This window comes from Emys orbicularis, chromosome 4 (assembly GCF_028017835.1).
Source record: "Emys orbicularis isolate rEmyOrb1 chromosome 4, rEmyOrb1.hap1, whole genome shotgun sequence".
Lineage (NCBI taxonomy): Eukaryota > Metazoa > Chordata > Testudines > Emydidae > Emys > Emys orbicularis.
The window spans coordinates 69,081,527-69,153,408 of NC_088686.1; the positions used below are offsets into that span (position 1 = coordinate 69,081,527).

Below are 71,882 nucleotides of genomic sequence, written 5' to 3' on the forward strand. Positions count from 1 at the left end.
ATTACCCTATATTCGCTGAGGTTCAGTGCAGGGTCATCTAAAGAACTTCTCTGCTTAGTCTACCCTCACCCTGGACTTATGATGTTGGTGGCAGTGGCTCCAGCCTCTTTACCGCCTTACATCCCGGCCATGGTGAGTAAAGGCAGGGCCGGTCCTAGGGGGGGGGAAGTAGGGCTGTCATCCTGGGTGCTGACTTTAAGGTGGCACCATCATGCTGTTCCGTTGGGCGTTTTTCTGAGGGATACATTTCAGCTGGTCTAGATATTTATCTACCCTGACCCTCCGAGCCCTTTGCCCAGAAAATGCAATGTATCCCTTGACTGGGTTTGGGATACTGGAGCCCACTTTCCTCATCAAACACATCAGTTGTGCTGTACGCTGCTCACTTCCATACTGACAGCTGGAGGACAACAGCCAGTTCACATGCAGCTAGCTGAGTGAAAGCCATGACTGTATGAGGGGTGCTCAGTGCACCATCTGGAATCACTTGTAGGGAGGGGAGAGGGGTTGTTTCCCAGTGGATGTGTGTTCGCATCACTAAAGGACCCCTTCGTTGGCAGTTTCAGCAAAAAGACCAAGAGCTGATGGGCCATGGAGACTGAACTTCCTGCTGAGCCCCCCAGAGGTGATCTGAGGGGGAATTTGGGGAAGTTTGGACTGATGGTACCTGTTCTGTGAAGAAACAGGTCTTCAGACTCCAGGGTGGTCAATCCTGCACCTTTCACCTGCGTTAATTTTCCTAAAAGGAAAGAACACAGGAAGCACCAACACCAGCCAGACAGATTGCAACCTCAATCCAGTGTACTAATAATACTTAGCACTGTACATTACTGTAATGTTACAACATTAACTAATAAATCCTCACAACACCACTGCGAGGTAGGGAAGTGCTATTGTCCCCATTGTACAGATGGGGAAACCGAGGCACAGAGAGGAAAAGTGACTTGCCCAAGGCCACACAGCAACACATTAGCAGAGCTAAGATAAGAATTTGGGGGTTCCTGGCTCCCAGCCCCATGCTTATTTCTCTAGACCATGCTGCCTCTCTGGAGATTAGGAACCCAGGAATCCCTTCTAAAAGTAATGTGTGGAATTGTTGACCATTCACAATTTTTATTGGCAGATAATTATTCCACAGTTTAATCCCCGTACTGTGCAGTGCACCTCAGACCCTTCAGAGTTCCACAGCACTCCCAGAACCCACTCCCCCCAGCATTGGGACTGCTGTTTAGGAGTATCACAGGGTGCTCTGTGCTTTTATTAAAAAGATGTTTAGACTGGGTTTAATTGGCATTGGTTCTGGAGTACGTGAACTCCTACAGGGCCTTAAAATACAGAGCCAGAGAGGAAGGCACAAGGGAACTGGTGAAAGGGGAATCTGCTTCCCCTCCTGAAGTGGCCAACAGCTCTCTTAGTTTTCTGGCTCTGTAGAATTCCAGTGATAGCTACCAGTAGGAAATGCTTGTCTCCAGTTTGTTGGTTGGTAAATCATAGCCTCAGAGATGTTTTCTTCAGTGCAGAATTGCAGCGAGCCCTCAGCCCACGGCTAAAGATGTGCCTCTCATCACGTCCTCCAACCTTCTGCCACTGTCCCGGAATCAGGCAGGCTGCAGCCACTGTGCTCTCCCACTGAGGGGACTGGGTTATGACCACTGTGCTGCCAAGCAGCCAAACCCAGAGTCCGAGTCTCTTCTAAAACTGGGATTAAATTAAGAGCGTTCGAGGGAGGATGGAGAGATGGGGACAGAGTGAAGCAAATGGACAAATCCACCCATTGAGCAACTGGGAAGGAAATGTCCCCCTTGTCACTGAAGCAGGTTCCTTTTTACAAGGCTTCTTTCTCCCTCTGGGAACATCTACTAAGCTTCATCTCCGTCAGCTGGATATACCGTATGACATTGGTATCTGCAGGGAAAGAGGACACATGCACTCACCGTGATTACAACTTCCAGTGAGAAACTTACGAACAGCTACACACGCTCCTGTTGCTGTTCATCATGTCTCCTTTTTATAAATACTGCATCTGAAGTTACCGGGCTGTAGGAACTGCCCCCCCCCAAGAAAGGCCCTCTGGTCCAGTACCCTGTCACCTCTATGGAACAGAAATCTACTCTTTGCTCACTATCCCTGCTCTAAAATCTTTGTCCAGACCTTGGTGAGCTCTTGCCCTGACTATTGTAACCTTCTCCTCTCCCACCTACCTTCTGCCTTCTCCCCAATCCACTCTATTCAATATGTTAAGTCATCATCTCCTCTTGCTTTCTGATCAAGTTCTTTCTACTGGCTTCTTGTCTCTCAATGCATCATATTCAGGCTCCTCATCTTCATTTACACAGCTCTATATATTCTTGCCCCACCTACGTCTCTTCTCTTACTTCTTTCAACTCCCATGTTCAATTTATCTCCAGCTCCTGGTTGCTCACTTTCTGCCAGGCTGCCACTATGCCTAGAAAGTATCCCTCTTTTAGCTGACCAAGTTACCTCTCTCTTCTCCTTCAAACCCACTCTGGGAATCCTTCCTACCTTCTCCCCCACAATAATCCCCACACTTGCACTATTGTTCTTTCTGCTGCCGTGTCTATTTTGGACAGTAAGTTCTTGGGGGCAAGGAATGTGTCCTGATCTCCATGTGCAGAGTACTGTGTGAGTCTACGGTGCTGTATAGGTGAGAAACTGAAAGCCTATTTCCTGGATAATTGTGCACTGCTACAGCATGTATAATGTGTGTGGTTTCTAATCTCTGACCCCAGCTGTGAGAGGATCTGCTTGCTCCGAAGCATGAGGACTGCTATCCTGTGCGATTACTTATCTCTAGGTGGTTTCAATACACACAATATTCCGGTTCATATGTATCTAATCTTTCCTTGAATCCTCTTGAAGTACTTGCCTCAGTGAGGCCCTACAGCCGTGTAGCCAGCTGGCCTTTGCCTAGTCCAGTGGTCCCCAAACTTTTTACCTTGTGTCACCCTTATTCCTGTCCACACCTCCCACCCCCCAGAGCTGGGAGCAGGGGATGTGGACAGGGGTAAGTGGCCAGAGGCTGGGGCCACAGCTAGGGGCAGGGGCAGGGGCAGGGCCAGGAGCGAAGCCTTGGCCAGGAACCGAGGCCGGCAGGTGTGGGGCTGGCAGCCAGAGCAACTGGTGTGGAGCTCTGGGTGCAGGGCCAGCAGCCAGGGCCCCATGTGCAGGACCGGCAGCCAGGGCCAGCAGCAGGCGCTGGGGCCAAGAGCAGAGCTGGGTGGCGCTTCCTCCTTGCCCCCCATGGGGGCCGGCCTGGGCCTCAGCCATGCCCCCCAATGTTCCTCTGCGTTGGGGAACCTCTGGCTTAGTGGAAGGAGAGGGAGGATGTTTTCACCTATACAGCAACCAAGGACAAAGTCGGCTAAGAAATAAGAATGCAAAAAGAGACAATTTTCATTGATATTGTCATTCAGAAATGGCTCCTTGCTGCCAGTCTCCCTTGTAAGGCCAACCAAGGCCAGTTTAAGTAAATTTGAGGCCCTGTGAAATCAGTCAATTAGGCAACTCTGTGCGCCAGGCCCAAGATTCTGTGTGCAACCTCCTCTCCCCTCATGACCTACCCAGACTGCTCTACCACATCAGCTGGGGATGGAACCTGCAAAGGGAGAAAAGAGGAACAGGTAACATGTCCAACACTGGTGGGTGGGTGGGTTTGTTGTATGCACTGAGAACATTATGGTGGCAGGTTTCCTGTAAAAACGAGGAGGGGAAGCCAGGCCTGTTGAGATAAATAAGACACATCCAGATACCCCAAGGAGTTCCTGGTGAGTATGAGGCAGCACCTGAGCACCACTGGGAGGTTCTCAAGCTCTCCCAGGTGGGATAGGTTCCCCCTTCCAAGAGTCATCTTCAGCTGCAAGTCTGTCAGCTTTGTCTGATCTGGTTTGGAGGCCAAGGATTCAGTGGTCATGGAGACTAAACTATTTCCTCCCCTTACGCAGTGGCCCTTCCATGTCAGGTCTAAGGTACATTCAGAGGGCAGCATGAGGAAGCTGTCTGCATTATATCTGTTCTGTGGATAAAACACTTCCATGTCCTGGGCTGCTAATTTAGAATATTTCACAATCGCTAAGTGTCCTTTAAGAAATTTAGAGCTGGTCCTGAACTAAAACCCTGGAGTCTAAAAGCTCCAGACTGGGAAATTCAGATGAAGGCCTGGATCTGAATTTTGCAGATTTGACCCACCTTTCTAAAACACAAAAGCAGTCAATGTGCAAGATATGTGACCCCAAATAGAGGGGGGAGGATAATACCAGCTCAAACACCCTCTCTATCCCCTGCACCCTCATTCAAATATCCATATCCCCTGCTGCTCCAGGAGCTGATGGGTTACAGCCTGTATGAGCTATCCTATTGCACACATCTTGCACCTTGAATGTCTGCCCAGTGAATGTGATAAGTGATAATTGAGTAAGCATGCTAGGAAATCACACCTGCCCTGGCTTGTAGGACCAGCTGGATGCCTGACTGAGGGGAAGAGGCAGAGTTCAGTGCATGATTGGGCAATCAGAGGCCACATCTCCCTCCAGCCTGATGGGTAAGGGAGCCAGTGACTCATGGCACAAATTCACCCACATGGAAAATTTCTCAAATGCTTTCTCCTAAGCCTCAGGAGCCAGGGGCAGAACAGGATGTAGCAAGGTATGTGGCAGGAGACATTCTTACTGCAGGTTACCTAGAAATCTCCCAGGCAAGTCATGACATCTTCTCTCAAGCTCACACTTTTGTCAGAGAAAAATATACACAGCAGTTGGTTACAAAGCAAACGGAACCCTTTCTCTCTCTGCCTTTCCTGTGTTACTAACTCAGGGGTGGCCAATCTGTGGCTCTGGAGCCACATGAGGCTCTTCAGAAGTTAATATGCAGCTCCTTGTATAGGCACTGACTCCGGGGCTGGAGCTACAGGTACCAACTTTCCAATGTGCTGGGCGGTGCTCACTGCTCAATCCCTGGCTCTGCCACAGGCCCTGCCCCCACTCCACCCCTTCCCGCCCCCTCCCTTGAGCCTGCTATGCCCTCGCTCCTCCTGCCCCCGAGCCTCCTGCATGCCACAAAACAGCTGATCAGGAGGGAGGGGGAGACACTGATCGGCAGGGCAGCGGGTGGGCAGGAGGTGCTGGGAGCGGGGGAGGGAGGGAGGAGCTGATGCGGGGCTGCTGATGTATTACTGTGGCTCTTCGGCAATGTACATTGGTAAATTCTGGCTCCTTCTCAGGTTGGCCACCCTTGTACTAACTAATAATTCTCTGCACATTTTACCTCCTTGTTTTGGAACATTTCAATGCATTGTATAAACACGAATCAATTAAGCCTCTGTGAGGGAGCGAATGATGACTTTACAGGTGGCAAAGCCTTAGGCAGAGAGAACTCAAGTGCCTTGGCTAAAGTCTTACAACAAGTCATTAGGAGATCTGGGTGTAAAACCCAGACTTCTTGATTCTCAGGACTGTGCTCATGCTAGTATATAAAGCAACCCTCTAAGGGAAAGTCTATTGCTTTCCTTGTGGTTTTGGTTTAGTGACTAGACAGAGCCTAGTGGTTAATACTCTGTGGTATCATGACTGTGACCTGTTTTGATTCCCAGTCCTTCTCGATCACAAAGATAGAAGTACACAGAAGGCAGACTCCTGTGGCTAGAATGCTACTCTACTCTGTTGGAAAACTGGGTTTTATTCCCAGTCTTTGTATTTCCCTGCTATGAAACAAATAGAAGGGGCTGGGCCCATGTAGCCTAACGGTTGGCATTTTATGTTACCAGAAGGTCAACTCAAGTTCCTTCTTTGCTCCCAATTTCTATATGCCGTGACTAGAGAGAGCGATGATGGAAAGGAAGAGGTGGAACAACATATATAGTAAGGCCAAGGTTCCTCTGAAAACAAAGAGGCTTGTAAGTAAAACCAATATTTGGCTGCTTCAAAGTTCAAACCACTTTGAACTCTGCTATGTGCTTTTATCAGCTTCTGATCACAGAGTTTATGAAAAGCTGCAGATAAGTTTTACATAATTAAAGTAGCCTCTCCTTTCCCTTTCCAAATCGTCTCCTCTAATGAGGGGAGTTACACAATTCTATTTTATTCTTTTCAGCTCTGTTTGTGATTGAGGTGGGAGGGTAGAGAAAAGGCCAATCCCAGCTCTGCTAACCTTTGATGGGGAATAAATAGCCTTAAGGGATTTGCTGTACTGACAAGCCTTTAGAACAGGGACACCCTCTGTGAGTGAATTCCTGCTTGCCATTTAAAAATTCCCTCTGTCAGGCAGAGTAGTTTTCCAGTGATTGATCTCTAAATCACCCCTTATTAGAGAGATACATTGCACAGAACAAGCCCATACTAATACTCAAAGTGCTTTACCACTACTAATGAACTGACCCTTCAGAGGTAGGGAAGAGTGCTATCTCCATTCCACAGAGGGGGAAACTCAGACAAGAGACATTAAGTGACTTATCCAAGATCATATAGTGAGACTGTGGCAAAGCCAGGATTAGCACTGAAGTCATCGGACTCCATTACTGTGGTTTAACAACCCCATCCTCCTTCCTCTCTATGTACGCTCTGGATTACTTACCTTTCCCCTACTGTATCCCCCAACTTTCAATAAATAGCCATAAATAAAACAGAATAAGGGCCTGAAATGTCATAGTAATTGTAAATAATACTAGAGAGGGATCCGGGCTGCAGAGTGCAGGTCCAGAGATATCCTTCCCCTGAATTAAGGGCAGTTTGGGCCATCCCCTAAGTATCATTGTGGCCTGCTGTGGTGCTTGAGGCCATTGCTGTTGAATACTTAGGTATTTATCTTATAAAGAGATGAGAGCAACCAGACCATGTAATGTTGCGGGGAATAAACAGCAGAAAAGCATGCAGTAAAACTAGGGAGAAAACAATTCAGATAATATAAGGACTGGAAACTTTGACTGAAATTTGAAACTACTCTGAACCTAAAAAAGAACAGGATAGCTTTTTATTTGATCCCCGGCGGGGCCCCCCCCCCCCTTTTTTTTTTTTTTTTTTGATGAGTCCCTGCATTTCCTGGCTCTGGCTGGAACTGAAAGCAGGAGGTGAAAACTGTACACTAGATGGGCTAAACTCTGCCTTTAAGCACATTAACTGAGCAAGGGGAACATGCACAGCTGTACTGGCCAAAGGCTTGAGGCATTCTGTCCATACATGGCAGATGGAAGCAGAATGCCTCATGGAAGATTCCAGCACTCACTACACCTATTCATTTTTACAAGTGTACACTCATGCTTGCCTTTTCCTGCAGTGACCATGTCCTCACTCCAGCTGGACACAACTCCTCTGGGGCATCAAGCATTGGCAGCTGTGTTAGCCAGCCTCCCTGCTCCCCCTTCTACTCAGGGAGCACTAGCTGCAGCATACTACCAGGCCTCGGGGCCCAGACCAACTCCCTTTCCACACTCAAGCTGGAGAAATCACTCTTGGCTTATGTTTGTGTATGGCATCTATTTCCATTTCTATTATGTTTTCCTTCGATCAGGAAGGAATTCGAACATTTTCGGCGGGGCCCCGGTAGGGATGACTAAAAAAAAAAAAAACATAAAAAAAAGCCTTTCATTTCTTAGCAACCGGTTCCCTATAAAAAGTTCTGATTTAAGGGATGTGCCACCGTATGTATTTTTTGTACCAATAGGGTTACCATATGTCCACATTTTCCCGGACGGAGATTTAAGAACCAAAAAGCCTGACATGTCCGGGAAAATACGGATGTATGTTAACCCTACCTAAAGTTCTTTTTTTAAAAAGATGGGCCTGAACTAGAAATGAGCTCCGTTTCACATGTGTGGGTCCCTGCTACTCCCTGGGGGTGTGCTAGCGTGATCAGATGTCCCGAGTTTATAGGGACAGTCCCGATTTTTGGGTCTTTTTCTTATATAGGATCCTATTACCTCCCACCCCCGTCCCGATTTTTCACACCCTTGCTGTCTGGTCACCCTAGGGTGTGCACATGTGTGGGTCCCAGCTGCTCCCTGCCCCCCTCATTGAAGCAGGTGTGCAGGGTTACTGCCCTGGGAACTGCAGGGCACCACTGGACATGGGGCTGACTGGAGGTAGGGGCTGGCTGCAGGCAGGGCAAGGGGTGCAGGGCTGGCTGGAGCCCGGGGTATATGGGGTGGGCTGGCTGGCTTCAGGCAGGGCCACAGGGGGGTGCGGCAGGGGTTGGCTGGAGACAGGGCAGGGGGTGCGGGGCTGGTGCGGGCAGGGCAGGGGGTGTGTGGGGCTGGCTGGCTTTGGGCAGGACCGCAGGGGGGTGCGGCAGGGGTTGGCTGGAGACAGGGCAGGGGCTGGCTGCGGGCAGGGGCTAGCTGCGGGCAGGGGGTGCAGGGCAGGGGCTGGCTGCGGGCAGGGGGTGCAGGGCAGGGGCTGGCTGCGGGCAGGACAGGGGGTGCGGTGCTGGCTGCAGGCAGGGGCTGGTGCGGGCAGGGGGTGTGGGGCTGGTGCGGGCAGGGGTGCAGCAGGGGCTGGCTGTGGGCAGGGAGTACAGGGGCAGGGGGTACAGCCCACCCTATACGGTAAGTGCCCCCTCCTCCTCCCTTCCCCATCGGGGTAGCAGCAGCAGCACAGGGCTGTGGGGGCTATTTAAAGGGCCCGGGGCTCCGCCGGCTTCTACGCCCTGGTCCTTTAAATAGGCGCGGGAGCCCTGGGGAAGTGGCGGGGCTCCAGCGGCTATTTAAAGGGCCGGGGCGGTAGAAGTAATGGGAGCCCTGGACTTTTTAAATAGCCCCCAGAGCCCCGCAGCCCTACCCCAGGGCTCCAGCAGTGGGGCTCTGGTGGCAATTTAAAGGGCCTGGGGCTCCAGCCCCTGCTGGGAGCCCCAGGCCCTTTAAATTGCCCCCTGGGGAAACCGGGCCACCCTGGTACAGCGCACCGGCTCTTGGGGCTTGGGCGTGGGGCCCTCTTAGGGGAATCGGCCTAAAGCCGGCCCTGCCTTCGATCCTTATAACTTTTCCCTTATTTTCGCACAACTGTTTAAAAAAAAAAAAACACTTTGGTGGGTTTAATCTCCATGCCTATGTAGAGACATGACAAACTCTTCAAATATCTATGTCAAAGGGCAGTCAAAGCTGGCACCAGTAAGTCATGAATAATAGAGCCAGAAAGACAAAGCTGCCCTGTGTTACTAAAGCGAACAGTCCTGGGCATGTGCTCAAGAGCCCGTTACTTTTGTTTGGAGTACATTACTACAAGGGCCAAGAAATCTTACAGGCCAGTTTAATTATGCAACCATCATGCTGGCAGAAAATAAAAACGTTTTTGTTGTTACTGGGCAAATAGGTGGTGGGTTCCTAAACAGGGACCTAACTGATTCCATGGTAAAAGTTAAAGAGTGTGGACTGGTGATTGGGGGAGATGAGGGTGCCTGTTTAGTGGGGCACAGAGACCTGCCTCCACTGAGATGATGGAAAGTGTGGATGTTAGCAATGGCAAATGGCCTCCTAATTTTCCTATGGAGAAGATGCAGGTGTGTCCTCCTGATGGTCATTTTCAGAGATGCAGGAATCCCTGGAACTGGGGGAGGGGAGGCAGTGGGGAGATAAGCATGTGGAGATGTCTCTTTTTTTTTTTTTTTTTTGGAAGAAGAAAAGGTTGGAAACCTCCTTTACAATGGTAGCATCCCTGCAATACCACCATCTTCCAGGCTCTGCTGCAGCCTCAGCAGTGGTCCAAAGCTAATACCTTCAGGCAATGTCACTGCAAAGCTGCTGTGCTACCAATAAATTCTTGAAAGGAAATATAACTAGACACAGTAGGCCATGTTCATCCCTGGTAAAATCGATGCAGCTAAACCAGAGATGGATTTGGCTCAATGAAAGGAAGAGCAAAGGCTGTGAGTGTGAAAATCTTGTGGCTACTAGTACCTGTCGGCTGTCGGGACCTTGCTTCTTTCAAATAGTCCAGTGCCTTGTTGAAGTCACCAAGGTGGTAGAATGCTACGCCCGATCGATACAGTGCCTTGAAGTTCTCTCCTTCCTTCTTAAGCACTTTGAGGCAATACTCCTTGACTCGCTCATAATTCACCAGCTCAGCCTGGAGCAGACATGCTGCAGGACATGAGAACAGGGAGAGAGAAATGAACAGGGACTGTTAGACTCTTATTCCTTCACCTCCCCACAGTCAGTGGGACGAAGATAAAGGTTGAGCTAGGGGTATGGCTCCAAAAGGTACGCAGTCAAATAGTTTAAACATCAAATCCAGCTTCTCAAACTGAATATAAAGGTTTTATTTTTGCAATTTCAGTGAGGATAGGTTGTTTTTGCAAGGGGAGCAGGGATTTAAACCCCTCTCCCTACAGAGTTGGAACTCCAAGTCCAATAGCTCTGTGCTAGTGTCTGAGAAACAAGAAGTGAAGGTGACTAAAACAAAAAGGAACACAGTGTCCAAGCAAAATAAAGTACAACAATTGATCACCCCGCCTCATAAAAGTAGAAAAATAAACTAGGTTAAATTTTTTTATAGTTTTAATAATCCAAGGTTATCAAACATACAAGTAAGAACTCTATTTTATAAATATGATGTTTGACAGTGACCTTTAACTGCTTCTTATCCAGTGGATTAGAAGTCAGGCAGTAAAGCTAATGGCACGGAAATCTTTGAACTGATCCCTGTGGGGGCACCTTTCAACTGAAGATCTGAAAGCCCAAACAGTGGAGCTGATCTGCAGCCTTTCCTTATGCCAAAAGTCCCACTGATTGCTTACTGAATCCATAAACAAGGATTGTATGATCTGGCCCGTTAGATAATTAAGCCTCATATTATTAAATATAAACTCCTACCAGGCATTGGAATGTTTAATACCCATCTTAACCTATGGGCAAAATGAGGCACAGAGATGATACAGGACATGCCCAGATCAGGGTGAATCAGTAGAGAGCTGGGAACAGGAACCAGGAACAGTCTCTTACTCTAGCCATCAACACCACTTCCCCTAAACTGGAGGCTTGCATTGCTGTGTGCCCTGTTGGCAGGCACCGGGCACAGACAATGAAGACTGGCTGCTCAGCTGGAGGAGACTGCCCCACCTCCTGTTCAACCCGAGATGGGGCTCTAGAGTTGCCCCTCCGCACCCTAGCTGTGTTGAGCTCACCCCCTCTAGTGGAAGAAGCTTCAACGCTCTTCCTTTCCCCACTCCAACCATTTCCAGTGCTGCCAGCACAGGAGGATGAAAGGGCCTCATGGCTCTAAGCAGAAACTCCCTAATCATGTGTTCCTCACAGATAGTTGCTGTCAGTAGAGAAGAACATAGTGTATTTCAAAGCACCTACTCACCGACTATTTGAGTAGTAAAATTATTGCGCAAAGGTATTTCCTGATCCAGTTTTGTCTTTTCCTATTTGTTCAACATTGATTTTCTTGCTGTGTTTCTAATGGAGCTTGAAATGAATGTGCCTTGTTTTTCTTTATTTTTTTAAAGCTTCTTATAAAAATGGTTGTGTGAATTTAGTGCTGGCTTGACAGCCTTGGAGACTGGAGTCCTCTATCCACTGAACAGGTACAGCACTGGGAGTAGCTTCCCACATGCTGCCCATCCAACATGCCCTATCCTGTTCTGGAGAGATCAGCTCTTGGAGTGAGTGGAAGGGGAGTTTAGTTTCCCTGGTTCTTTCGCTCCTTGATCTCTCCAGTTATAGTAATAGAAGTGTCTGTAAAAATGACAGATTTACTCAGATTACCTCAAATATTTCATAGTCAAACTTGGTCTATTGATGACTTTTTTTAAACTGGCAGTTCCACAAACTCAACCCATGTTCTGAAAACCTAGCTGGGCTCCTTCTTGTGTCATTAGCAATAAAGATTCTGCAAACATAATTTAGCTGCTGCTGCTGTTTTTGCTGATGCACAAGACATAGTGGAGTTGGTTCTGTGGGGCTAACATACTGGACACTAGTTTGTCTCAGCAAAGTGAGCAGATTTGACTGGAAAGTCTGCAGGAAATAGCTATGGTGAGTGAGAAGGGGCCATTCTGACTGTCACTTTTTAAACTATATCTCTCAAGGGAGGTCCCTTACAAATATTTAGCAGCATGTATTCTTATACTCACTTTGCTTCATTGAGAACCATCTCCTTTCTCCATAGTATAAGAGATTAGAGATGACTGTGGATATGATTACTTTATAATGTAAATCTTGAAGCTGTTAAAAATAGATCTTTTTAAAACTTTCTTCCCAAGTCAGTCAGAGAAGGATTGTTTTAAAAAAGTTGTTATTCCTAAATAGACTTGTATATCTGTGGCTGGCAGTGTTTGTTTACGGTATCAAACATTTCATCACCCTGGCTCTCTATGGAATAGGTCTCCAGTGAGGCCTTTTCAGGTACAGGCTGTTCTCGAGACGACTAAATGAGACTGTGGTTTATACAGACCTTCCTTCCTCTCCCTTGATATCAAACTGGTGCTGCCCTACACAACAACCTTTACAATACATCTTAAATGCTTGGAAGAATGTACCATTCTTGAAGAAGCACTTTTCTTTCCAACTTGGCATGTAGGGAATCTTTTCCAGTAGCAGTGTTGTTTAATGGTTAGCCTAGTCTGGCTGAGTTTTATTCTCAGCTCTGCTAGTGACTATGTGAACTTGGGAAACATAACCTCTTTGCTTCTGTTTTACGCATCTATAAAATTACACACCTCACAGCAGAGGTGCTGGAACTATTTTTATAGTGGGGGTGCTGAGAGCCATTGAAGCAAACTGTAAACCCTGTTTATAATGACAACCACTTTAAGCCAGGGGGTGTGGCAGCACCCCCAGCACCCCTAGTTCCAGCACCTATGGCTCACAAGGTGGTTGAGCTTCTACATTATTGTCTATAGGCGCTGACTCTGTGGGTGCTCTGGGGCTGAAGCACTCACGGGGAAAAAATGGTGGCTGCTGAACACCCACCAGCAGCCCCACCGATCAGCGCCTCCCCCTCCCTCCCCGCGCTGTTTCGTGGCATGCAGGAGGCTGGGGAGGGCGGAAGGAGTGAGGATGCGGTGCGCTCGGGGGAGGGAATGAGGTGGGGCAGGGGTGGAGCAGGGTGGGGGTGTGGCATTGAGGGAAGGGGTGGAGTGGGGCAGGACCTGGGGCAGAGCCAGGGGTTGAGCACCCCTGGCACAATGAAAAGTCAGCACCTGTGGTCTATAAAGTGCTTTGAGATCATCAAGTGAAATGTGCTACAGGAGGGCAAGGTATTCTTGCTAGCAAAAGCTCTGAGGGAGGTCTCTGCCCACCTAACTTTGCAACTGAATGTTACTGTCTAAGTAGAGATGTGTGGAACGTGGCCACTTTGGTTCATTTGTCTAATTCTGCACAGAGTAGAACTAAACACCACAGTGGTTAAAATGCTAGCAGAGCTGCCCCAAATCTACAGCTTGCACCATTGTTGGCCCCTCTTGGCAATGGTAGGAAGTTTAAAGGAAAAATGGCTAGTGTAGCTTAGGCCCTGGAGTTTCATTTTGAGGAACCCCAAAATTCAAAGCAAAGCACATCTGAAACTGCCATGTTTCACCTGTTTTTCAACAGAAATCTCCCCAGCAGCCTTGGGGAACCAGCCAGTTTACCAAAACAGCCCAGCTTAACCCAAAATTTTGTGAATTTTTGAGTAAATCTGGGCTGAGTTAGGGGTTTATAATGAAATCTAAAATAAGGGTATTTGGGTTTTGGTAAAGATGTTTAAGGTCTGGACTATGCTGGGATTTTTGCCACTGGTGTAGCTGCACCAGAGCAAACCCCTAGTATAGACACAATTTATACCAATGTCTAAAATCGCACTGCACACCAGGTCTAAGATCTATCCACTTTTATGAAACAGTAAAAGGAGTGAGCCAAATTACTATGGAAACCAGATTAGTATATCCCCATCCTTCTGGACCAGTGCGCCTGGCATGTTCCTCAGATTCCACTCGCTGCTCTCCCTATAGGATTAAAAAATGCTTTGCCAGAGAGAATGTCTTGAGTCACAAATTTATATTTCAGACATTTCAGGGGTGTTTGGATCTGTGGTTTCAGGGCAGTCCATTATAGGCAGGGCTGGTAACACCACCTATTATTAATGTTGCCAGGCCCTTCCCATTATAAAATTTTTGTTTTCAGGTGCTTATAACTTTGCCAAACTTTAACAGTTTCAGCTGAATTTTTCCATAATGGGTGTTCGCCTCAGGCTGATTTCCCTCCCCCCCCAATGGGTCATCTATTTCAGAGAACAAGCCCAGGAAAAATACATGCTTCATACACACTGAGTAGAAACTTCTTAGATTTTAGTTGCTACATTCCTTGAAAATTCTGTCCATGCTGCAGCCTGAGGTTAAGCAGGACTTTCCCTGCAATTGCTGCTCTGGACTATTGCTCATGCTGGGTCCGGATCTGGGTCAGGGTCCAGGCACCAGAACTGAGAGCAGGGAGACTGTCTCTTGTGCTCTCAGTGACACCTTCCTGGACTCAGGCTTTATGGATTAGGAAGTTGCCTGAGTCGAATGGAGATGGGACAAGAGCTGGCTCATGGTGGGGAGTAAATTGGGACAAGGAACTTGGGGTGAGGGAGATGGAGAGCAGAAACTGGAACAGAGGCTGGTAGGGGGCAGAGGAAAACTGGGACTGGAAGTTATGGTGGACAAATAGCCTGTGACTGGGTGAGCAAGGAGACTAGGACTAGGAGCTGGGAAGAGAAATAGGTTGTGGGGGGAGTGGGAGCCAGTAGGTATTTAGGGGGATGGACCAAGACTGGATGAGGTGCTGGGGGAGACGGGGGGATAAAGTGAAGGATGTGAGAGGGGAGGGGAAACAAATCTGAGGAGCAGCTGGGGTGCAGGTAGAGAACTGGGACTGGCTGGGCAAAGAAACTAGGCCACAGAGCCTGGGAGAGGGGCATTGAGATTGGATGAGGAGCCCAGGAAGGGAGATGAGGCTTTAGAGCCTCTGCTAAATTCTATGACAAGATTCCAAACTGGCAGGGGGAAAAAGAGCCATAAGGGATGAAAAGGAACTTGAGAAAGCTTTATAATGTGGGGGCAGAACAGAGGCTGTATCAGATCCTTCTCTTCCCCTACACACAAGTGGGCTGCACTTTTCAAAGATGTTAGCCAGAGTTCCCAACATACATACCTCCAAAGAGTGAAGATTAGATGTATTCTTTGTTAGAGAAATGCCACATGCTTTAACACTCCAGATCTGAGCGAATCATTAGGATCTGAAGAGTTTCCAGACCAACTCTCTCCCATGAAATATTCCCCTTCCCCCTCCATATCCCAAGCCTGCAAACAAAGGGGATTTTCTGGCTCCGCACCAATAAGATGCTAATTATACCCATCTTGATAAAGTCTAGCAATAATCTGATTAGCTGATGACTAGTTCCTGGACTGCCTTAATAGGATGAGCAGGGAAAATTAAAGTGACAGTACAACTTTCTAATAAGAAGCAGCTCTCATTTACTCCTCCTCTACACCTACCAAGGCTGTGTAAATATGCCTGCTTGTTATTACATGCAGGAGACGGTGTATGAAATTAAAATCCAGATTGTATGACATGCTGGCACCGTCTCTGCAGGGGCTGATTAATGCTAAATGAGGTGTGGATATACCAACACTGAGGGTCCCAGGTAGCCTCTTCTTCCAAGCCTCCATCCCTTTCCTTTCAGTCTAGTTCTCCACTCCCAGATTCTGACTGTTCCTCTCAGCTAAACCTTCCTGGACAGACTCTCTTACCTAACCTTCTAGGATGGGCTGTTTCTCTGCTGCCCCTGAGTCCTGGATATTCCTGCCATGTGATGCAAAGGGTCATTGTGCTGCTGTCTGTAAGAGTCTGGCTGGCACAGGTGAGCAATCCTTATTGGTAAGGTTCACCTATTTGTAAAAATAAGTTTCCAAAATCTCTTCAGAAACGTCACCCTCTTCCAATCACCACAATTATGAATGGTGCTTATGTCTCCCTGATAGCCACCATTTTACAGCTAATTCCTAGCAGGAAGTCCTGCATCAGGATATAGTTTGAGATACAGGAAACGGAGCTCATCATTTGAATGTGTAAACACTTAACTTACAACAGCTATGAAAGTTTCTTGCCTTTCCCCTGCATTCAAATGCTGTACTGGATCTTCTGTGTCTCAAAGTTTCATCAGACTTACAAAGGGGCAGTGGCCTGTTTGAATGCTAATTATTCTTTTTTAAAAGTTATCTTTTTAGGTAGTAAGATGTTTTTGTGGTGATTGATGCTTCTTTTTCATTAGCTGAAGTGACTAGAATCTCAGTTATATGAAGTTGCAGTTTTCCTTTAGAACAAGACTAAAATTGTATTACAAAGATAACCCTAATGGAATTACAACCTAAGTTTTCAACTGGTTCTCATGGCTTCCAGTTGGCTTGGTAAGTTTTGGAGCACAGCTATGAGTATATTGGGCTACAGCTTCCTATAGTTACTGGCCCTCCACATGAAACCAACAGAGGCCAACCAAAGTAGCCTCACAGAATTTCCACTAGGACACAGCCAAAGGAATGGTCAAATGATGACAGGCAGATGAGTCAGACTTTGTGGCAAAATCCCTCTCTAAATGTGCAACAATAAATCCTCATTCCAACAAAATAAAAAGGTGACAGTAGAAAGAGGCCCCAAACAAGATCCTCTAATTCAAGCCCCTTTGAATCTCATGGAAAGGGGATTCAGGAGCTCTGTGTTCTAAGTGATAGTCAGACAGTGAGTCAATAGCAGAACCAAGAGCAGAGCCTAGTTCCCTGCAATAACCAGTAGGTCATGTTGCTTCCATAAACATTTCTCTCCCTTGCAGCCAGTCTGTCTGTCTCTCTTTTGGTCATGGTTGCTATTGTTGTTCTGGCAGGTTAAATCCTCTGGAGGTTTCCTTCTTTCTGACTCCACTTACAATTATCCCAGTAATCCCTGACCTAGCTTTATCTTTTAAAGTCAATACTCATCTAGCCCAGCTGCCTGTGTTTTGCCTTTTGAATCTATGCCAGAGTCCCTTTGTTATTGTTTCTCTGTCAAGCTTTTTCCATCCATATTGAATCTTTCTCTCCCCAGAGCCCCAGTTCCATGTCACATCCTCCTTCCCTGTTGCTTTATCCTCCTGTCAGTGCCATTCAAATGCTTCTTTTTCCCATTAGTTTTACCAAAGCCAACCATGGGGCTCCAGTCTCTTGTGTCATTTCTGTAGGGCAATAGCAGATAATATCTGAAGAGGGATCAGCAAATTCATTAGATGTACCATGACTCTGGAGACCAGGAAGGAGTTTTAGGCAGATAGTATGGCCATAGGGCTGGTGCTTAGAGTACAACAAGAGGCTTGCTGCAGAGGCCAAAGTTCTCTGAATTTCTAGTTTAGTGGGGCCAGCAAACCAGATCCTTGGTAGCAAGGTCCTGGACACCTATCTATTGGGCAAATAGCTTCTACAAGCATATATTGTGTGTAAAGTTATTGGGGATCCTTTTCAACGAAAGGTGCTGCATAGCTGGAATAGCTATATGGCCAAAGTGGGGTCCTGAATGAACGATGGCCAGCTTAAACATGCTCAAGACCAGATAGAGGGGATGTTGGTAGGAAGAGAGAAACATCTGGAGGAAGTGACAGCAGTAGAGAGAAAAGAATCTAAAGCTGGCTTGAAGACTATGACCCTTCTCCTTGGATGAAGTCATTGACATAGTCATCCATGCCATTATTGCCTCCACACTGGATTTCTGCCAATGGGTTCAATTTGGAGCTGCCCTTGATGATCACTCAGAGGCTAAAAGCTAGTGCATTATCCTGCCTAATAAACCAAGTAAGCTAACGTGGGCACACAACACCTGGGCTCCATGGCCTGCCCTGGCTTTCGTTCACCTCCTGGTACAGCTGAAGGTGTTCATGATTATCTATAAGGTTCTGTAGAGATTGGGAGCAAGTTATCTTCAAGACCTCCCTCATCCATGCCTCGTCATGGCATTTACTATTGGAACTGGAATGCTCTCACCATCTATCCTCAGGTTTGAGCATTGTGTACTCAGCATCCTTGTCCTGATTAGGAGTGCAGTAACACTTTCACCTGACAATCTGTTACTTTTCTGGAATGTACCTTTGTGACTGCAACCAGTCCCTCCTCCAGTTCAGCTGTAATTTCTCTCCTGTCCTTTACTACCAGATACAGAGTTACCTCTGTATTATTGACATACCTCCCAGACATCCCTCTATGGATGCCAGCACAGCAATGGATTGCTGCTCTGCCCAAGAGAGCATTAGAGCCTATCCTCTCCTGACTCCAGGACCTTCAAATTCTAACACACTTTAGGTACAGTGTATATGAAGGATAGAAAATGTAAAGCCTGTCACTCTGGCCGGCTTATTTATTTGCTCTCACCCAGGGTCCAGGACTTGAACTACACTCCACCCTGTTTAAAATGTAACTCAGTGTTAAGCAGGGAACAAACAGGGAGAGGTGCTCCTCTTATTTAAACGCTGAGCCATTCAAATTCTGTACCAATGGTCATTTTAGTACTCCGACTTCCCACATTAAGGCCAAGTCTGCACTGCAGACTTCTGTCACCACAGCTATGGTGGTCAGGGATGTGAAGAGGTGTGATTCTTGACCAACATACCTGTACCAGCTGAAGCCCCTACCATAGATGCAGTTATATTGGTAACGTTTTTATCATAAGTAGAAAGTTTATCTGCAGAAGCTAGGAACTGCTGTACTGGATCAGACCAACAATTCATCCAGTACAATATCCTGTCTCTCACAGTGACCAGTTATGTTGTTCAAAGGAAGGTACAAGAAACCCAATAATTAACCACTATGGAATCACCTGGCCATGGACACCTGCCCTCAGCCTGAGTCTTTGCGCATCCAACATAATCCCAAGCAAGTTAGAGTTTGGCCCTGAAACATAGAAGTTTAATATCCATTGTACAATTCTGATCCTGTCTAATGTAACTGTGAAAGTTCTTATTAGTCGTAAGTGTCTAATCCTTTTCTAAATCCTATTAGGTTATTTCCCTCAATGACACCTTGTGACAATGAGTTCCAAAGATAAATTATGCATTCTGTTAAAGTGTTTCCTTTTACTACTACAATTTAATCCTTTTTTTTTTTTTAAACTATTAACCACAGGAACTGGGATGGCTCCCTCCTTGCTTCCAGTTATACCAGAGCAGTTAGGGATGGGAATGTAGTAATGTATACATAAAAGGATTCTGATGTTTCTTCTCTGTGATTCCTACATGGCTTTGGATATTATGCTGCTCTTGTTTTCTTGGAGCATGCACACACTGCCAAGGCTTGAGCTCTTAATCACTGCAAATAATTTAAGAGGATAGTTGCCAGGGATTTGAATTACAGTTGTGTTTAAAAAAAAATAAAAAAATCAGTGTCTGAAGTAGGAGTTGAAGTGTAACTCTCTGCTACACCCTTTGACACAAGAATCATGGCCTGGGACATGGAGCGGGTTCCGGTTTAATTTTTTTTTTTTTTTTGAAGTTCCAAAAAAGAGTGGTCAGAGTGTCTTTTCGGGGCTATGGCCAGGTCAAGGCAATGCAAGACCCTGGGCACACCATAACACAGGCCCACTCCCCTCCATGGCTTCACTCCTGCAGACCCAACCCTGTAGTGGCGGAGGGGGGGCTGTCTCCCCTTAGAGGCAGGGGCAGTAGCATGGACCCCCTTCCTCCCTGCAGGAGCAGCAGTGGGGTGCCCCCCTCATAAGCAGCTGGAATGGTTATCCCCCTAGAGAGACCAGGGTAGCAGGAAGAGAAGCTTCCCCAGGATGTACTGCTTGGTGGATAGGCAGGGCTCAGTGCACTCTTCTCCTGCAGCCACATACACAATCTTCTGCTGGAGTGGTGTTGGCAGGGCTCCTAGAGCCGTAGGTCTTAACATCCCATTGAGATGCATGGAGCAGTTCACCTCACAGAGCTGTTGCTTCAGGCTGTTTGTGGACTACGGCAGAAATCACTGCATTGGGCACACTTTATCTCAGAGAATTGAAAATTGTGGGCTAGATTGTGACTTTGGGCACAGCCCAAAACAAGGGGGGGGGGGATCAGTGCAGGAGTAGCCCCAGGAAGCATTGTGACTCTGGGATAAACCTCCGTGTCACAGAAGTCTTTCCTGCTTCTCACTTGCTTCTCAGACCAGGGGGTCTATACCACTCCAGCTCAGCAACTCTGGTCAGTAAATATGGGGGATGGATCCAAGGCAAGGCTGCAGCTATTCTGTCCCTCCTGCCCAGCTTTGCTGGGAGGCAGTAAATGGGTGAATAGCCTGCTGCCTGAACCCAACAGCTGACTATTTCAGATTGGCAAAGACCTTGAGTGAACCAGTGGGCAGGTGTGAAGTCACAGCCACAACAGGCTACACAGAGTCTCAGGACTGCAGCAAATGGGTGGAGAACTCCCTCCACTGCCTGATTAGGTTACATTGTGTAGGATCGAAGCCCTTCCTTTAAGGAGCAAGGGGAACATGGCAAGGCAGACACTTAACTTGATTTCATGCAAACAGGGAGTTATCTGTCGGCTTAGATCACACAGAGATGGCCAAGGTGGAATAGTAAAGCAGGACTGAGAGCTGATGGCTCAGTCAATCCCTCAGAGATGCAATGCACTCCAAACTGTCAAGAGTTAAACTCTGAGGGAAACATGCTGACTACTTCCTAGCTTGTGAATGAGAGTCATGACCAACTGGTGCCACTCCTGACGGAAAGAGCCATGCCTCACTGCATGAAGGAATCTTCCCTTCCTCCTTCAAACATGCAATAGTCTGACCAATACTGACGAACCCATACTTCAGTCCTAGCTACACAGTGCCCAGTATCAAACTTCCCATGCCCGAGCAAGCTCACAGAGAAGCTAGCAAAAGGCCACAAGCCCTTCTAACTGAAGCTAACAGTCTAAACCCAGCTCAGTCTGGGTTCAGGCCAGGACATGGAACTGAAACCTCCTTAGTGTCACTGATGGATGATCTCCTCCTGTCAATGGACACAGAGAGGACACTCCTTCATTCTCATCCTCTGGGATCTCTCTGCAGCATTCAATGCTGTTGACTATCAAATTCTGCTATCTCACCCAAGAGAAGTGGCAGAGATCCAGGGTAATGCATGAAAATGGTTTGAGTCCTTCCTGGAGGGACACACCCAAAAAGCAGTGATGGGAAAAGGCATCTCCACCACTAGACCACTCACTTGTGGAGTCCTGCAACGATCAGTTCTCTCTCCAGTCCTTTTCACACTGACATGTAAGCACTAGTGAAATGGTCAGACGACATGGACTCAAGTGCCAACAATATGCAGATGACACACAGCTCTACCTATCCTTCACTGCACAGGAGCACACCACCACCACCACCAAGTTGGCCCAGTGCATGGGTGATATCAGCTAATAGATGAACAGCTAGCTGAAGCTGAATCTTAGCAAGACAGCGGTGATACTGGTGGATACAGGAAAGTATTTTGAAGAGCTTGCAACCACGTGCAGTTTTCATTGGTTGAAGATACACACCCACAATAGGTCAATTCAGTCCATAGTCTAGCAGCACTCTGATTTCGCACTGATGCTAAGCTCTCGCATAGCAGTATCTGCGAGTAACGCTTTCTACCAGCTCTGCTTGGCTAGAAGACTCCATCCTATCCTGGTGGACAAAGACCTGGCTTCAATTATTCATGCCTTTGTCACCTCTCAGCTGGACTATGGCAATGAGATACACTTAGGTATGAAACCTTCAGCACTTAGGAAACTCCAACTAGTTCAGAACACTGCAGCACACCTGAGCAACACAGGCTACTGCAAACATATCAAACTTGTCCCCTGCTCCCTACACTGGCTTCCCATAGAATTTCAAATCAAGTTCAAGGTCTCGCTCCTTATCTTCAAAGTGCTCTGTGGACTAGCCAAGGCGATCCAAAAGATTGTCTGAAGCTCCATAAAGGCTGCGATTGACGATTCTGTTCCTCTGGTACAATGGAACTCTCAACAATAAGAGTAAAGCTCATCTATGCAGGAGACAGAACTTTCTCCAGCGGTGGTCTGAGACTGTGGAATGAATTCCACCAGGAACAAAGGACCACCACAAACCTCACCACTTTCCGCTGTAAGTGCAAGGTGCATTACTTTGGCACTGCCTTCTCTAATATAAACACATAGCAACAGGTATATTTAAAATATAAAGACACACCCTACCACAAGACATCACTGCACACATTTCTCCCTCTGGGGAGAGGAGGCAAGAACAAACAACATGTGATAGTCATGATGCTTAATGCACTACTGGAAGGTGCTCAGATACTAAGGTGATAAGCATTTATAAAAACCTATATAGAATAGAATAGTGAAGGATGGTTCTTTGATTGCTGACCCAACTGCTTCTCTCGATAGGTTTTAGGGAACTAGATCAATGGATATGAATAGTGGATTTCTGCAGCCTGCAGTTCAGAGGCAAGAGTGGTTGCTGTTGTCAGTGGTGCAGAACTTTCCAAGTGAAAGCCTGCTACCAACTGACTGTGGGCAAATGCATGCTGGTATTATGCAATCGGATGGCACAGGGAAGGGGGAGGGGATTTGTGAGCAGCGGTTAATAAAGCATCAGCCTTAGCGGGGCAGAGTTGTAACACATCCAACCCTAATATGCCTGGCAAAGGGAAACATAAGCACGTTTGCTGATTTTCAAAGACGTTTTGTTTTACACAAAAGATTCCTGCTTCTTCATCTGTGCCTGCAGGGAAGTAAGTCATAGAATGCTGAATCTGTGATGTCACAATGACCTCCATGGCAACAGACTGAGCAGTCACAAAGACAGGATTTTGACTACACTTTTAATGATGGGAAAAAAGGAAAAGCTGGGGCTGTGCGAGGCAGGGGTGAGAACTTCCTAACGGGCATCCATGATCTTCACTGCAAAGCAGAGCAAACAGGTGGAAACAGTGAGGAGGAGCCAGCACAAGGTCAACAACTAGCTCCCTAGATCCCCAGGTCCACAGGTGCTGCTATATAACAGATCTCCATCTAGCAGCACATAACCAGTTGCAGTTATTGCCACAGGGATGGTGCACAGTAGTGAATAGCTTTGGGATACTATTATAGGAAGTTAATCAGGATGATTATTTAATCCTAGATGCCACAATAGTCTTCAGGGCCCCATTGTGCTGCATGCTGTACAATTACATACTAAAACATGAGTCCCTAACCTCAAGAATTTACAATCTATGAAGACAAGTGACATACAAGAGGTGAGGGATGTCATCAGACATGTACAATTTGTATAGACATTTGCTTTTTAAAAATTATAAACAGAGGAAATACATGTAAATTGACTGATTTCCTGTCGGCAATCACAGCAGAGGAGAGACGTAATGAAAGAGAAGGTGGTTTGTATTATGGATCAGTTTGAGGGAGCATTGTGTGTGGAAGGGCACTGTGGAGGAGCACGACACAGAGACAGTGCTGTGAGAATCTGACAAAGGGGCAGATGCGGCTACCATTGTTGGCAGAGTGGAGGAATAGGGGACAGTATGATGAAAGAGAAGCAAGAAGGAACAGAGCTGTGAAAGGTCTTCAAGGTGAGAAAAAGCTTGAACTTGTGAAAGAGAGCCAGTGGAGGAATTCAAAGAGCAAGTGTCAGGGCTGGGCCGTGGGTGGCCTGTGTGCTTGGATCAGTTAACAAGTTGCAGTCATGAGATGAGTAGCAGAGTTGCGGTCAAATCAGGTATGATGCATTAGGGTTCAAACCAGACCAGTGAGGAGTTGTCACCGTCTGCCCTGCCTCTCTGTGTGCCTGCAAGGCTATGCTGCTGTGACTCACAGCCTTGCAACAACCGTCAGCATAGACGGCATGCAAGTCACACTTTTGCTTCCATTACCCAGTTACTGGTTGCAGAATGACCCAACCCCAACCCTCCCCCCACATCCCAAATTTTCGCAAAACTGTCTCCCTGCAGTCTCCAGTCCTCTCCTGGAACACTCAGAGAAGTTATGAAGTTTGTTGTTCCTTTAAAGAGACAACCACATCAAAGTTCATTAATTTACTGGGGGTCTGACAAACTCTTTTTTTCAATCACAGCTCTGAATTGGTTTAGATAAAAAGTAAAACAAGTTTATTTTAAAAAGGGACATAGAATTAATAAAAGATAAAAAGGGTTACAAACAAACAAGTAAAAATTTGCTTCTAAGACTAAAACTTATTTTCAACAAGTTACGATCTTTGCCTAAGCAGACTTCTCACCTAAACTCAGTTTCCAGAGACTTATCCGAGGGTTATTTGTTCAGAGAAGTTGGTGATGAATCAGCTATAAAAATTCACAAAGCTCAGGAAGCACTGAAGTTCTCTGAGGGTCCAGGGTGCTGTCCAGCTGTAGATGACCTCAACCTTCTGTGACTCCATCTGAATGCCTTTTGTCTGGGGAAATAACGTAACCTAAAAATTTGGCAGTGGCCTGGTCCAAGGTGCACTTCTCTAGTTTGGCATACGGTTATATGCATCCACAGCCTCTCCAGGGTGGACCAGACATGAATGGTAGTGCTGCTCAGGGCGCTCAGAAAACACCAGTATATCATCAAGGCAGATAATCAGGAATTGATTCAGGATGTCCCTAAACACACCATTTAAGAAATGATGGAACGTTGTGGGAGCACTGGTTAAGCCAAACGGTATTACTAGATATTCAAAGTGCCCATATTGGGCACAAAAAGTGATCTTCCATTCATCCCAAGGCCTTATGCACACTAGATTGTGTAACCCCCGAAAATCTAGTTTAGTGAAGATCTTGGCAGTCCTCAGGTGGTCCAACAATTCCAGGATGAGGGGCAGAGGGTACCGGTTATGAATAGACACCTGGCTCAGTGTGCGATAGTCTATGCAGAGGTGTAGTGACCCATCCTTTTTTTGCACAGTGAGGACTCTGAATGAAACACTATGAGGTTTTCCTGGATTTACGTGCATAGGGCTCCAGCTCTGGTTCAGATATGGTGTATAACTGTTCACGGGGCACCTTTGCCCCTGGTTGTAGGTCTATTGGACAGTCATAGTCCCTATGTGGGGATAGTGAATCTCTGTTTTTCCTTTCAAATATATCCATGTAGTCTCAGTATTTGTCAGGGAGGCTGGGGTTCTAGTCTAGATCCTCCCCCGTTCTGGTTAGCCCCCCGCTGTCCAGGGTTTCGCTTTTGAGGGTCTTAACCAATCCGGGGACCAGAGTGCAGGTCACCTGGTGTGGGAGGTGTTGGTCAATTTGTTGAAGGCAAGCTTTCCAGCAAAATTCGCAGGGGACGCTAATGCTGCTCTGCTGCTGGGAGATACATGAGTAATGCCAAGAATTACTGGGAAGAATAGAGAGCGGATCACATCAAAACTTATTATTTCCTGGTGTCCTACCACTGTGGCAGACAAGGGGACAGTCTCTTGGGTCACTGGTCCTGGTGACAGGAGTGACTCATCAATCGTCTCCACCAGATCTGGTGTGGGTTTTGGCCGGAAAGGGATCTGGAGGGTTTGGGCTGCCTTAGTGTCTATAAAGTTGGCAGCTGCCCCGTTGTCTATCATTGACAGTTGCAGAGGAATCTGCCTTGCCTCCCTCAAGACCTGTAATCACTGCACCACCTGGAAATGCGGGGAGACCCCATGGTTACCAGAACAGGTTCCATCAAGGGTTAGGGAATGGTTCCAGAACCTAGCACCCTGGTGTTGCCCAGGCTGCACCCTGGGCAACCGGAGCGAGTGAAGGACCCGCTGCCGAAGTGCCGCTAGGGCAAGAGCCTGGGCTGGTCTGTTTCCCAAGCTCTTTCGAGCTGGACAGGAGGCGAGGACATATCCTGGCATCCCACAGAATGTGCCACTGACATTCTTTCTTCTCCGGGGTCATGCATCATGGATGGATTCAGGACTCGGTTCTACAGGCATTGACATAGCGGGCGGACGTGGGGGCATCTGGCTAACCCTTCTTTCCTTCTCCGGCTCTTGCAGCCAAGAGTTGATGCACAGGGTGAGATCAATAAAGGCCTCTAGGCAGGTGGCATTTTCAGTGTGGACTAACGCATCTTTTGCGTCCTCACTGAGTCCCCACCGGAACTGGTGTAGTTAGGCTGCCTTATGCCGTTCAACATCATCTGCAAAGCACTGGAAGTGAGTGGTGTAGGAGATGGCCGGCCCTTGCATCTCACGCAGCTTCCGGAGGGCAGCCTCTGCGGAGCAGACATGATGCTGTGTCATAAAGATGGTTGGGAAGGCTGGCAGGAAGATGTCCTAGTTGAAGAGCATTGGGCTGTTCTGCTCCAACCTGGGGAAGACCAGTCACGTGATTCACCAGTCACCAGAAGGCTGACTACTAGCCCCATCTTTCTCTGGTGTGTGGGGCACGTTCAGGGGTGGAGCAGGAAGAGCAGCCTGTATTGGTTCAGGAACCCCCAGTGTTCCTGATGGTCCCTGTCAACCCATTTGGGCCGTGGCACCACAGTAGCCCTGTTCAGGCAATAGGTGGTCTACTCAGGCATGTAGTATAGCTGCTTCTCTCTGTGAGCATGCTAGCTGCTCATATAGGGTCTGAGCTTCGGCAGTGAGCTGCGTCCCTGGGCCTGTGACTGTCTGCACAGGGTCTATGCTTTGGTTACAAACTGCAGGCTTGGGTCTGTAGCGTGAGGTTCTCCGCTTACAGATGGATGACTCGGTCCTGCAGGTCCCACAGCCTCAGGGAAACTGCTGGTCAGTGGGCGGTCTGCCCCTTCCATCTTCTATGAGGGTTGAATGTGGGGGGAGGGGAAGAGGCTGAAGAGGGTCTGAAAATAACTGTCTGGGCCGGGCCATGGGTGGCTTATGTGCATGAGTCAGTTACCAAGTTGTGGTCATGAGATGAGTAGTGGAGTTGGGGTTAAGCCAGGTCAGGATGCAAGGAAGTCAGGGTTGGGTGCCGAGCTGCAGACAGGAGCCAAGTAGCAAAGCTGGGGTCGAGCCAGGGTCCAGAGTTGGAATCTGGGGTTCAGAGCAAAGCATGGTCTGGAGTGGAAGGAAGCAGGCAGTCTGCATCTTTGCTCAGACAGCTCTCTGTGATGGCTTCATGGTTTATATACCAGCATAGGCCAGTCAGTGGACTGCAGGGGGAAGCTGACACTCAAGCCCCAGTAGGCAGTACTTCTAGCTTCACATGGTCCACCAGCAGAAACCTTGCCTGAGCTTCTGGTGGCAATGCGGAGATGTCAGTGATCCGAAATCCTGCTGGTCTCAGGTTCTAGTCCTGCAAGCTCTTTACAGCAGGGTGATGTGGTGAGAGGATGTAAGACTCTGGAATAGTCACCTAAGTGAGTTGAAACCAAATGCATAGGTAGGTGTCTTCCATCTCTGTGATTGTTCTTCACCTGTGAAGTTATGAAATATCACCAAAGAGAACGAAGAAAATGACTAGCCAGGTAAACTTTTGGTATAGATGGTCTTCATGTTATAGGTGTGATGTTGCACTCCATATGATTTTATGAAAATATGCTAATGAGTGTGAATATAATGTAACTGGAATATGTTTCATGTAAAAGGTCTCTTGAAAGGTATCATTACAAAGCTTATAATCTACCGAGTGTGTTACATTCATACAAATAGGATGATCATTCTTGTATCTGAAACTAGAAATATAACTCTTAGCAGAGCCGTAACTAGGTATTTTTGTGCCCAAGGCAAGAATATAAAATTGCGCCCTCCCCCAGGGCCGGCTCTTCGGTGGCAATTCGGCAGCGGGTCCCTCAGTCCCTCTCGGAGGGAAGGACCTGTTGCCGAAGAATGAATGAAGCGGCGACTTTAGAGCCTGTGATTTTGGGGGGATCTAACTCCTATTTTTTGACTGCTTGGGGTGGTAATGTTGCTTCCAAGATGGTCTTTGGTTCCAGTCCAGTTCCAATTCAGAGAGGGACTCACAGGTTAAGAGAGGAGGGAGGTGCTGGATATCAGCAGTGGCCACTAGGGATCAGCATGTGTCTTGAGAATGCTGGGAGTTCAGGTTTGCAGGGCAGGATCAGGGGTGGCAGGTTTATAGAAATTTTGGTGGTGCCCAGAACACGCCCCACCCAAACTCCATCCCCCCACCCGCCCAAGGCTCTGGGAGGGAGTTTGGGTGAGGGAGGAGGTCTGGGGTGCAGGCCCTAGGCTGGGACAGGGGATTGGGGTGCAGGCTCTGGGAGGGAGTTTGGGGATGGGAAGGGGTGCGGAGGGAAGGGGTGCAGGTTCTGGGAGGGAGTTTGGGGATAGGAGGGGTGCAGAGGGAAGGGGTACAGGGGTGAGGGCTGTGAGTTGTGGCTGCAAATGAGGGGTTTGGAGTGTGGGGGGGCACAGGGCGAGAGTAGGGGTGAGGGCTCTGTCTGGGGCTGGGAATGGGAAGTTTGGAGTGTGGGAGGGGCTCAGGGCTGGGGCAGAGGGTTGGGGTGTGGGGGGGTGAGGGCTCTGGCTGGGACTGGGGATGAGGTGTTTGCCCAAGCCCTGAGCCCCTCCCGCACCCCAAACATCTCATCCCCAGTCCCAGCCAGAGCCCCCATCCCCTCCGCCACCCTGACCCTCTGCCCGAGCCTTGAGCCCCTGCAGCACCCCAGAGGGTCAGGATGTGGGGGGGGGATGAGGGCTCTGGCTGGGACTGGGGATAAGGTGTTTGGGGTGCTGGAGGGGCTCAGGGCTCGGGCAGAGGGTGCAGTGGGGGGGTGAAAGCTCTGACTGGGGGTGTGGGCTCTGGGGTGAGGCAGAGCTGGGGATGAGTTTGGGGTGCAGGCAGGCTGCTCTGGGACAGGGGCCAGAGAGGACACCCCCCAGCCCTTTCCCTGCTGGCAGCAGCAAGCTCTGGGGGAGAAGTCCCCCTTTCCTGCTCCCCCCCCCCCCCCAGCAGCACACTCACCCCCACCACTGTCACTGCATGTGCTCCTAGGGACCCTCTCAGGTCCAGGAATCACCCTCGCCTCCCCCGTGGTGGGTGCCGGCGGTGCTGCGTGCGCCTCCTCCCATGCTGTTGCCCCTGACTGTAGCCTCACTGGGGGTGAGGGATGGGGCTGCCTCCTTGCCCAGCATGGGGCAGGAGCAGTGATTGCGGGTGGGGAGGGCTGTGCTGCTGGAGGATCCCATTGGAAAATGAAAGGGTCTGAGGGGGAAGGGCAGGCTCAGAGTCAGTCTGCCCTGGCAGTTGAGTTGGGGGGTGCTAGGACCCTGCGGCAGCAGTTGCTGCAGGGGAGAGACAGGGACTCTCTGCTCCTTTTTTTTTTTTTTTTTTTTTTTTCCCTCCACCACTTTCTGTGCCCCCTCCCCCTCCCGGCTTTGTGTGCCCGAGGCAAGTGCCTCACTCACCTCGCCCTTGTTATGGCACTGACTCTGAGGTCCTATTGAAATTATGCAAAGTGTGGGCAATTAATGGTGGTTTGGAATCTTGATGGCTCCCATTAACCAGGACAATTGACTGTAGTTGGCTCTGTTTATTTGCAAGCCTTCCTGTGAGTCAGGCCAGGAAGAATGAAGGCTTGGGGTCTCCCAGGACATGTGACCATGTCACCTGGTACTGGAATCCATCTTACACCTGGTGCTTTTCCCTTTAGAAGGAGGGGTGGGGACCCAGAGAGACAAAAGATTCCCGCCTTGTGCCAAAGCTATAAAAGGGGGTAGAACAGAACAAAGGGGGCTGCAGTCATGAGAAATCCCCTAGCTACCACCTGAGCTAGAACTAACAAGGACTGCATCGGGGAAAGGGTTGGGCCCAGACTAGGAAGAAGTCTAGTCTGTGAAAGAAGCTTATTGGAACATCTCTGAGGGTGAGATTTATATGTAATCAGTTTCTTAATGTATTAGGCTTAGACTTGCATGTTTTTGTTTTATTTTGCTTGGCAACTTACTTTGCTCTGTCTATTATTACTTGGAACCACTTAAATCCTACTTTTTATACTTACTAAAATCACCTTTTGCTTATTAATTAACCCAGAGTAAGTAATCAATACCTGAGGGAGCAAACAGCTGTGCATATCTCTCTATGAGTGTTATAGAGGGCGGACAATTTATGAGTTTACCCTGTATAAGCTTTATACAGAGTAAAACGGATTTATTTGGGGTTTGAATCCCATTGGGTGCTGGGTGTCTGAGTGCTAGAGACAGGAGCACTTCTTAAGCCATTTTCAGTTAAGGCTGCAGCTTTTGGGGGACGTGGTTCATGCCTGGGTCTGTGTATGCAGCAGGCTAGCGTGTCTGGCTCAACAAGATAGGGTACTGAAGTCCCAAGCTGGCAGAGAAAATGGGCTCAGAGGTAGTCTCAGCACACAAAGTGACAGTCCCAAAGGGGGTTCTGTGACCCAATCCGTCACAATAGGCTTGCTTTATTATAAAGTTCCTCCCTTTATTAGATTTCTTGTTTTCTAAACTCCATGCCACTGTTTAGAACAGTGGTCCCCAAAGCATGGGGAGTGCAGAGGAACATTCAGGGAGACATGGACCAGCCCCCAAAGGGGGCAGGAAGGGAGCACCACCCAGCCCCGCTCTGCCCCCAGCTACACTCTGGCTCCGGCTCCTTCCCCACCCCCAGCTGGGGCCCTGACTTTGGCTCCTGGCCCAGTTCCCAGTCCCACCCCCAGGGGGACACGGACAGATTACATTACGGGGGAGGAAGGGTATAACACAAAAAGTTTGGGGACGCCTGGTTTAGAGTATGATAGCTCTGTTCAATGTATTCAATACATTATTAGCACCAGCTGGCATGTTTTAGGGTGGGATCAACTCACGTGTGAACAAAGAGGCTATTCGTAGAGGGAGGCTTTATTATATTTGGAGCACATTGTATCAGGACAGTCAGGAGAAGTTTGGCACTCAGAGGTGTGATCTAAGCACAAGGCTAGGAGTCAGGATTTCCTGAGTTCTAAATGCACTTCAGTCACTGCCTTGCTGTGTAAGTCACTGAACCTCCCTGTGCCTTAGTTTCTCATCTCTACAATGGGGATAATACTTCCTGCCTCACAGAGGGCTTATGAGGAATGATTAGTTCATGAATGTTAAGTGCTCTGAAGATGGGAAGTGCTCAATGTTATTTCAGGGACAGCTCAGCTACTTTGCAGAAGGACCTTGCTTTATGGATTCCAGCACTATCAAAACCTTAGCGTCCACATTTAAAATAAACAAGAACACAGTGTGCGGTTTAAAACAATTGTAACTTTTTTTTTTATCGTTGGTTATTGCTGCTGCTGCCTCCTTTCCACATTATTATTCAGTTGCACATAAAAGAAGAAACTGGTAGGGTGGCAAAATTTGACCTCACCTTTTTAATTATACCTCATCTCACGCATCCTTTGCTCTTCCTCTCCTCCTATCATTCTCCCTCATTAAGGCTGCATTTTAAGTGCAGAGCTTATTGGACTTGGGTGTAGAATCTTAACACAGTCCAGTCTGGTGTGATTCCAACCCCTGGCCCCACCCTACATAGGCTATTTATTAGGATACGAGGACGTGCAAGAGTATTTGTTGTGACTCACTGGGGGACAATTGCTGGAGGAAATTCCTGAACCGAATTTCAGAGGAGGATATGGTGACACTGGCAGGAAAAGCTATTGTGAATCCCTTTCATTAAATATATCAATGCACATCTCAAAGCAGGTGAGCAATCAACAAATCTTGAGCAGAAAAGTTGATCACTGCCCAGTGGTTTTGGTTGGACCTTCTGATTCTTGCCATCCCCTGCTTGACTTTATTTTGAAAGTTTCATGCTGCTGCCTTACCACTAAATCTGCCTGCCCATTCCTCAGTCACCAGCTAGCTGGGTTAACTCCTCCAGAGGGGAGTCGGACAGGATGTCCTGTGCATGCAGAACAAATGCAGCACATCACAGGCAGTTGGGCTGCTGTACAGTGAATAGGTGGCACATCAGCATTAATAGGCTTCTCTCAAATATAAAAACAACTTGGGATGGGGGTGTCACTTCGGCTTGTAAAAGAATCTCCATTTTCAAATGCATTTTTGGGAGCCAAGGAATACACACACTCTACTATGCACAGGTGTCTTTCCTTTCCTAAGCTATCAGTGACAGGTACTCTATTAGAAAGTTAGCAAGGGGCCAGAGAGCAGCTTACCTCCATCCAGATTTGGAGGAACTTTCATCCCATTCTTTTCATGCATATGTAACTCCATCTGCCTGAACAGGGATCTCCCCGCCACCCCAAACAAAATGGCAGAAGTATTTTACAGTAATGGCTCACAACATTGCCTCTCCCAAGATCGATATTACAGTGTTTGAGACCATCATCTAAATACATCCGACACTCACCCAAGCAGCATCCACTCCCTGCCTGTCTGCACCTATAACACCTTGGGCTGTGATCATATCATACCCTATAAATCAGAGGTTCTCAGATTCTATCATCATGTGGACCAAAAGAGTTAACATCAGGCAACTAGCCAAGTCGTCTTTGATCATCAGCTAGGACATTGGTGATCTACAGACCACAGTTATAATCTAAACAGGGTTGGGTCTGCTCCCCATTCAGAAGAGACTCCTTCCAAGGAAAACTGAGGAAGTGATAGTGGTGTTTGAGCTACTAGCTCACTGCAATCCAACAGCCAAATTCTGCCACCCCTATTCATGATGAACAGTAACTTCCTCGGTGATTAGTTTTTTTTTATTTCAGTGGGACTCCTTCCAGAGCAACGTACTACTCATGATGAATACAGGTGGCAGAATCCAGCCTTACATCATCAACAAGCCAATACCCCAGTGTAGTGCTAGGGGGTTGCTATACTGCCAGAGGTGCCATCTTTTGGATTGGATGAAAAGGGAGGATCTGACGCATTCACAGTTATAAAAAACCACATGGCACTTTTTGCAAGAGTAGGGATGCTACTGGCTAAATTGTATCTTGGATCATTACATTTGTAATACTTTGCAGCTATATAGTGCCTTCCAGTTGAGGATCCTAAACTGCTTTACCAACATTTTAATTAAGATATAAACCCTTATAATAAATTTCATTCATGTAATTAATTAAGCCTCCCAATACCTCTAAGAGATAGCAAGTAGTATTATCTTCATTTTACAGATGGGAAACTGAGGTTTAAGGAAGTGAAGTGACTTATTAAAGATGAAATAGCCAGCTAGTATCAGAGCCAGGCATAAAATCCAGATCTCCTGACTCCCAGCACCATGCCTAATCTACATGGCTATCGCCCGTCTCAACTGGAGAAGTTCTCTTCCCCCTGCCATGGCTGGATTGCAGTGTTTCTCCCATGCGGCCACCAGAGGCTTTTCTTGCAGCCACAGCCTCCTGGACAGGCGGGGAGGGGAGGAGCAGTAGCTCCTCCCCCGGGGCTGCCAGCAGGGGTTGGGCCCAGCCCTCCTCTGGAGCCACAAATGCCAGAGAAGCGGACAGCTGGTGTGAGTTCCCCACCTTCCCAGGGGTGGTGGGGCTCAGGCTTCCAGCTTCAGCCCTGGGGTGGCAGGTGCCAGGCTCTGGCCACAGAGCTTCGGGCTCCAATCCTGGGCTCACCCGTCACCCCCATCACCCCTGGCCCCCACTGCTTCCCTACCCACCTCTCTATCCATGGCTTAATTCTCGCTTGCCAGGGCTGTGTAAGTCTGCTGTGAAAAACGATATTTGTATGTTTGTTAATATCACTTTTCACTGCCTCCCAGTTAGCTAGTAAGTCTGCTGTGAAAAGTGATACATACAAATAATAGTTTTCACAGCAGCAGCCTTACTAACTAGCAAGTCTAAAAAAAAAAAAAAAAGTCAAAAAAGCAAAAGAGACAACAAAATACAAGAATGTGCAAAGCACCTTATTTTGTTTCTATTCTGTTTAGGTCCAGTAAAGAACAGACAAAACTGTACTTTTTTTTTTATTGAGTCTGCAAAAAAATCATACATAAATAAATTACAATGATTTGGACATGTGTTTGTGCACATATTTGTTTTTCCTAAAGTTAATTAAGTATTTTAGGAAAAACTGTCAGAGCGGCCACCAGCAAGAGTTGGTGGACGCACTCTAAGGCCACCAAAAAATGTCTTGTGAGAACTCCTGGTCTAGGGTGTCTGCTATTGTAAGCAAACACTTGTCAGTTTCCCTATCATTGTTTCACACTCACTCATAACAAACATTAAAAATTATGCTACTCTTAGCATTTTGCTGTGTTCGGAAGGACTAAGACCTGTTCCAGGGTCTCCTCTCGAGCAGAAATAGCCCTTTCCACCATTGAAAACTGTTATGCAGTGTTGCTGGCACAGAATGGCTATTACCTTCTACGTCAGAGGTGGTTCAATTTACGGTGTGTGAGTGATCCCCGTTTGTATGCGGTTCATAAAGCACTTAAGAGCCTTCTAGATAAAAGGTGTAGTACAAATGGAAGGGACAGTCATTAATGACATTTGGTGAGTTCAAATTTGCTGCATGCATTCCTCGTACATTTATTTTATTTTTTTAAATAACCTTTTACTCAGGAAAGCTCAGCTCTAGTGCAGCATCAGGATTTCCCTGATGCTTCTGTTCTTTACTCTATTTTCATTTGGGCTGATTGAGGCAAAGAAGAGGTCAAGTGACTTGCTCAAGGTTGCAGACTGTCAATGAGTCATAATTAAATGTTTTCTTAAAGCTATGTTTGCCTTGTAATCATACGTTTATTCTACAGGGCTTTATGTTGTTGGTAGAATTTTTTTCTATCCTAGCAATTTCAAGGAACTTAAACTATGCTGCCGCTCTTGTTTTTTGGTGAAATTGATCAGTAAGATTCATGATAAAAGGAGGTTTTTTGGCAGGCCTCTATAAAACATTGCAACACTAAACTTCACAAATGTGATGAGTCCTTTTAAGGCCATCATACTGTTGTATCTTAAAAACCATAGTATTGCTAGTAGCTTAGTGCAAGAGATATTAGCAGTAATGCCAACTCCACACATTCAAAAATCATGAGGTTTCCCCTGCCCCAAATCATGAGATTGGAGTTTTTAAAATCTTTGATTTTTAGGGCAAATTTATTATTTTTATATTTATTATCTGGTTTTTGAGCCTTTAAGGTTAATGTTTTCCAGCTTTCTCCCCACTACCCCCAACGAGACTTAGAGACTTGAAAGAAAGAAAGAGTAATTGGATTGCATGACTCTCTAGGTGCTTGGGCTTAAGAAAACCACCAAATAGCGTAAGACACAATAAAACGGAAAGAGTTGGGAATACTGTATTACGGTAAATACTTACCCTAGCCTATGTGCTTCCCTGACTGGTACAGTCTCCCAAAAAGTACAATATACAATGTAATGCATCCCTGAAACGGGAGAATGTAGTGGGCACATGAAAAATGACATTGCAAAAGCAAAGAAGGACTTGAAAAATGCTAAGCTTAGTGGAGAGATTGGAAGCACTAAAAAACCTGATAATAAGGACACTCAGGTGATAACCCTGAATTATACCAACAAAACTGCCTTACTCAGAATTGGTGCATACTCCTCTTAGGTGCATATTGCTAGCATAGCCCAAGCACTATGCAGATATTTATTTATTCTAAGTTTAAAAAAAAAAAAATACAATTCTAGTGCTCAGAAGCATAGTATCCTGTACCACCTCCTTACTTCCCCACACCAAATATACTGATTTCTGCCCTAATGGTATGTATTGTGTTGATGTCTCCTTGCTAGAGCCCTCTGGGTAAATAATTCAGTGGCTTCTGTTGGACCTCAATGTTACATGATAAAGTCCTACTGCTACACCTCTTGCTGTTTTCAACAGAGATTCTTTTAGTAACACATCCTAATTCTTATGGCAGTTCAGGACCATTCCCCTTTACCTCACTCCTTTTCCTTTTGGACACCAGTTCAAAGAGAATCCGGTTAGAATTCGACCTCTAGAACTAGACTTGTAGTAGCGACACTGCAGTTTTCTGAGTGGAGACTCTCCACTTTAATATGTTGTGTATTTTTTCAATGTTTACATTTTAAGACATTACATTGGGCAAATGTGAAATCATACACTTTGGAGCCAAATTCTGCTCTCTGTTACATACGTGCAATCCCACTGAAAACACAAGTATAACAATTGTCCAAGTGTAACAGAGTAGAATTTGTCCTACTGTGGTGTCTTCACAAGGGAAACACTGCAGATGATTCTAGGGTTAATTATGCTCTTCTTATGTGTTGAAACAATTTAAAGCTAAGTAAAATTTGTTTAAATCTAGGTTAACCCGTAAGCACATGTTCTCCCGTCTGATTGTATTAAAATCTCAAACAGTGGCAATCAGCAATGGTTAAAAAAAACAACCCAAACCAAACCAGAAACAATAAATAAATGAAATGGGACTATTATTATGTCAGCAGAAATGGGATTGTAATCATTTCCAGCAAGGGCAATTTGTATACTCAGCAGAAATATTAACAAAAAGCAAACAACATCTGTCTCTTCCAAACCCATTCACTTTCTAGATACATGCCTAGTTTATATCTCAGGACTTTCTTGTTAGAAATGTTTTAAGACTAGGAACACATAAAACTGTATTAAGCTATTAGTGGTATTATGGGTTCTTTATAGAACACTGTCAATCTAAACAAGACTTACAAACATAGAGTAAGATGTTTGATTTGAACAAACATCCATGAACACAGATTTTTTTTTTTTAAAGAGACAGAATTACACTTAAGTAATTACAATATTATAGTGACACCTTTTCTCTCCCCATATGCGATTTAAATAATAATTGAAGGAACCATAATAGATCCAATTAGAAAATGTGTTCTAAAAGGGGCCTAAATTCTGCCCTCAGTTACATTCAAACAACCCCATTGATTTCAGTGTATATGCAGGGGTGTAAGTGAGGGTAGAAAATTAATCAACTTTATTCCCCATTTTTTTCAGCACTGCACAACACAACAAGAAGCAAAGCTAACCAGCTCTGCCTAGACAAGCCAAGTGCAAAGTGAAGGTAATAGCTGATATGCTAATGTCCTGGCTGTGGCCAAATTTTTGCCAAGGTAACGAGGAAACATCATTTTGGAAAGGAGTAGGATTTAGGGGGAAAGAGGGGAGAATCTAAAATTGTGCTTTTTTATTAACTCTCTCCCATGTACACGCAAACAAGTTTTTTTGGTTTTGGAGGTTCCTAGTAAGTATAAAAAAATAAGGTTTTTGATATTAAAATAGCCTCCGATCTTGCAGTCCTTCCCCAGGCAAAGCTCCTGTTGAAGTCAACACAAGTTCTGTCTGAGTAAGGACTGCAGGATCAAACTATAAAGTAGTTTAACCCCTCCATAGAGTATTCATTCAAAGCAGATGGGAGGAAGCCAAGTCAAATGCAATGATGATCAAGCATCTATTGGCTAGTGTGGCAACTAGCATCTAGCTAGAACTACATTTTCTTTTAACTTTTATAGCTAAGAGATTTTTGTCTATATCTAGTATCATTTGTGGTTGTCAAAATGATTTCCAGACGTTTCCTTTCTTACACCAGAGGTTGTAGGATAACCCCCCCCCCCCCCATGTTGTAAATTACAGGCAAGCTATGGTAAAAGGATTGAAGGCAATCTCAGGCTGAAGAAGAGACTGCTGTATAATCTTAGAGAATTCCTGAATTTTACTTTTTATGTATCTGAGCACTCTATACAAACATCATTCTGTTACCTCTCTATCTCCCAGGGGTTATGAGGGATTAGTTATATTTTTAAACAGCTGTAAAAACATTAAAGTGCTTGTGTGCACATGTGTTGAATAGTAGTAGTAGTAGTAACAATGCAGATGAACCCTAAAAAGAGATGAGATTTTGATATGTGTTCTCTATATTTGCCAAGGAAGGACTGGCAGAATGCTACACCACTCCCAAATAGAACAGCAAAAATACTTATCTTAAACATATGAAAATAATATTTCATACACACAAAAGGAATCACTGAGGGTACAATATATAGGGCCTTATTTTGCAGAGTGGACTATGTGATTCCTGGTTAATAATAAGAAATGGTGAGGAGGGGAAGGAGAAGGAACAAGACTATAAAGTAGACCCATAGTTCCCCCTAAGAAATACCAAAGGCCTTTTGTTTTTGGTTTTATTTTGTTTAATATTTCCTGGAAATTCCAGTGTTTATTAGAAAAATTTTAAAATGGGTGAAAATCATTACAAAAAATTAACTGTACTGTTTTCTGGGTAAATAGAGGGGTTAATATGGGAGTTGGGAGGGTAGAAAAAAGCACCAAATAAAGAAAAGTAAGAGTATTTAATGTAAAAGTAGTTTAAGGCTGTGGTGTAGTGCATGAAAAGTACATTAGCAGCACCTACACATATGCCCACACATGCCTGTGCGTGTATCTTCTACAACACTGCCTTACTTTAAACAGCCTCCCATTTACACTTAGACTAATTTATTAACAGAAACACCCTTCCTAATATAACGTATTGGATTTTCTTAACAGAACCAGTATTTTCACTTATTGGAGGGGTCCAAAATTCAGGTAAAATGGGTAAAACCCGAATAACAGCAGTTGTAAAACCCGAGAATTTTTCAGCAAAAAATGGGTAAAAATTGCAAAGGAAGGAGGGCCTTAGAGCTCCCTGACCCAATACTGCTGCTCTGCTGTAGTGCTCCTGGTGTGAGGGGCATGAAAGACTGGGGGGGGGGGGGCACAGAAATCTTGTCATTGCGCCCTTGCTTTGCAAGCGGCGCTGGAAAGTCAAGCTAAAGCCCCAGCAGGGGCATGATCAGACACCCCCCACCCCAAAGTTATTTATGGGCTGGGGGGCAGGGTGCGAGCCGGATCCCTGGGGCTAGCCCCCCCGGACACAGAGCAGAGGGGAACACAAGCCCCTGACAGCGCGCCGAGCCCCCGCTGACCTGCCAGGCTGTTGTAACAATCGATCTCGATGCTTTCCGCGCTCTGGCTCTGCTCCGCGGTGAGCTGGACCCCCGGGCTGGCGGCGCAGCTGGCGGAGGAGCTGGGCTCCGGCGGGGCCGGCGGCGGCAGCCCCTTCAGCTCCAGCAGCGCCCGGTGATACTTGCCGATGGCCTCGCGGAATTTCTTGTCCTTGTAGCACTGCGCCCCTTGGCTCTTGAACTCCAGGGCTCGCTGGAGGAGCTCGCCGGGCTCCGCACCAGCCTGGGCTCCCGCGGCGCAGCGCCCTGCAGCGGGACTCTGCCGCTCCATCCCCGCCGCCCCCGCACTCCGCCGCCGCCGGGCGGGAAATGGGCTTCAAGCTTCCGAGCAGCCGAACGCCCCAGCGCCGCGCTGCGCCGCGCCGCCTCCCGCTCCCATCCTCCCGCTGCCGGGCGCCGCTCCCCCGCCCGCGCCCTGCGGGCCGGCTGGTGCTGCCGCCTCCCCCGCGCACGGGGAGAGCGAGTGCCGGCTAACCCGGAAGGAGCCCGCAGCCGAGAAGGATGGGGACGGGGGGGTCTGGAGCAGCCGGGGGGAGGCTACAGCCTGGCGCCCCCATTAAAAAAAATCAGACAAAAAGCCACCTTGTTGCTTTCTGCAGCCAGGCTCTTAAAGGCGCAAGCTCCAATTTCCTGGCCCTCCGGGGGGGGGGGGCGCTAATTTTACTGGAGGGTCTCACACTCGGTAGCTCCTCCAGGTCAAGTGCTCGATACCCACTAGGGCTTCCCGGTATTCCGTCATTTCTCTCCCCTCCAAAGCTGCCTGTGTGCCCCCTTCCCTCCTCCCATTTCAGGGACTTATGCCACGGGCTCTGTGTTCCCCCTATTCCTATTTTCCCCTCCCCATTTCCACTTTCTCCTCTCCGTCTCCAAAGACCCCGTTTTCCCCTCCCCACCTCCACTCCCCCCACTGAGTCCCTGCTTTCCCTCCCCCATTCCCTTGGGATTCCCTGCTTTGCCCTGCACACACCCACTCCCCCCACTCCAAGTCTCTACTTTGCCCCATCACCAAGTCCACTGGCTCCCATTATGCTTAGACCATTTCAGGACATTTTGGAATTGATTGGATGTGGCATGTCAAAATTATTGCATTAGATAAATAGAGAAATGCCACTGAGCTGAGTCAAGTATCAGAGGGGTAGCCGTGTTAGTCTGGATCTGTAAAAAGCAACAGAGAGTCCTGTGGCACCTTTAAGACTGTTAGGACTCTCTGTTGCTTTTTACTGAGCTGAGTGTTAGACCTCCTTTTGCTCAGTCAGATATGATGTTTGCATGATGTATCACGTAGAAATGAGACAGTGTGTGTGTGTAATTCAGTATTGCTAACCCTAGGCATTCAAAAATCACAGTACTCCCCTTGAAACATCTTCAAGGGGCCTGACTTGCAGAGGCAGGTGTTCAGCACTTTCTGTTGTCTCAAATTAGGCACCCCATAATTAAAAATACTCTCTGATTTAGAAATCAGAGGTGGAGGGCCTGTTTTTGTGTAACTTGGAAACTGGAGATGGACAGTGTGTGTCTTAATCATAGAAGTCAGAGGTGAAATGTGTGTGTGAAAAACCCAAATTAAGGATGGAAAATTCCTATTGAGGCACATTTAGCCATCCAGTGGCAATACTGTCCAATGTCAATTCAAATTACTCGCATAATCTCCTTTTAGATACATTTAATTGTAGTTTGATTTAAACCAAACCGGTGTATGCCACTGAATTTAGAATATTTACTTTGCTGGGGAAAGGAGAAGATAGTCCTAGCATGTCAACCACACTTTCTTTGCAATAGGTGTTGAACACATTGGATACGGTCCACACCAGCAAGACAGCCATTTCCAACAATGCTCGAGGGAAGAAAGGCTGTGTAGGACACACTTTGTCAAACACAGCAGGATTTACTAGTATAGGAAAAGCTAGATGGAAAAGAACAGAAGAGCTGCCATACTGGGTCAGACCAAAAGTCCATCTAGCCCAGTATCTTGTCTTTTGACAGTGGCCAGTGCCAGGTGCCCCCGAGGGAATGAACAGAACAGGCAATTATCAAGAGATCAATCCCCTGTCGTCACCCATTCCCAGCTTCTGGCAAACAGAGGCTAGGGACACCATCCCTGCTCATCCTGGCTAATAGCCATTGATGGACCTATCTTCCATGAATCTAACTAGCTCCCTTTTGAACCCCGTTATAGTATTGGCCTTCACAACACCCTCTGACAAGGAGTTCCAGAGGTTGACAGTGCGTTGCGTGAAAAAATACTTTCTTGTGTTTGTTTTAAACCTGCTGCATATTAATTTCATTTGGTGACCCCTAGTTCTTGTGTTATGAGAAGGAGTAAATAACACTTCCTTACTTACTTTCTCTACACCAGTCATGATTTTATAGACCTCAATCATATCACCCCTTAGTTGTCTCTTTTCCAAGCTGAAAAGTCCCAGTCTTATTAATCGCCCCTTACATGGAAGCCATTCCATACCACTAATCATTTTTGTTGCCCTTTTCTGAACATTTTCCAATTCCAATATATCTTTTTTGAGATGATGCGACCACATCTGCATGCAGTATTTAAGATATGGATTTATATAGGGGCAATATGATATTTTCTGTCTTATTATCTATCCCTTTCTTAATGATTCCCAACATTCTGTTTGCTTTTTTGACTGCCGCTGCACATTGAGTGGATGTTTTCAGAGAACTATCCACAATGACTCCAAGATCTCTTTCTTGAGTGGTAACAGCTAATTTAGACCCCGTCATTTTATATGTATAGTTAGGATTATGTTTTCCAATGTGGATTACTTTGCATTTATCAACATTGAATTTCATCTGTCATTTTGTTGCCCCATCACCCAGTTTTGAGAGATCCTTTTGCAGCTCTTCGCAGTCTGCCTGGGACTTAACTATCTTGAGTAGTTTTGTATCTTCTGCAAATTTTGCCACCTCACTGTTTACCCCTTTTTCCAGATCATTTATGAATATGTTGAATAGGACTGTTCCCAGTACAGACCCCTGGGGGACACCACTATTTACCTCTCTCCATTCTGAAAACTGACCATTTATTCCTTTCCTTTGTTCCCTATCTTTTAACCAGTTACCAATCCATGAGAGTACCTTCCCTCTTATTCAATAACAGCTTACTTTGCTTAAGAGCCTTTGGTGAGGGACCTTGTCAAAGGCTTTCTGAAAATCTAAGTACACTATATCCACCGGATCCCAGCTTGTCCAAATGCTTGTTGACCCCCTCAAAGAATTCTAGTAGATTGATGAGGCATGATTTCCCTTTACAAAAAATGGGTTGACTCTTCCTCAACAAATTATGCTCATCTATGTGTCTGACAATTTTGTTCTTTACTATAGTTTCAACCAGTTTGCCAGGAAAGGAGGATAAAATGGAAGGGAAGACCCTAGAAACATTTAAAATATATCAATTCAAGACACTAGCATGTCAGCATTCGTAACATTACCAATGTTTGTATCCCAGTAGGGTAGATCAATTATGCTCAACAGTTATTCTGTATAACAACCAAAATAACAACCATACGTCCTCTAAGTCCCCCAGTTTGTTGGGTCTTTTATAAGCCACTCTCCCCAGATACACGAGCTTGGATAGACTACCACTCCTCTGTCCATGGAGCTATCCATGGATAGACTCCTCTGTCCATGGAGCTATTAATGCTTTCCAGAATTGTGATACCATGTTTCTTAACATTAAAGTAGCCTGTAGGCATCAGCTCTTTGCTGATCCTGTGAATCTGAATGATTTAGGTATTTCTCCTGATAAAAGAGAAATAGTTGTAAATGGAATAGTCACTTGAAAAGTAATGCTAGCATGTGTATCCTCCCAGAACCCATTAGTAACCGGATGCATCCCCAGAACACATACCAAAGAACACAGGGTCTGACATCTTTAACAAGAGGCAGAGACATTGTCTTTCTGTGTGGTTGTGCAGCATCTAGCACAATGGTGTCCCAATTTCTATTGGGGCCATTGGGTGTTAATGTAAATACTAAATAATAAGATGAGTCAGTGGCAAAGTTCTAATGAGTAGAACTGGTAGAAATTTCTGGCAAGAAAAATGTTATCGTCAAAAATTACCTTTGATTGAAAACAAAACTTTTCATGAAAAACTGTCAACATTTATTTTGACATTTTTCCAATTTTTGCAAAAAAATTGCAACATTTAAATTGATATTTTAAATTTAAATAATCATTTATTGAAAACCAGTACAATTTCAATAGTGATTGTGAAAACCATTTCGATAAAAACTTTAGTAGAAAATATCATGGAAAATTTCATGAAAAATGGAAAATCTGAAGCCCATAAAAAGGAAACCACTTCCAAGTGTCCATTTTTTTAATTGATTTGGTTTCAGGTTTTTGACCAGCTGTACTAATGAGGCTCTTTTAAGGCAGATTCAGCACCACTGACCAGAGGATATTTTAACTTTGAAACCTGTGCCTTATGAATGGCCTTCAATAATTCTAACTTGGCCTCATGGAGGACTGAAGAAAGGTATAGATGTCTGAGGTTTGTCTCATAAAGGACCCCATTTCCTTTAGAAATGTTAATAGAGAGGTGGCTGCTGTCAAGGCTGGTCCAAAAGAAGCTAGTGGCATGGCCACAGATAGTGCCAAAACCGGGGCTTCTGCAAATTATTGATATACTAAGATCTGTAAAAGATCTGAAGGATGTCTCTTCCACAGCCATGACCCCTACAAGAAAATATGAGTTATCTCAGAGTATTGCCTCAGCATGCAATAGAGATTTACATTTTTGAGTTCTACCAGATTGGTCCATATTCTCCTAATATCATAAATTGCTGATCAGTACAATATGGAGCCCACTATATCTGGCAAGAGAAGCGTCTGAATGATTTTCCATTCTATGGGCACCTTAGGCTGGATATGGTGCAATACCATATGCCTCAGTGTGAAAGCTTCCTAATATGCCTCTGGGCTAGAGACACTAAATCTGCTATTAGATATGTGTAGGACAATTTAGCAAAGGACAATATTCCTTTGCTAAATTGTCCTACACACAGCTAAATATGCTGTTGATTTTTAGTAAAATATTTAGGAAAGATAAAATGTGAAATATATAAGGCCCTTCGTTTTCAGTTTTATGGATTTTTACTGAAAAATTCCTGAGTTTTACAAAACCTATATTTTGGTTTTTACTGATTTGCAAGTGAATTTTGGACAAGTCAAATACATGAAAATACTGATTACATTAAGAAAATCCAATACATTATATTAATTAGTTTAAATGTTAATAAGAGGCATTCTGTTAAAGTAAGGCAATGTATGGAATATACACACACATGCATCCACCTGCATATGTGTACTTACCGTTAAGGTACAGTTCATTAGATAAACCACAGCAGTAAACTGTTTTTACTTTCAATATTCTTACGTTTCTCTATTTGTTGCTTTTTTCTGTCCTCCCATCCCCCAGTATTAACCTTGATATTTACCCAGAAAACTGTGAAGTTAATTTTTTGCATTGGTTTTCACCTGTTTTCAAATTTTTGCAATAAACACTGAAAAGTTCCCAGGAAATTTGAAATAAAATAAAACCTGAAAACAAAGGGCCTTGAGAAATGTTGGGTGTAGAAACACTATGGCAAAACATTAATGTTAAAGACCGTGTATATGGCTTCTATTGAAAAATGTGAGAGCCTGTCACCTTCTCAAATCAGGAAAGATTTATTTATGGGTGCTGACTTGATATCCGGATATGTGGGTGTTTCAGCTGTATGAGGGTCCAGCAGAAATTCCAGGGATCAAAATTAAATTTCTCACAAGCTTATAAGACTAGCCACAGCTGTGATTTTATCCAGTGTATTTCAAAACCTGACAGAAGTCAAAAGCATCAACAAGATATTGGGCTGATACTCTGGGCTGGGAAACAAAGTACCATTCACATCAATTAACTTTAGTTCCTATCTTTAATGCCACCACAGTGCCCTAGTGCAGTCTAATGTTGGCTGTTGCGTCTGTCCCTTCATTTGTGAGTAATTTTTCTATCTGTCTCTGTATCAGCCTGGGTGTGCCTTCCTGCTTGTCTGGTTGCCCTTGGGTGTGCCTGTCTTTCCTCCTTCAGATTGAATTTTCCTTAGCATATGACAAAAAGAGTACATTTGCATTGCTCACTTACTAAGATATGTATATGGAGCTCTGGATCACATGCATGGTAATGTTATTTTGGGATCTCCTTTTATTGTATCTTAATGTTCTGCTCTCACAATTTACCTGAACAAATTAACTTCTTTTTAACAAAGAGTCATAAAGTTTTGAACTGTTGGCAGTTGGGAAGTGTGCTGCTGGGCAAAACTCTTGAAATAATTTGAAAGATATTGAAGAAATATTAGTGATGTAGCTTCAGTCATCCTTTTTTCTATGATTGTATCTCTCTCTCTCTAGACTGTATGATTATTAATATAGTCAGAAATAGCATAGATATGTTGAATTTCAGAACATGCTGCAAAAGCATTTGAAAGGGCTTCTGAGGAGGGCGGCAGATATGGGCTTTTGAATGGGTTTGGTGCTGTGGTTTCCGGCTGGAGGTGGATTTTTCTGAGTGTATTGTGTATTTACTGACTGTAATTTTAAGGCTAGTTAGGATGCCTCACGTTTATGTACATTTTTTAAAATGGAAATTTTTATGACTGCAGCATATATCCTGTGTTCTCAATCCTGCATTCGTGGTGCACTCAAAATTCATTGATTCTGAGGGGAGTTTTGGGTGCGCATGGAAGCGTATGACTAAGCGCTTTATGAATAATCATAGAGGCAGACCAGAAGTTGTGCCTCTCTCCAAGTGGGCCAAGAGTGATTGTAATTGAAGTGATGCCAAGCCCTATCAACTGGGAGAATGGCATCCCTGCCCAGCTTACGCATGAGGATAGAACAGGGGTCGGCAACCTACAGTACGTGTGCCAAACACGGCACGCAAGCCGATTTTGAGTGGCACGCTGCCAAGGTCCCGGCCCCCAGCCCCACTCAGCCCCCCCCTGCCCACTGCTCTCCCCTGCGGGGGCAGGAGGCAGAAGCTTGGTCCTGCAGCAGCCAAGCTTCCCCCCTCCCCCGCTTCTTCCCCCAGCGTGGTGCTTTCCTGCCCCTCCTCCTCCCCCTCCCTCTCCCTGCACCGATCAGCTGATTGCCCTTGCGAGGGGGATGGGGACGAGTGGCAGCATGCTCCCTGCTCCGTAGAGGAGGCAGAGAAGAGGTAGGGATGGGACCTTGGGGAAGGGGGTGGAATAGGGCATATCCCTTCCAGTCCCCTGCCATGAGCCGCTCAGGGGAGGGGGCTGGGAGCACCCCCACGAGCCGAGCACCCCAGCCCTCTGCCCTGACCCCCCCCACACACCCAGCCTTCTGCCCTGCACCTCCACACCCCTTAGCCCTTAGCCCTCTGCCCTGACCCCTGAACCCCCCCACACCCCCGCCTTCTGCCCTGCACCCCCACACCCCTTAGCCCTCTGCCCTGACCTCTGAACCCCCCCACACTCCCAGCCCTCTGCCCTGCACCCCCCCACACACAGCCCTCTGCCCTGACCCCTGAACCCCCACACACACCCAGCCCTCTGCCCTGCACTCCCACACCCTCCAGCCCTCTGCCCTGACCCCTGAACCCCACACACACACCCAGCCTTCTGCCCTGCACCCCCACAGCCCCATCCCTCTGCCCTGAACCCCCCCACATACCCCCAGCCCTCTGCCCTGACCCCTGAACACCCCCCAGGTCTGGGGTCCCAGCTGCCGGCCCCTTGCCAGCCAGCGTCCTGGCTGCAGGCCCCGCTCAGCCCGCTGCCAGCCTAGGTGAACAGAACCCCAGGCTGGCAGCGGGCTGAGCAGGCTGGCGGCATAAGATCAGCATTTTAATTTAATTTTAAATGAAGCTTCTTAAACATTTTGAAAACCTTGTTTACTTTGCATACAACAATAGTTTAGTTATATAATATAGACTTATAGAGAGAGACTTTCTAAAAAACATTAAAATGTATTACCGGCATGCAAAACCTTAAATTAGAGTGAATAAATGAAGACTCGGCACACCACTTCTGAAAGGTTGCCTACCCCTGGGATAGAACATCCCCAAGTTGCATCTGAATTCCAGCATACTCAGCTGCTGCAGCAGCTACAATCTGTCACCAGTCTAGTAAATCATCCATTATTTAGTTCCGAATCTTTCATCAAGGTCTGCACCTCACATTACCTTCCCCTCTCCCCACAAAAAGGAAAAGGAAAAGGAAGAGGTGTAATTTGTGATCAAGGCAAGAGACAGGCTTGAGGAAAGAAAAGCAGAGAAGGCTCTCTGAAATCCCTGGTCTGCATCTTACTTGTGTGTGGTTGTAATTGGGGAAGGAGAGGGAACAAAGGTGAAACGAGAAGCAGGAAAGTGTTACTACATTTAATACAAAATCATTTTATTTTTCAAGATAATTTTTTCAATGGGTGGTTTCTGATAACGTGCAAGATTAATTTGACTGTGGACCAAAGAGCAAACAAACTTTAGCCTATGATGCACTTGCAAATTGTTCACTTTGACTATTCATTGTTTGTGTTTGTGATTGGTTATTAGGTCATGTAGCATTGTTTAATGCTTCCTGGTTGGATGACTGAAAATGTTGAAACTGAAGAATAACAAGTAACACAGGAATGGTGAATAATCAATCATGAACAGTGATTGTCATTGTTTTCAGGCAAATATGGGTATTTGTATGACAGCCATTCCACAAACATTTGTGTGACCAAAATCTTATTCACATAAATGTTTGTAGATCAAGAATAATAAGAGATGCATGGACAAACAAAACAGCTGTTCAAAATTCAAATGAATGCTCCCAAATACTGGCTTTACAATATTTGATCAATTTCTTTCTTTCTTTGCCATCATTTTTGAGAAAGAAAGAAAGTGCTAAACACTGTACTTAGCTGTGAAGACTTACGGAGCAACAACAGGCCAACACAGAGGCAGTTGATTACGCTTACAGTTTTTCTCTTTGGAACTTTTAATTAAAATCAGTGCTTGCTTCAGCAGAAAGAGTCAGTCAAACTGGAGGAGGAACGGAGTGCTGACAGATGAAGTTTGACACATACTTGTAATCTCTTCTTTAAGACCTGTTGTTGTTGACACAGTCCATCTGCAGGCTGCAGTTATAATTTGTCTAACCAACTCTGTATTCTGGGTAGAATCTTGCACTTTATCCAGACTGAGCATGAAGAGGGGACTGTGGTAATTGCTCTGCAGTGTGTGAAAAGAGTGTGCAGCTAGAGATGCCATCTCTTGGAAGAGAGATATGACTGAGACTATGGGCATGGCTACACTTGCAGATGTAGAGTGCTGTACGTTAAACCCGCCTTTGGAGAGCGCAGTAGGGAAAGCGCTGCAGTCTGTCCACACTGACAGCTGCTTGCGCACTGGCGTGGCCACATTTGCGGCACTTGCAGCAGCATTGGGAGTGGTGCATTATGGGCAGCTATCCCATCATGCAAGTGACTGCAACGTGCTTTTCAAATGGGGTGGGATGGGGTGGAGTGTGACAGGGAGTGTGTTGTGTGTATGTGGGGGGAGAGAGAGTGGGTTTTTGGGAGGCTGAGAGCATGTCAGCATGCTGTCTTGTAAGTTCAGACAGCAGCAGACCTCCCCTTCCCCCCCGCCTCTCTCTCTCTCACACAGCATTCCCAGCTGTCAGAAACAGAGCTTTCAAAGGGCATATCTGCATTCCTTCAGTGATTCAAAACAATGACAAGAGTGGCCACCTGATTTAAGGGGATTATGGAACATTTCCAGAGGCTGATCAGAGCGCAGTAATGCAACACCTCGTCCACACTGGCGCCGCGGCGCTCCAGCGGGGGCACAGCAAACATTATTCCACTCGCCGAGGTGGAGTACCAGCAGCGCTGTAGCCACAGAGTCAGAGCGCTCTACGTGCCTTGCCAGTGTGGACGGGTAGTGAGCTAGGGCCCCCAGGGCTCCTTTATTGGGCTGTAACTCGCAAGTGTAGCCAAGCCCTATGTCTACACTAGAGACCTTACAGTGACAGACCTGTACCGCTGTAGCTGTACCACCGTAAGATCTCTTGTGTAGCCGCTCTTTGCCGATGGGAGGCAGCTCTCCCGTCAACATAATTAAACCACCCCTAACGAGTGGTGGTAGCTATGTCAGCAGGAGAAGTTCTGTTACCGACTTAGCACTGTGCATATTACCACTTATGCTGGTGAAACTTTATGTCGCTCAGGGGTGTTTTTTCACACCCCTGAGTGACATAAGTGTTGCCAACATAAGTGGTAGTGTAACATAGCCTCATGTTGTTAACACTTCTGACCATTAAGGAACCCATGCCATTGTTTTGCAATATTAGAGGTGTAAGCCCCAGTGTCCTGGTCATATTTGAATGTAGGTGTATTCCCGTTGCATTTTCAGTCGGATATGGTATTTATCCTCACTTATCATCCTAAAGTGAGGAGGGATGGTACAGTACACCGCTAAACTGATGCCATATTTCACCCTAGAGATGGCTCCACTTAGAGTGAAGTAATTCCTATAGATAGCTTGAACAAGCAGTAAAGTTTGTAAATGCTTTGAAATCCATTTAGATGAAAGGTGTGGTATAAATTTAAGATCTTTATGATCATGTGCATGTATTAGGAGAATTCGAAATGCAAATTTTTTGTTGATAAGAGAAAAAAGAATAGGGACAGTGAGCGCAAGCTCAGAAGGAAGAGCACTGCCTACTGTATTGCCAACACAACTCTTCTTGCACCACACTGGGTTTCCTGAGGCCCTCCAATCCAAGGTTTGACCAGACCCAACCGTATGAGGTCTGGTGAGCTTGCTGCTCAAGGTGGTGTGATTGCAAGCTTGCCATCTGAGCATTATCCTTATGGCAAAAGCCCTGGAATGCACAAACAACACTCTCAGCCTTGTTCTTTTGTTGCACAAATGGTTCTGTTCCCAATCTGAGCAGCTTTTCAGCTCAGGCCTCCCCTCCCAGGGCACTGCAGTGATGGATGTTGGCCAATCCAGCCTGATAAGAATATAATGTTATGTATGCCAGGAAGCTAAGTGAACCTTAAGTAAAGAAACAACATTGCTGCATCCTGCAGAGAGAAGAGAAATTCTAATGCGCTTGCCCTTGGTTTGTAAAAGCCTACCTACATTTGAAGGTCCTAATGTTGATAGTGGGATGCTGTACGTAAGTGGAGTGCAAACTGTGGATTATTACCAATATCTAACCAAGCCCTTCTGTAGATTGTATTATGGAAAATTAGTTTTGTTCAATGATTTCTACAACACACTGCACTACAATTTTGTTTTTAAAATGTATTTCTTTCTCTGTACACTATTAAGCATGGCCTACATTACAGCAATGCCCTGAGGAAAATGTGAATAACAGCCATTATAGCTTTAGTTCTCTGAGTGCAGCATAAAGCTGAAAGTGCAGAAGAATCCATCGCTGGAGCTGCCAAGAGAATTTCTGAGTCCTAGGAAGGAAGGAATTTCTGAGCCCTGGGTCCTAGAACTTCACAGCTCAGGAAAGAAAGGTTTCCTGTCAACTGGAAGCCTTTGATTGCAGTTTTGGCTTTTGAGCCTTATCTGAGGCCTCTACATTTCTCCCTGCTGCTGCCTAAGGACTCTTTTCCATGATTTCCTCAGCCACCCAGAGCTCCCCAGCCTTCCTTGATGCTCCTATAACATTCCTGACTTTCTGCTGGCCTGTTTCAATATTCCCCTGTGCCATCCTTCAGTGAATGTTATGCTCCCCAAAGTCCCTCTTGCAAATTGCATTCACTTCTGGCCCTTCTCCAATGCTCCCTAACTCTCCTGTGCCATTAGATACTCACTGATGCGCTACTGACCTCTTCTATGCATCACTAGTCATTTTGGTAGGACACTGAAGTGCTAGTTTTTCTGCCAGAAGCTGGGAATGGGCGACAGGGGATGGATCACTTGATGATTACCTGTTCTGTTCATTCCCTCTGGGGCACTTGGCATTGGCCACTGTCAGAAGACAGGATACTGGGCTAGGTGGACCTTAGGTCTGACCCAGTATGGCCGTTCTTATGTGGTGGCATGGAAATAACACTCCCAAAGGCAGTGCAGTCCAGATAAGTGGATGAGCTGTCAAAATCTCCATTCTGCTTCCACAGTCTCTGACCAAAGTGACCAGTGTAAGTGCTGCATATATGCAGACATTATAGTCATCGGCTAGACCACACATGTGCAGCATCGGGGATAGAACCCAAGAACTTCAGTTCCTAAAGTGCAGGTTATACCACTTGTACTTAATGGGAATTTCCATTAGTTATCATTGGTAATAAGTAAGGCTACAATTTAATCATGGGTATTTTTAATAAAAGTATGGACAGGTCATGGGCAATAAACAAAAATTCATGGCCTGTGACCTGTCCATGACTTGTACTAAATATACTCCTGACTAAATCTTAGCTGGGGGGGGGTGCTGCTCTGGGGGACCCCCAGGGGGGGCAACTGCTCTGGGGTGCCCTCGGGGTGCTGTTGCTCTGGGGGGGAGCCTGAGGTCAGCGGCACCCATGGTCTGCCAACCTGCGGCTGCTCCTGCTGCCCCCAGGACTGCTATTCAGACCGTTCCTGGGTCCAGCTGCACCGGCCGCTGCTCGGGCGGTCCCCTGGGCCAGCTGCCCGAGTAGCGGCCAGTGCGGCTGGCCCTGAATATACCAGGTAAGCAAGGAAGTTATAATGCTGTATTTGCAAATATCTGAAAAGCCAGAATGCTGGGAAGCTGCAGTGATGTGGCCGCTTGAGCCCTAGAAGACTGAAGTAGGAAAAACAAAAAAAATACAGAACATATCTCAAAAGAGTTTTGGAAACCTACTATTATATGCATTTAGTGCTACAGCTTTCTATGTCATTTACTGCAACTCTGATCTTCCTGTCTTGATACATGCAATTAAACCAGCAATTTAGCTGCTTCCTACTTCATTATTTCATATTTGAAACTATTAATATACAGAACATTTAAAATAAATGGTTTTGGTTTAGTCATGTTTTAAATTGAATCAGGAGATTGTAAATGATTTACTATTCCATTCCGTTTTTCCTTTAAATACTAAATAGTAGCCAAGGAAAAGAGAGAGACATTTTCTGTGGAGATTTGAAAAGATTTAGCGTCAGTCATGTTGAGAACTAGAGGAACGATATTCCAGATGGCAGGAGTCACAGAGAAGCCTCTCACACCAGCAGTGGTGAGATGGTAGGAAGAAACAAAGATGAAGTGGAGAAGTATGAAGTGAGGCAAAAGAAACAAGGTGCTGGAGGTGGGCTGGAGCAAGTCCATGGAGAATTTTAAAACCAAGATGATGATTTTGAATTGGATCATAAAATGAATGGGGATTCAGTGAAGTTGTTTGAAATGGGGGGCAATGCAACTGTGCTTCTTTGAAGGTGTGAGGGGATGGTGGACTGAAGTCTTCTGTGCATGTTGGTGTCTTGAGGAGGGACAAGAAGAGGCCATGGAGCTCCAGAGTCAAGGTGAGAGGAGATGAAGACATGGAAGAGGATTTCATCATCAGGGAGGTTCAAGCATATGCAAGCAAAAGGTGCAGGAACCTCTTACTCTCAACTGGGAATATGCCTACAAGGGGAGATTTGTTATCTAGAGGGGCTTTCTCTGGAGAGGCCAAATGAATCTTATAGCAAGACAAGTGACACACCATCTTCTAACTATCCCTGTGATAGGAACAGCAGTTTCAGCTTTAACTTGTGGCCTTCCCCTGACAGATCTGTACTCCTTCTCACCACTTTCATTGCATGCAATCATAGTTTCCTAATTTGGGAAAGGATAAGACCTATCGAAAAGGAGGATGTCTCAACCAAGACTGTACTCAGAGACCTTGGATCCATTCAAGTAATTAATATAGATATTACATCATTGTGAATAATCAGATATGCTGAGGAGGTCACAGTGAAGAAGACGAGTTTGAGGAGAGCATTTGTTTCCTAAGTTGGGACAAAGGACTATGGGGACTGGGTAGATCCAAGTCTGCTTTTATGGGAAAGCGTATCATGCATGAATGAGTATAATGGTGAAACCATGGAAAGTTTAATCTTTTTATGTGGCTTCTGTTCCAGAAAAATAAAAAGAGAAATGCATTGCAGTAACAGTCCTCTGGTTCTACCATATCTGCACCTGATCACACCTACAGGATGAAAAACCATTTAGACAGATGACTAAGGGCAAGATACTGCTCCCCCTTCTTATTAAATGTCCACATTTTTCAGACTTCTCATTTAATCCCCTTAAAGTGTGAAAGATTCTATCAGATTTTCTTGGGCCTACAGCTCACTATTCAGGTTCCCTGAGGTCAGAGAGAAAAGCTTTTTTAAAAATAAAACAAAACAAAAAGGGAATGGATCTTTTGGATTCCTCCCTTTCCATTGTACAACCATAAGATATTATTACTATTTTGGCTCTGAACACAAGTACAATGCTGTTGAGAATTGCTTGACATTCTGTATTTCCTATTCATAGATTTTAAAGCCAGAAGGGACCATCCTGATCATCTAGTCTGACCTGTATTACATAGAACCTCGCCCACTAATTTCAGCATCCTAACAATGGATCTTATTCTGCCTCCTTCTGTTAGACTAAAATAGCCACATACTATCAGAAATCTCCTCTTCTTGTAGGTACTTGTAGGTCACAAGCAGGTCACCTCCTAACATAGTCTTAGATAAATTAAATAGACTGCGCTTCTTTAGTCTCTCACCATAAGACATGTTTTCCAGACCTCAAATCAATTTTTTAGCTCTTTTCTGAACTGCCTCTAATTTGTCAACACCCTTTTTGCAATGAGGACGCCATAAGCGGGCAGAGTATTCCAATAATGATGTCACTAATGCTATATATAGAGGAAATGCACCTCCCTACTATAATTTATATGTCCAAGGATTACGTTCACCCTCGTAGGGTATGGCTACACAGCAGCTGGGAGCATGCTTCCTGGCATGGGCAGACAGACGCACGCTAACTGTGCTTGAGCTAGCACACAAAAAATGGCAGTGTGGCTGCAGTGGCACAGGCAGCGGCTCGGGTTAGCCACCTGAAAACAAAACCACCTGACCTCCTGGGTTTGTAGTCAGGTGGCTACCTGAGCCCCTGCCTAAGCTTCCGTGGCCATGCTGCTATTTTTAGTGTGCTAGCTCAAGCAGAGTTAATGCATGTCTGTCTACCTGTGCTAGGAAGTGCACTCCCAACTGTGGTGTAGACATACCCTTGGCTACAGCATTGCCCTGGAAGCCCATGTTGAATTGGGTTATCTGCTGTGACCCTAAAGTCCTTTCCAAGATCGAGTCCCCCATCTTGTAAGTGTGACATCCATCCTTTGTTCCTAAATGAAGGACCTTGCATTTAGCTGCATTAAAATGAATGTTGTTCAAATGATCCAGCACTTCAGATTGCTCTCTATAACTGACCTGTCTCCTCATCCTTATTTACCACTCAATCAATTCTTGTGTCATCTGCAAATGTTACCAGCAATGACTTTATATTTTCTTCCAGTTCATTGATAAAGATATCAAGTAGCATTGGACCAATGACAGATTTTTGTGAGACCCCACTAGAAACACCGCCATTGGAGGATTATTCCCCATTTACAGTTATTTTTTATTATCAATCAGTTAACCAGTTTTTAATCCATTTTCTGTAGTCTGCATTGAATTTGTATAGTTCTATTTTTCATCAGAATGTCATGAAGGACAAAGTCAAATTTCCCTACAGAAGTCTAAGTATATTATGTCAACACAATTACCTTTCTCAACAAACTTGTAACCTCATCAGAAAATGATATAAAGTTTGTTTGACAAGACCTTTATTCCATAAACCCATGTTGATTGGCATTGAGTATGCTACCAACTTTTCATTCTTTATTGATTGTGTCCCATGATTTACCCGGGATCAATGCCAGGCTAACTGGACTATAGTTTCCCAGGTCACCCTGTTTACCTTTTTTACATATTGGCACAATATTAGTTATTTCCCACTCTTCTGGAACTCCCCCAGTGTAATAAGCTTTCTTACAAATCAACATTAATGGTTCAGAGAGCTCTTCAGCCAATTATTTTAATACTCTTGGATGCAAGTTATCCAGTCCTGCTGAGTAAATATGTTTGTTTGTTTAACATTAATGGTCACTGTTTAACATCTTCCCTAGTTACTGATGGAATAGAAAGTATCTCATTATCACTGTAAGATATGACTACATCATTCTGCTTCTTTCTGAATACAGAACAGAAATATTTATTAAATACTTATGCCTCTCTCTAGCACTTTGTAGGTTAACTAAGTTAAACATTGGGAGTAATACAAGCATATCTCCACAATGCATTTTAAGATTTGGAAGTTTACATTCATTTCTTTCTTTCTTTCTTTCTTTCTTTCTCTCTCTCTCTCTCTCTCTCTCTCTCTCTCTCTCTCTGTGTGTGTGTGTATATATATATATGAAATCTGTCAAACTCTCTAGGATCGCCACAATTGCAGGCACCTCCATATTCCATCTAAAATAATACAACATATTTGGGTTTTGTTACAGCATAACTGTAAATTGGGAAGGCACCTGCTTGTGATGGCTTGTGCCTTAATTATGCAAATATATGCAAATTTCAATCTCATTTTCTGTTACAGAATATTTGCAGGTTTATAAGCATCTCACATTGTGCTTTGACATTCTGCTATTGTTTATTTAAGATTATTGCTCTTGCATTGACTACACATCTGGTTATGTTACTCTGAAAACCAGTGCTGAAATATGTAGACCTGTAAGAACTGTTAGCTATGCTTATACTTATTAGCAAGAACACTTGGGTTATGCTCTGGGACACAGGGAATTAGGCCAACCTGCTGGAAGTTGTGGGATATGGGGGGGCTGCCTTCTTATTGTTTGCTTGCTAATTTCTTTAATGTTATGTTTGCTTTATTGATCATAATTTTTTTTTGCCCTTAGTATTTTTTTCAACAGGCGTTCATATGTATCCTAATTTACGAAATGCTTAAGGTGCTGCATAAACTACACTCTCTTCAGTGAAATCATTCTTAGAAACAGGGTGATACGCATTGCACACAGATGCTGATGACAGCTGGAGGCACTGTGAAAAAAACCAAACAAATCCCACTAGTTGATTACTCAAAACCCCGTTGCCAGTGACCCCACAACATGATCAATACTGTAACAGTAGCCAGTACTGTTAATGGATACTGACCCCTGTTATATGACTGGGGTATTAACCTTTGTAATTCAGACTCAGGTCAAGTGCCTGGAGCCCAGGATTAAAGTTCAATCTCTTACCAACACTCCTATGTATTGCAACCTTATTATAAATACCACCCGCACCAACAAACCCAGGTCCCTGGTACACATCAGCTAGCACCATCTAGTGGAATAGGGGTTATGTAGGCTTGACATTTAACCACTGCTATTACAGAAGGGTGGGGAGTCGGGACAGGTTTAATTTCATTGTAAACATAAGGGCATATGGCAAATTCATATTATGTATTAAAAACGTAATGGGGAAGGAAGGGGAGGGGAATGATCAGACCCAAATGGGTTGATATCCCTTCTTCTAAGCATTTACCACACAGAGGAGGTGACATTTAAATTGTGGGGAAAACTGTGTTGAAACAAATCAGCAGAGCACCATCAGGGCACAGGAGTTGATGGAAACACACCACTAATTGATTATAATAGAAATACCCCTCTCCCCTAAGAAAGCTATGTAATATATGTTCTTCAGGCTGAAGGAGAGCAGTGCCCTTTCACACCACAAGAACCATTTCATATAGCAGCTGACTTATGTATACTGTTGGCATTATGACTGGGGAGCTCTGCGAATGGGTTTTGAGAGATGAAATCTGGACATAGCCTTAGCTCCCTATAAATCCAATGTTTATAAACTATCTAGTCACCTGCCTGAGAACTCAGGGTTACCCAAGAAGGAAGATGGCTCCAAACAGGCACTGGGTACTGGACCGCAGAAGTTGTTATACAGAAGAATATTAAGGGAGAGCGAGCCAGCAGTTAGTGTCAATGACACCACGTGCCACATGCAGTCTCCTCTACTCAATCAGGTATGAAACCCAACTGGGCTGAACAAAAATATTTACAATTTCGAAATTTAATGCCTTCCTTTGACCTGGGTTTCTGAAACCTTTTAGGTGAAAAACAAGGCCTCAGGGAAACTAATAAATTCATGGATTTTTTCCAATAGATGGACTGAAAAAATTAGATTTTAGACTAAATGGGTATAAAAGATGGGGGGGGGGATATTTATTTTAACAAAATGCACATAGCCAAAAAAGGAGAAGGGTAAATGAGTCCATCTTTCCATGTCCACCTTTATAGCTGTCCAAATTGGGACAGTATTCAATTTGAAATCCTTAGGTAAATCTGAGGAGACCATTACACCAGGTTATTTGTTCTGATGTAAGGGCCATTGGGAAGGCGTGAGAGACCCAGAGCAAAACAAAACCGCAAGCCATAACTTCTGATCGAGGGTACATACACTGCAGATGGGAGCGTGCTACCTAGCACAAGCAGACAGATGTGCACTAGTTCTGCTCATGCTAGCTTGTTAAAAATAGCCATGTAGCTGGGGGTAGGAAGGGCAGCAGCTTGGGCTAGCTGCCTAAGTACAAACCTGCCCGGACCCCCTGGGGGTATGTAATCGGGCGGCTTGCTACCCCCAGCGACACTGCTTTAGCATGTGACTGTCTACCTGCAATAAGAGGAAGCGCCCTCCCAGCTGCAGTGCCAGTGTACCCTCAGTGTAACTTATGCTAGCCTGAAACATGATTTGAAGTAGTCACTTATTTTCATCAGAGCTGGTAGAGATGTGGTAGGCCTAGTCACAAAGGCTAGTAAGCCAGATGTACATAATGTTCCTCGCCTACCACCATTATTCCCTTTACCTTTCATGACACTCATATTGAGCAATTTGCTGCAGCTATAGCTAGCTTGGGAGGGAAAGGTGAGAGCAGGCATTCCAGCCTTGGCCCGTGACTGAGGTGAAAAGTCTGAGAGGGTGCCCAGCTGACCACAGCTCCTATAAATGGATTGACTTAGAGCAATCAAACTCATTTAGCAGTAAAGTCTTCCTTAAATCTATATCTTTCTATTCCTTGGATTAGGAAAGGCCATTCAGCATGAGTGAATACCTTGGCTGCCTCTATGGAGATGAAACTAGTGCCAGCAGTGTATTTTTGGGAATGGTAAATTAGATTGTATAACCCTGTAAGATTCCCTGAAGCTCTCTGCAATGAGTCATCACTAAGCCTGATGACTCACCCCTGAGCCTGAGTGACATGGAGCCCCCAGGTTATCAACCAAGACTCAGCCAATCCACAGGTGCAGGTCTAACCAGGTCACCTCAAGGCCAAGTATATAGGCTCCCAAAGAGAGCAGCCACTCCTGCCTGCTCAACATTGCTACCTGGCTGGAAGTATCCTCTGCCATTTGGTGGTTCTGACAGACTTCCTGCCCCAGCCCTGTTTCAACCCTGTTCTTGGTTCCTGCTCTGACCCCTTGCTCCACCTGCCCCCTGACCACTTGGCCTCACTGCTGCTGCTCCAAGCACTGGGCCTGACCATCCACTTCTCAAGTTTCTGACACTGTCTTTCTCATTACAAACCGTGGGTCTAGTGTGTAAGGGAGTAGTCTGCTTATCAATTAGATCATGTTATACATAGCATGCAAATGACACACGCTTAGCTATGTATTTCTATATTAGGCCTTACTCCATTTTTGGGCAGGAATAACCTGGCAGTCCTTCAGCAGTGCTTTCATTCATGCAGGATCAAATTCCACTGTGCTGATCGCCCTGCTTGTCACTTTGTACCTTGCACTTATACCAACAACACTTTGCACCTCTACAGTATGGCATCAAGGTTATTAACGTGTCTTTATTATGTATGGGTGAGTTTATTTGGGGATAGCATTGTAGAATGTATAGCTTGTCTATATTCCTTTCCCAATGCTCCTATTAGCATTATTTATTATTTAGATTATGATAGCACCTAAAAGTTCCAAATAGGGCCCCATTGTGCTAGGTACTTGTAGCGGGGTAGTCACCCGCTCCACCCCTGGAAGGGTTAAAGCCAGCCCTGGGAGCGGGCTGAGGCTGTGAAGCAAAGCCTGGGCTGATTGGGGAAGACAGTAACAGCTGGGGCCACCCCCCAATCAGGCCCAGCTGGTCCCTATAAGAGGCTGCGAGCCAGAAGCCCAAACAGTTTCTCTTTGCTTGTAGAGAGAGAAGGGCCTGGCTACTAGGGAGCCGAGCAGGGTACTGGGAGTGGAGCAGGGCTGGGGGAAGGCTAGAGGAGCTGGGGAGCTCCAGCCTGGAAAACCCCCAGGCTGCGGGCCTAGCTGAGGGCCGAAGACAAGTACTGGGGTTGCAAAGGGGCAGCCCAGCAATAGGTAGAGGCAGCAGGTCCAGACCCAACCTTGCCTATGATGAGTGGCTGACACTGCAGTCTGCCCCAGTGCGCGGGGGCGAGTTGGTGACTGGCAGTAGCCTACAACTGAGGCGCGGTGGGGGTAGTGGGTGGGGGTTCCCCTGAGTGGGGAGACCTGGAGAAACAGTGGGGGTACTGCCAGGGGGCCAGCGGTAGCGCGACACCGGCTGACGGGGCGCTCCAGAGGCTGGAAGCTAATTCCCCAAGACGACCAGCAGGAGATGCCGCCGGGTAAGTCTGCGCCTGGTTACAGTACTGTACAAACAAAAGACAGTCTTAAGAATCAGTTGCAACAAGAGATCTATGTCTGTACTGCAGCTGAAAGATGTCATTCCCAACTTGGGTAAACATACCTGCACTTCTCTGCTTGAGCGAGTGTGCTAAAATGGCAGTGGGACCATGGAGGCACAGGCAGCAGTTTCAGACTAACCACCTGACTATGTACCTAGGATCTCAGATGGACTTACACTCATGCAGCTAGGCTGAGCTGGCGCCTGTGCCATCACGGCCACACTGCTATTTTAGAGCACTAGCGTGAGCAGAGCTAGTGTGTATACGACTACCCGAGCTGGGAAAAGACAGTTACCTGTTCCGTAACTGGTGTTCTTCGAGATGTGTTGCTCATGTCTATTCCACAATAGGGTGTACGTGCTTGCCACGTACACCGGTGTCAGAAGTTTTTCCCCTAGCAGTACCCGTAGGAGAGCGCCCCTAGCGACCCCTGGAGTGGCACTGCCATGGTGTGGTATAAGAGGCGCTGTGCGCTCCCCCCTTCCTCAGTTCCTTCTTGCCAGACAACTCCGACAGAGGGGAAGGAGGGCGGGATGTGGAATAGATATGAGCAACACATCTCGAAGAACACCAGTTATGGAACACGTAACTGTCTTTTCTTCTTCGAGTGATTGCTCATGTGTATTCCGCAATAGGTGATTCCAAGCTATATCTGTTGGAGGTGGATAGGAGTTCACAAATTCTTGGGACGGAGCACAGCCCTTGCCGAACCTGGCGTCATCCCTGGTCTGGGAGACGATCGCATAATGAGAGGTGAAAGTATGAACTGAAGACCACGTAGCAGCCCTACAAATGTCCTGGATGGGGACATGGGCCAAAAAGGCAGCCGATGAGGCCTGCACCCTAGTCAAGTGTGCCCTCCCAATTAACAGCGGAGGGATTCCCGCCAGGTTGTAACAGATACGGATGCACGATGTGATCCAGTTGGAGAGCAGCTGAGTGGAGATCGGCTGACCCTTCATGCGTTCGGCTGAGGCGATGAACAGCTGCGAGGACTTTCTGAACGGTTTTGTCGCTCCAGGTAGAAAGCCAGAGCCCGTCACACATCCAGCGTGTGGAAGCGGCGCTCCTCACTGGACGCATGGGGCTTCGGGCAGAGGACTGGCAGGAAAATGTCCTGACCCATGTGGTAGGCAGAGGAATGAAGGACGTGGGCGGAGCTGGACCTTATCCGTGTACGGGGGCTTGGAGGTCAGGGCCCTGAGTTCCAAGACCCGCCTAGCCGACGTGATCGCCACCAGGAAGGCTACCTTCCACGAGAGGAGTGACCAGGAGCATGTAGCTAGCAGCTCAAACAGGGGGCCCGTGAGGCGGGCCAGCACCAGGTTCAGGTCCCACTGGGGGGCTGACGTACGGGAAGAGACGATCCAATCCCTTAAGGAATCAGCCAGTCACAGCATGGGAGAATAGCGTGTGGCCCTGCACCAGCAGGTGGAAGGCCAATATGGCTGCCAAGTGCACCTTGACGGACGAGGGTACCAGGCCTTGGGCTCTAAGGTGAAGGAGGTAGTCCAAAATGAGCTGGATCGGGGCAGCCATGGGGGAAATGCCCCACTCATCTGTCCAGCGGGAGAACTGAGCCCACTTTGCCAAGTAGGCTTGGTGCGTGGAGGGTTGCCTGCTTTCCAAGAGGACATGCTGAACCCCTTCCGAGCACATCCTCTCCTCCCAGCCTAACCACTGAGCAGCCACGCCGTGAGGTGGAGTGCTGCTAGGTTGGGGTGGAGGAGGTGGCCCTGGTCCTGGGAGAGCAGGTCTGGGCAGGACGGCAATGGCCACGGCGGGGCGACCGCCAGGCCTGTGAGGGTCCCGTACCAATCCTGCCTGGGCCATGCCGGGGCAATCAGTAGGACCTGAGCCCTGTCCATCTTTATCTTTTCCAGGACCTTGCCTATCAGTGGGAACGGGGGGAAGGCATAGAGAAACTGGCCCGACCAGGACAGGAGGAAGGCATCGGAGATAGCGCCCTGTCCCAGCCCCTCCCCCGGAGCAGAACTGGGGACAGCGACGGTTCTGCCGAGTCGCAAACAGGTCCACCTGGGGAGTGCCGCACTCTTGGAAAAGTCTGTGCACCACCTCTGGATGAAGAGACCACTCGTGCTGAGAGGCAAATTCCCTGCTCAAGTGATCTGCCCGCAAGTTCCAAGTGCCCAGTAGGTGGTAGACCTGTAGGCAGTGGAGTAGCCAGGTGGAACGAACAGGGGAAGCGATCACAAAAAAAGGTGCCACCCGCTGCGGTGCTTTTACTCACTGGGGGGCGCTTTTACTGACGGGGCGGCACTCCGGGTCTTCAGCGGCACTTCGGCGGCGGGTCCTTCACTCGCTCTGCGGGTCTTCGGCGGCATTTCGGTCCTTCAGTGCCACCGAACACACCCGGAGCGAGTGAAGGACCTGCCGCCGAAGTGCCGCTGGGTGAGTAAAAAAAAAAAAAATTTAAAAAGGCGCCAAGAAATGGGCTCCCCACCCCACATCTGATGCATTGGACACCAGTTCCATTGAAGGGGACCTGCCTCTGAACGGGACCCTGTGGAGCATGTTCCCCGGGGAGGACCACCATCGAAGGGAGGCGATCACTGGTTCGGGCACAGTGAGGACTTTGTCCATCCTGTCTCTGGCCTGGGAGAACACTGAGGCCAACCAGAGCTGGAGGGGCCTCATCCTGAGTCTGGCGTGGCGGACCACATATGTACACGCTGACATGTGACCCAAGAACTGGAGGCACTCTCTGTCTGTTGTCACTGGAAACCTTGTGACCGTGTCGATGAACCCTTTCAGGGTCTCGAACCTGTCCTGTGGGCGGGAGGCTCTGGCTGACATGGCATTTAGGACCACCCCGATAAACTTGTTGTACTGGGACTAACATGGACTTGGTGTCGTTTACCAACAGGCCCAAAGTGGTGCACGTGGACAGAAGGAGCGCCACATGATCCCGCACCTGCGACCGGGAGCTGCCCTTGACCAGTCAGTTGTCCAGATAGGGGAAGATCTGGATCCCACAGCGCCTGAGGTAGGCCGCCACCACTGACATACACTTTGTAATACCCTGGGGGCAGTGGACAGGCCAAACAGGAGGTAGTAAATTGGTAGTGTTCCTGCCCAACCCATGAAAAGGAGGAAGCGTCTGTGCCCCAGGAATACATGGATGTGGAAGTGCGTGTCCTGCAGATCGAGGGCGGTATACCAGTCCCCGGGATCCAGGGAGGGGATGACGGAGGCCAGGAAGACCATGCGGAACTTGAGCTTTACCATGTACTGGTTCAGGCCTCGCAGGTCCAAGATGGGCCTGAGCCCCACTTTGGCCTTTGGGATAAGGAAATAGCAGGAGTAGTACCCTTTGCGTTTGAACTCCACTGGCACCAGTTCCACCGCTCCTAGGCCAAGGAGCCGCCCCACCTCCTGCTCAAGCAGAGCCTCGTGCGAGGGGTCCCCAGGAGGGATGGTTGGGCAGGGTGGAGGTAAACTGGAGGGTGTAGCCCTGGGAGATGGTGCTGAGGACCCATTGGTCCAAGGTCAGCCGCGACCACTCCGGGAGGAAAGCACACCACCGATTGGAGAAGGGAAGCTTTATTGAGGGTGGATCCCTGATAAGAACTGGCAGGGCACCCCCGGGTGTCCCGTCAAAACCGTCATTTCCCTGCCTGTTTGCCTTGGAGGACCAAGGCTGGGGGGCAGGCCGAGACTGCCTCTGCGGGCGTTTCTTATAGTCCCTCGACTTTTTATAAGCAGGCTCGTATTTAGAGTGGGCGGCCTGGGCGGGAGCCTTCTGCGGCTTAAACTTAGGTTTAGCCGGAGCCGGAACATAGGGGCCCAGAGTCTGAAGCGTTATGCAAGAGTCTTTCAGGCCATGCAGTTTTATATCCGTTTGTTCTGCAAACAGAGCTTTGCTGTCAAACGGGAGGTCCTGCAGGGGGGTCTGCGCCTCACTGGGCAGCCCAGAGAGCAGGAGCCACGACGCCCTTCTCATGGACTCCGCAGAGGCCATGGACCACGCAGCCGTGTCCACCGCATCTGTCGCTGCCTGCAGGGTTGCCCTGGCAGCCACTGTACCCTCCTCCACCAGCGCTTTGAATTCAATCCTGTCATGCTCCTGGAGGAAGTCCTCAAACTTGGACAAAGAGCCCCACAGGTTGAACTCATTACTGGCCTAGGAGAGCCTGATGGTTTGCCACCCGTTACTGGAAGCTCAAGGACGAATAAATTTTCCTTCCAAATGAGTCCAACCTCCTTGAATCTTTATTTTTCGGAGTAGGGGCAGGTTGGCCCTGCCGCTCCCTGTGGTTGACCGACTCAACCACCAGGGACTTAGGGGCAGGGTGGGTGTATAGGTATTTATGCCCCTTGGCGGGCACAAAGTACTTGCGTTCCGTTCTCTTAGAGATGGGGGGCCAACAAGGCCGGGGTTTGCCACAGGGCATTTGAAATTTTTGCCACCCCTTCGTGGAGAGGCAAGGCCACCCTGCCCGATACCGAGGCGGACAGTACGTTAAACAGGAAGTCCGAGGGCTCCTCCACCTCTTCTGCCTGGAGGTTGAGGCTTGATGCCACTCTTTTTTTAATAGTTCTTGGTGGGCCTTAGAGTTCTCCTGCAGGATGGAGGGAGGAGGGGCCGTAATTGCCTCATCAAGGGAGGGCGAGGAGGCCAGCGCCATACTTTTTGTGTCCACCAGCACCAGTGGATCCACCACCTGGTCGATCTCCAGGCACAGTGTCGAGGATATACGTCCTACCGACTCCTTCCTCGGAGGCCAGGAGAGGGAGGCCGACGGCCCTTCTGAGGCTCCGGCCACCGAGTGAACTCTCAGCGGGGGCTGCGTCGGGGGCCACGGTGCCCACTGGTACCATTGCACCAGCCACAGGGCCCGGTGCCACTGTACCTGCTGTGGCGCCGGGGGAGCGGGCTGTTCAGCCTGGCTGGCCTGACCCATTGATGGACGGATACGAAGGGAGGCCGGGCTGATGTACGACCTGCCACTGTCCCTGGACCGGGAGGAGCGGTGGCACCGGTAGCGGTGCCGACCCCGAGACCACAACCTCGACGTGGAAGACTGGTACCGTCGGTAACAGCTGCTCGGCGATCGGCTCCGACAGGTGGATCCGCGACGGCGACTCGCCAGCGATCGACGCCCGGGGCTGCAGAGGCGGTGCCGTGGCGGGGTCCTGGAGTGAGACGACGAACGGGAATGGCGTCAACGTTTGTGTTGCGACTGGCTACGATAGCCCCTCCAAGATGAGGACCTTCGGTGGCATCTGCCTCGGTCCCGTCGGTGTTCGTTCCGCAAGGCGGAGCAGTGCCTGGAGTCTCGGTCAGATGGAACCCAGCCAGACAACCTGGTGGGAGTCGACGGAACGGTTGCTGAGCGGCAAATGGCGTCAGGAACGTTCCCTTGACCGAGACCGGTACCGAGTCGGGGGTGACTGCGGAGATCCCAGCGGTGGCTTGCCTCCGGAGCGTGGAGCCAACATTGGCGGTGCTCCTGGTACCAGCATGGACATGACGTCCCGGGCCGCCTGCAGGGCCTCCGGTGTGGAGGGCATCCGGACATCTGGGGAAGCCTGCTCTGAATGGGCCGGGCTACTCCGCTCGACTTGAGTCGGAGGCCTGGAGGCCGATGGGGATCAAGGACTGCCCAACATGGGTCTAGTCTCTGCCCCAGATTTACTGCGGTGCCGCGGCAGAGAAGGCCTCTTCTTAGCCTTCTTGGCGTGCCCTGTTGATGGGGAGCGGTGCCGACTAGTAGATGGCACCGGGGGGTCGCCGCGCACTGACATCACAGTGCCTGGTGTCGACTCGGAGCGGCGCGCCGGAGCCGGGGTCAATGCCGACTCCATGAGGATAGCCCGGAGCCTAATGTCTCTCTTGGTCTAAGGCTTAAACGACTTGCAAATCTTACAGCGATCGCTGAGATGAGTTTCAACCAAATAGCGTAAACAGTCTGCGTGTGGCTCACTCAGTGGCATCGGGCGCTTACAAGTGTCGCACGACTTAAAACCCGGGGCGCGGGGCATGCCCCGGGCTGGGTGCACTAGCTAAACTGAACTAAAACTAATCGAGTAATAACTACAGGTCACATACACTGACCGAACAAGAGTTCTGGGGACAAGCTGCAGCAAAGCTGGAGCAGAGCAGTTCCGAAGCACCGTCACTGGCGGCAAGAAGGAACTGAGCGTGGGGGGAGCGAGCAGCGCCCCTTATACCGCGCCATGGAGGCGCCACTCCAGGGGTCACTAGGGGCGCTCCCCTATGGGTACTGCTAGGGGAAAAACTTCCGACACCAGTGCACGTGCCGAGCACGCACACCCTATTGTGGAATACACATGAGCAATCACTCGAAGAAGAATTACACCTTCCAGCTGCAGTGTAGCCATCAGGGCCGGCTCCAGGCACCAGCCCACCAAGCTTGTGCTTGGGGCAGCACCTGGAGGGGGGTGGCGCGGCGCTCCAGCTCCGGGGAGAGCGGGTCCGCGACCGGGCTCGCCGCCCTCCCCCCGGCGCTCCGGCCGCCGGGGAGAGTGGAGCCCCGCCCGGTCTCTCCGCCCTGCCCCCGGCGCTCCGGCCGGTCGGGGAGAGCGGCCCGTGGCCGGGCTCGGCGCCCTCCCCTGCCGCGCTGGGGGTGGGGGGGTGGGGTGGCGGGAGGCTTTTTTGCGTGTGGCGGCAAAAAAGCCAGAGCCGGCCCTGGTAGCCATACCCTAAAAGGTTTGATGTGCCTACAGCAGAGCTGGGCCTGAACCAATCCCTTGCTCCTGCCACCCCAAAGCTTAGCAGTGCATCTAACTCCAGTAGGTTGAGTGTAACTTGTTATGTTATCCCCACTTCCATGTCTTATTTTTCCCCTTAATGAATGAAAATATTTAAAACAGAAGAAAAACTCCAGATGCACATAAGAAACATTTTACTTGTTCAGTTGAATAAGACCCTAAGTGTTCCTTGCTACGTGTCCCATTGCATCTATAGAATAATGGGACTGATTTCTGCCAGATGTGCAGCTATCATAGAATATCAGGGTTGGAAGGGACCTCAGGAAGTCATCTAGTCCAACCCCCTGCTCAAAGCAGGACCCATCCCCAGAGAGATTTTTGCCCCAGATCCCTAAATGGCCCCCTCAAGGATTGAGCTCACAACCCTTGGTTTAGCAGGCCAACGCTCAAACCACTGAGCTATTAGCATACACTATAAAGTAGTTGCATACCAACTGACTTCAATGCGCTGTGCAAAGCAGAGCACTTCTGTGCAGCTTTTAATTATACAGATGAGGCGCTTTGCGTAAGCGCAGGTTAGTTATTTACTTGGAAGATATCACACTTCTCTGTGTTGGAAGCCTAATTAAACTTTTTTTCCTGCTCCTAAGCTCCTGCTGTAAAATGCTAAGCAACTGGCCCCATCTGGTCTAGCGGAGAGAATGCCACCAAATGGAGCTTTGCTGATGTGTGAAATGTATTGGAAAGCACTCGTCTGCATCCCAGTGGCGGCTTCTTTACCTCTTGAGCTGGACTGTTACTGGCATTGCATACAGTGAGGGTAGGTTTACATCTGCAGTCTCTCCCGGATCTATAGGCTGAGGTTATGGCTACACTACAGAGCTTACAGCGGCATAGCTGCACTGGTGCAGCTCTGTTGCTGTAAACTCTCTAGTGTAGCCGCTCTAAGCCGATGGGAGAGATTTCTCCCATCGGCTTATTTACTCCAGTCCCCGCGAGCAGCAGTAGCTATGTGAGCGGGAGAAGCTGTGCCCCAACATAGCTCTATGCACACCAGCACTTAAGTTGGCGTATTTCACTCAGGGAGTGGCTAATTCCCACCCTTGAGTGACATAACTGATGTCGACTTTAGCTGTAGTTTAGCCATAGTCTCACACTGCAAAAGTAATATTGCATCCTTACACAGCAGAGGGGGAAATACCTGTCCTATCTCCTAGAACTGGAATGGACCTTGAAAGATCATCAAGTCCAGCCCCCTGCCTTCACTAGCAGGACCAAGTACTGATTTTGCCCCAGATCCCTAAGTGGTCCCCTCAAGGATTGAACTCACAACGCTGGGTTTAGTAGGCCAATGCTCAAACCACTGAGCTATCCCTCCCCCCACTGTCAATGTAGCGCGTGTGCAGCCCCAGACATCTAAGGGCATCACAGACCTGTTATTGCTCAATCTCGGGTGGCTGAACGCCTTGTCAGCCTTGATCACATGACACTTGGTTGAGTGGTGTGGTATTCACAAAAGCCCAGGCTATCCTATCTGGCAAAAACCCAGGTAGGAGACTGGAAACTCCACAAGGTTCCTCTTGTGGGATTTCCTAGACAATTGTCTGTCAGGGGAAGTTTGCTCCTCTTTTAGGAAATAAAAGGAAGTACCCCGAAAGTGAGGATCCCCCATGAGCTGCAGGCTCGAGCTATTTGAACAGAGTCCCTTGGGCCTCTACATTGGCTCCAGGCCCAACCCTCTGGCTCTACTGATACTCTCCTCCCTGCACAGAGGAGTTCTACAGCATGGAGTAAGTCCATATAAGAGTCCTTATTATTACACTTTGTGAGGATTTCCTGTGGGTTTTATGAGGAAATTAGCCTCTTCTCTATTCATGGAACTCCAGCCCCGTGCAGCAGCTTCTGGGTGAAAAGGAGGATAAGGCCACAACCTTACTGCCCATGGGCACAAGGCCCTTTGTGGCCAAGCAAATCCTCTTTCTAGAAAATGCCTTGTGTGGACAAAGGAGGCAAAAAATTCCTTCTAGCTGCCTAAATTGCTAGTTTCCCCACACAAGCCTTTGAAAATTCTGCCCTCTAGTTCCTTCTATTCACTTACATTTATTCCCCCAGTATGATTCAGTAGTCATATGTGTTGCATCACAAATTTTAATCACCTGACAAATAAATCTTTGATGCTGCTGGTTTCCTTGACAGGTATATACGGTGTTAATATAGCACATATTACTGTTTCACAGGATCAGCAAATTTCCCAGCCCTACGCCCTAGGGCTTACCTAATCTTCAACTACTAATTCATTTCTTTTCTACAGGCCCTGAAGATGAGGCTCCTGGGTGCTTGGAGGTGGAGAGCTGGAGCTGCCACTCGATCTAGCATTGGAATCAGGAGGTCATCATAAGAGGTTAAGGTATTTGATTCAGTGGCATAAAGTACATTCTCCATCAACATTATTGGAGTAAACGTCATTCTCTGTTGGTATCAGTGGAAAAAGGTTATGCCAAATAATATGTACAAGTTAACTTTCTCACCTACTCTATTCTGGAAACATTATCAATATCTATTAAATAACGGGGGGGGGGGAAAGAATTAAGTTACAATTGAGATTGCTGGTGGAATTCAAAAACGGATACAGCATCAATAGTACTAAAACATATTTTAAAAACCTGAACATTAGGATGAGAACCCCAACCCCTTCTAAGATGTCTTTGCCCTGCGGAGCAGCATACAGGGACCCTCACCAGTCCTAACTGAATCCCGAAATTGTGTGAAGTTGGTGTGATGGGCTTTTCACTGGCTCCTCCTGATCACACCCCTTCCTTGCAGACCGTGCAGGGCCATTGTGGGGTGGGTATGTTTTGGGTGAAGAGTGAAGGCTGGAGCATGATGCTTTTTGCTAACTTCCAACCACTGGACTGGTCCCTCAGGAGCCATTCTAGCTGGTGTAGGTTAGGACAGGCTGCTCTAACTTGTGGTGGTTGTTTGTTCATCTCTGGCTGGCCCAAAGTCTGAGGAAGGCATTAAGGTCACCTTTGACACTCCTGACGTCTCCGCCCTAAACATTTGGAAATCATTAAGTAATGTTATAGGAACATTTCTGACACCAACCCTACTACCAAGCACATAAACTATTAAACAGAAAACATCCAAATGATCAGGATCCAAACAACCTTAACTCTGTCCTCAGATTTGGTAGTGGTTTATGAGCCAATCCAACTTCCATGCAAGTGGACTCTTTAACATTCTATTTTACATTCAGCATAATATTATACTTTACAAGCGTAATCAGCCTCTAACATTACACTGCTGGAGAACTGAATACATACATTGTATTTGTTCTGAAGTACCAAGGTGGATGTTAGGACGTGATCAGTTGCTGTTGTAATGAAAGGGACTTCAGTTCGAGTGTGTGTTGTGTGTGTGTGTGTGTGTGTGTGGTGGAGCAGGAAAGGGAATATGTGGTGGCAGGAGAGTAAAATGGGACAGGAGAAGGGTGTGGGGAGCAGGAGGAATCAGAGTGGGACATGCAGGGCTGTGGGGTACAGGCAAGGCATGGGGGATGTGATAGGTTTGCAAATGTAAGGAAGCAGTTGGGGGTTGAAGAAGCATGAGGGTGAATGCTACATTGGGGAACATAGGAGGGTGGAGGACTGGGAGCTCAGGAGGAGTATAGGGGTGCTGGACAATTTCAGGAGGTTGGGGAACATGGGAATGAAGGGGACTCACGGGGAACACAGTGGTGGGACGGGCGACTTTCTTCCAGATTCCCTCTGGGATGTAGGGATGCTGAGCACCCTGCCCTCACTCACCCCTCCCAAGCCATGGATTCCTGACCCCACGGAGAGCTTCATGCAGGTGCCTTCCATGTTGGCCCAAGGGAGAGAATGATTGGTCTCTCCCGGGGCTCAGAATGAAAGGGGTAGGAGGGTGAAGTCTCTGCTTATCCAGCTGTGCAAATGGTTGTTCATTTAAACAGAAAAGGTCATTACAAGTGATTCTAATCTTGCTGAGTGACAAAAAAATAGGCTCTGATCAACATTTTGGTCACTTGACGACCTTCAAGAGGCGGTGCTAGAGAGTCACAGACGGACAAGAAAGACACCACTGAGGATATGAATGTTGGTAGGGAAAAAAATCGTGTAAAATTAGTGGGAGGGAAAGAAGGGGACTTAGGGTTACCAGGCAACAAGCACTGTTAAAGAATAACATGAAAGGACAGCGGGGAGGAAGCCCTCCAATCAGTTGGCTGCCTGGGTAATTAGGTGCCTGAGAAAGCGATGAAATTAACAAATTAACATTCCATAGAAGGTTAAGAAATCTGTTTGAAGTATGTAGAAGGTGCTGAAGAACAGAGATTATTTGAACAAAGGGGCACAGTTGAGATGAAAATTATGCATTAAAAGAAAATCTCTTACCTTAGCCATTAATAATACCTTTGATTATTCAAATGGAAAGAAACATAAATCATTCATTTGCTTTCCACCACTGCTGCTGTTTGTTTAATTTTGCACTTTCATTCATCTTGAACAATGAAACTAGGCTTTTCATTTTCACTTTCTGCATCCAGTCCAGCTTGCTGGGTTTCATGCATGCCAGTTGAATTAGGTTATCAGTTCTGTGCTGTTGAGGAAGGCTTGAAACCAAACAAAAATGCTATTTTCACTGAAATTAAAAACATGAAAAAATCTCTTTCTATTTCTCAAAATTGTGAAGTCCTTATTCAGTCAAAACACTCATTCCAATCAGTGAGTGTTTTGCCTGAGTAAGAACAGCATCAAACCCCAGGACTTCACAAATTGATCCTGTTCGGTTTTCTAAAGCCTTGCTCAAAAATTAAAATGGGGGCCTACTTGACACTATCCTGTAAATGGCTAGATTTTTAGTGAGTCTGCAGATACTTTTATCATCACTATTTTTTTCAGTGTGGCAACTGCAATAAGTGTGCAATACACATAAGCGCTGATAAAAGACTGCTTTTTATTTCCCTGGTCCCAGTTACCTGATGTGGGGTTACAGTTACAAAAGGTTACTGCTTCCTGCCATAGGAACAGGAATCTGGCTCCACTGAGGCCAGTGGCTACTGGTGATCTTTTTTCTTTTTGAAAATCAAATGCAAATAAAACATAATATCAATCAAAACCAAAGCCCACAAACTAATCCAGCCAATTGATAAACCACAGAGGGAGTCAAGTAGAGCAGAGGTCAGTCAATGACTCTTCCCCCCCCCCGATGACAGAGGAGAGGATTATTTTGCCTCTTATTGGGCATCTGTCAGTTGCTACTATGTCTGAATCTCCATGGCTTTCTGATCACATGGTCATTCTTGTTCACTGAACAGTTCCTTCTGTGCCACTGAGATGTAGCCACCAGCTGAAGCCTGTATATGTTTTTCTTTATTAATAACTAGGTGGGCTTTTGTGTTTCTTCTACCAATGCTGCAGCACTGTCAGTAGCATTCCAGATGTCCTCAAGAAGCATACAGCTAGTGACCTCCCTGCTTTTGTTTATCTGCTGTTCCTCCTTTGGGACTGAACCCCAAGTGTGGTTATAATGTATGACCTTGGGGCATATAGAATAGCTATTACCTTCTGTTTAGAAGCCAACATTCTCTCCCGCTTGCTATGGAGGTCCTGT

General features: G+C 47.1%; 1 protein-coding gene across 1 annotated transcript; it reads right to left on the bottom strand.

Moving 5' to 3' along the window:
• Positions 1-1,825: 1,825 nt before the first annotated feature.
• On the bottom strand, positions 1,826-39,060 carry TTC9 (tetratricopeptide repeat domain 9). The gene is made up of 3 exons (XM_065404258.1): positions 38,751-39,060; positions 9,899-10,081; positions 1,826-1,905 (listed from the first exon to the last, which is right to left on the bottom strand). The coding sequence occupies exons 1-3, from the start codon at positions 39,058-39,060 to the stop codon at positions 1,826-1,828; spliced, it is 573 nt and encodes a 190-aa protein (XP_065260330.1).
• Positions 39,061-71,882: the final 32,822 nt, after the last annotated feature.

Coding starts and splice junctions, on each gene's coding strand:
- TTC9 (XM_065404258.1), bottom strand. CDS start 39,060: ATGGAGCGGCAGAGTCCCGCTGCAGGGCGCTGCGCCGCGGGAGCCCAG. Junction 10,082..38,750: donor TTGTTACAACAGCCTGGCAG/GTCAGCGGGGGC, acceptor CATGTCCTGCAG/CATGTCTGCTCCAGGCTGAG. Junction 1,906..9,898: donor AAGGTCCCGACAGCCGACAG/GTACTAGTAGCC, acceptor CTTTCCCTGCAG/ATACCAATGTCATACGGTAT.